General features: G+C 38.7%; 3 protein-coding genes and 2 pseudogenes across 4 annotated transcripts; all 5 read right to left on the reverse strand.

Annotated features, from left to right (window-relative positions):
• Positions 1–19,318: 19,318 nt before the first annotated feature.
• LOC146612335 (B2 bradykinin receptor-like) lies at positions 19,319–20,790 on the reverse strand. The gene is made up of 2 exons (XM_085342990.1): positions 20,126–20,790; positions 19,319–19,601 (listed from the first exon to the last, which is right to left on the reverse strand). Exons 1-2 carry the CDS (start codon positions 20,788–20,790, stop codon positions 19,319–19,321), a joined length of 948 nt encoding a protein of 315 aa, XP_085199116.1.
• Positions 20,791–25,701: 4,911 nt separating this feature from the next.
• On the reverse strand, positions 25,702–26,712 carry LOC146612336 (B2 bradykinin receptor pseudogene; annotated as a pseudogene).
• A 4,148-nt stretch (positions 26,713–30,860) lies between these two features.
• Positions 30,861–31,949, reverse strand: bdkrb1 (bradykinin receptor B1). The gene has a single exon (XM_085343433.1). It carries the CDS (start codon positions 31,929–31,931, stop codon positions 30,861–30,863), a length of 1,071 nt encoding a protein of 356 aa, XP_085199559.1. The 5' UTR covers positions 31,932–31,949.
• Positions 31,950–36,204: 4,255 nt separating this feature from the next.
• LOC146612338 (B2 bradykinin receptor pseudogene) lies at positions 36,205–37,233 on the reverse strand (annotated as a pseudogene).
• Positions 37,234–41,679: 4,446 nt separating this feature from the next.
• On the reverse strand, positions 41,680–51,858 carry LOC146612339 (B2 bradykinin receptor-like). 2 transcript variants are annotated; one of them, XM_085342854.1, is made up of 2 exons: positions 51,829–51,858; positions 41,680–42,743 (listed from the first exon to the last, which is right to left on the reverse strand). In XM_085342854.1, the coding sequence occupies exon 2, from the start codon at positions 42,602–42,604 to the stop codon at positions 41,708–41,710; it is 897 nt and encodes a 298-aa protein (XP_085198980.1). In that variant the 5' UTR covers positions 42,605–42,743; positions 51,829–51,858; the 3' UTR covers positions 41,680–41,707. The 2 variants fall into 2 exon arrangements, with proteins under 2 accessions (XP_085198980.1, XP_085198979.1); XM_085342853.1 differs by lacking the exon at positions 51,829–51,858 and adding an exon at positions 44,052–44,116.
• Positions 51,859–72,089: the final 20,231 nt, after the last annotated feature.

Consider the following 72,089-nt stretch of genomic DNA (forward strand, 5'->3'; position numbering starts at 1 on the left):
CCAGCTCAAAACATCATTCTGAGAAACCTTCTTTTAGCCTGCTGAAGAATTTTTAAGAGCACAGAACCTCCGCCAACCAGAACAAGGAAGAAGATGCTGCAGAGCACATTCATGTTGATAACAACTGATGACACTTTGCATAGGATTTCACTGAAAAGCATCTGTTATATAATCAGCCCAGCAGGACAAACAGCACACCGCAGCAAAATGAGTTAAAGCCAAGTTACTCAAATAAATCTAAGCCGCAGTGGTGACGGAAGATCAAACCTCTGGATTCAAGAAGACACAGACTTTTATTTGGGTTTCCATTATGGCGACCCTTAAAGGGAGCAGCCAAAAGACAACGGTGAAGATGAAAATGTATCAGAAAAACATGAGCTAATTAAGAAGGAGACTTTTATTGACATGTCTATTCCAAACTACAGATCCTGATTCATTGTGACTGCAGGAAAGACCTGGAAAAATTTTCAGGCGTTCGTCTTTAACAGTTTTTCTAATATTTGTGTTGAAACAATACAAAAATGCCTGGATGTCTGCCAGTACATCATTTTAAAAATATAGTCAGTATCTTGACTATCTCATAGTGGTAACCAGGCTGTATTTTTATGTCTGTGCTCTGTACTTATCTTGATTTCCTTGTGTCTTCAGTTTTCTTGCCACTTCACTGCTTAACTCACTCCTACTGCATCCAATAACATTTGACTGAAGCTTCAGATTTGAGTTTCCTTAGATGAATACAGGGGCAACAAACACCAAGCACAAACCGACATCCCAGTTTGGCATAAAAACACGTTCTCATATTTTCATGGGAAAGCGAGTGTACCAGTATCACATATCAGTCTATGCTAACCTAGCTTTGTCTCTGGAGTGTGTGAATAACTCTGACAGTACAGAAGGAGATCATGGAAACAGAAACGATGAAGCTGAAGATTATGGTCCTAATCTCAGATATCTGGATATTGGTCTGGTTAAGTGAAATGTACTGAAGAGTACTAAAATCCAACACAATCTCCTGAGTTCATTAAATTTCTTGATTCTGTGTCTGAGTGCAGAGAATATGTGAGATCCTTGGGGTCAAGGCTAGCTTTGTGAAAGTCAAATTCGTCTTGAGGACCCAAATGCCGGAATCATAGACAGATGTAAATGAAAAGGGAGCTTTTAATGCTGTTTAGTCTTAAGGACACACATTCTAGGGAAAAAAAGAAAACCAGGAAATCCACAAAGCCAAAACTTACTTGGAAAATAAAGCACAGGGTATCCAAGATTAGAATACAGGAAGGAAGGATACAACACAGAGACAATGTTTACACAAGTAGTGACGAGAGGAAATGAAAGAGGTGGGAAATAAAATACAGCTGGGGATACTCAGGGAATAAGCAAGGGCAGAGACAGGAAGTAAAACTACACGACATGGAGGAAAAACAGAGGCTGCTTTCCAAAACTCCCTCCTACCTCCCTTTCCTAAACTCTTTCCTTTCCTTTCCTTAACCTTGATGATGTTTTCATTGAGGTCAAGGAAAGATGGGTATGAGAATTGATGAGGGCTTAGGACAAGAGAAGAGTGATGTGCTGAGAATTTGCCTTTTAGTGTGAGAATATTTAAATAAGACAAAAATGTAAATAAGAAAGATTATGGCACAGTTTCCCTTCTCTTGGTCCACAACCCCACCCAACTAAGCCATTATAAAGATAAACTGAGGGTTTCCTATTAATTTTTTCTTTTGCCCATCATCTACCAGAAAGGAAACTGATTAACTGAAAATAAATAGTACACACTTCAATTATTCTTAATTCAATTACAGTAAATTTAATAAATTCCGAAATTTTGAGTGCTCTGCAGTAACTAATAATGCAATGTGCAACGGAATCAGTTTAATAAAGTAAAATATTAAAGCAACTATTAAACTTAAGGGAAAAATATATGAGGTTTTCATGCTTTCATCATTAAAACATTCGTGACTTTGCTGACAAGCCTGGAAACACATTATTCCAGTCATAAATCCGAAGAAGCAGATTCCAAAATGACTGGAAAAAAGGAAAAAGTTGTGCCGGTGTTCACAGGAAGGTATGTAACTATGGCCCCGTTTTATTGACAATGACAGATGCCCAGACAATGGTTGGCGATCTTATGCAGGTCACACATATATTTACACATGCTAGTCACCAGCTAAGTCAATTAATTTAATTAATTTTATAATTAATTTTATATTTCTGTGATATGCATCAGTGACAGAAACATTCAGTCTTGTACTGAAAAATGTTTATGTGTTTCTCTATTAGAAAGCACAGTCCATCTTGAGGATTTTAAAATTAACTAAGCTACTGAAGGGCTTTCACGGTCTGTTGAAGTCCACCTTCTTTTGGTTGGCTGCTCTTCACAAGCCAGAATTTGAACAGCACCTGATTGGGGCAGCCAGAGCTGTGTGCTTGACATGATTGTATCAAATTATCCACTCTCACTGACATTACATTATGCACAACCAAGAGTAGGAAAAACTTCTAGAATTAAGAGCAGTCTGAACTTTCAGTTTTTATGTAACACTCCCATGTATAATAATGGGTTTCCTATAAAAAAATACCACAAAGCACATAGCGTCAGAGTTAAAACCACCGAAATACCTTCTCTTAGCCATGGGATATGTCCCATCTGGAAAATACTCAAAGAGAACTAAAACCTCATTACTTCAAGCTGAATCAGACTGGCAGCACTTCTATTAAGTAAACATCTGGATTATCTGGATATGAGAAACACTGTTACATACAGAAAGTAAGTGAAGCATATTACGTTCAGAATAGATAGACACTTGTATTTTATAGAATAGAATAGAATAGAATAGCCTTTTGTTGTGATTGTACATGTCCAACAACATTGTGGGTGCTTCACACCAACTGTGCTGGGATAAACTAGAACTAGCACACACATACACTTACACTGATAAGCATTCACACATCCCCCCTCCCCTTCCAATGCCTTCGATGCTTGTTGCCTCCTGGGAACACGAGGCGGGTCTGGGCCCGTGCTGGAGAGTTGGCGCAGTGGCAGGATGGCTGCTGTGTTGCCTGGGATTACTCCTTATCCTCTACCCAACCCTGTTGCTGGTCATGTGCTCTATAATGTTGTACTGTGGACGTTTATGTGCTTTTCTGTGCAGAGTTTTTTTTTGTTTCCTGTTCTCATGCTGTCCTCCTGTAGCCCAGCATGAGTAGAGGTCTCTTTTTTTCCTCTTTTCTCATTGTAGTGTCCATTTCAGTGTTTTTTCTGTAATGCAACCGTTCTCTGACTTGTATCCCCATGTGATGTCTGTGTTGTGTGTGTAAGGTCGGGGGCGGGTTCATTCCACTGCAGGGCAACCTGCATGTGGCGAATAAACTTTGAACTTGAACTTGAACTTGAACTTGAGATAGCAAAAAGGAGAAATTTATACAGTCAAGAAGGATATATAAAAAACGAGAGAAAGGTACACAACAGAGTACAAAAGAGATGCAAAGTGCTCAGACGTAGTGCAAAGAAAAGACTTGGTCTGAAGAGTTTGTGTGTGAGTGACCTGAGTGATCAGGGTTAGTCATACCATGGTTTAGTGTGGGGTGTGGGAGGATAGTGTTTACTGACAGTCTGAATGACCTGGGTGAAGAAGCTGTTTGTGATTATGGTGGTGTGGGACCTGATTGACCTGAGGCACCGACCAGAGGGCAGCATGTAAAACAGGAGGTGAGCAACGTGCAAGGGGTCACCTGTGTGGCAATGTTTTTCTTGAGACAGGAGGATCTGGCAATGGCCTTAAGGGGTAGCAGGGGGCAGCTAATTATTTTTTGGCCAGAGTTAATTAAATTACCCTCTGTGCAGCGTTCCTGTTCTCAGTCGTGGCTCCTGTGTACCAAACACCCAGGCAGTAAGAGAGCATGCTCTCCGCTGAGAAGCGGAAGAAGGCCAGCAGCAGCTTCCAGTCCAGGTTATTCTTCTTTAGGACACAAAGGAAGTGCAGCCGCTGCTGGGCCTTCCACTGGACATTGGTGTTGTGAGTCCAGGTGAGATCGGTGGAGATGTGGGTGCCCAGAAACCTGAAGATTCCACCCATTCTCCATTTACAATCAGAGGGAAGTGCATCTGTCCGTGCCTCCCGAAATCCATTATGAGTTCTTTTGTTTTATGGACGTTCAGCCTCCGCTTATTTTCTGAGCACCAGCGGGGTAAGTTCTCTACCTCTCCTCTGTACGGTGCATCTCATCCATCCATGAGCCCAACCACCGTGGTTTCATCGGCATACTTGGCAATGATGTTGGTTGGGTGGGTTGGTGTGCAGTCATAGGTGTAAAAGGGGTAAAGTAGTGGGCTGGGTGTTCATTTGTGTCAGCTGTTTCCCCATGTGTTTCCACTTCCTCTGATCACCTCCTATTTAATCTGTGTGTGTTTCATTCAGTGGTTGTCAGGTCGTCTGTGTTCCCTATACCATGTCAAGTGTCACTTAGGTATTTCATGATTCAGCTCAGGTCTTGCTCATGCACCATGTTTGTGTTGCTTTCTCATAGTTCTTGCATGCACCTGCTCTGAATCATGTTTATGTCTTATGTCACAGTCATCATAGTTTAGTTTCTGCTAGTTTAGGTGCTGGTTTAGTTTTTGCCCCTCTCGCTTTTGCTCTGTTTGTGTACTCTTGTTATCAGCTATAATAAATGGCTCGCTTTGAGTTCAAGTCACATTTCACACTCCATTTTTGGGTCTGCATTTGGGTCGAGTATTCACTCTCCACACAGTTGGCTCCCACTGCCTGTTACACCCTGTGGGCAACCAGTGCTGAGTGACAGTGGGGGGAAGAGGTGGGGGCTGAGTTGGACTGATTAAGGCTGGTTGGTGAGGAGCTTAATAGTTACTCTTTTTGGATAAGCCATAAAAAATTATGTAAAATTATCAAAGCACACATCACAGCTGAAAACATCACAGTTCTACAGATCAGATTGAGGAAATGTTAGATTCCAGGGCCAAGCCTGGAATCTGTCTGTGCGAGGCTGAATGCTTTTACTGTTGGATTGGATCTCTGTTTAAAGAATTCCTTTGCTCTTTTCTTGAAACCTTTCCCAAAGATAATGAAGAGATCTGGCTTAAGGACAAGGACACTGTTGAAGAAGGCTAAATATAGAGAAATGTGTTGGTAGATGACCAGTATGAGATGACGCCTTAGAAAGTCAACTATTTCGAGCACACTTAGTAACTCACTTAAACGGAATATTATCCAGCAGATCAGCAATGCCAGGAGAACTGCCAGGAAGAGAGTGGTGGCCTTCTCCTTTGGTCTGTCCTTAACATACCGTAATTAAGGTATGTTTCCAAAGATGAAAGACTGATCTGGTCATATTTACCATGAGGTAAAAAGGTTCTGGGACGTATGGCTATTGACGGTGGCTTACCAGTACTAGCAAGCCATAAAAGACCTTCAAGTTTGTCAGCTGTCCATCTAGTGTCTTCCACTTATCCTTAACAGGGTCAAGGGGGCCTGGAGTCTGCCCTAGCTACCATAGGACGATAGGTACATTTAAATTGGTTTGTGGAGTAGGCTACTTGGGTTCAGTTGTGGCCCTGCTGCAGTGTAGCCTCCACAATTCTAAACAGGAGCACAACTAGTCATGTTATAGTTATGCAACTGTGAATTTTGGATTTCTTAATCACTCTTTGAAAAAATAGCCTGGTAATCTGCTAAGTTTTGCTAACTGCTGGATATTTATTTGCTGGCAAGAGAGCTGAATGTCTATAAAGGCCAGTGTTCGATTAATAAGAAATTTCCAGGAATCCTGAAAATATTATTTTTAATATTATTTTAAACATCAACAAAACTATAAAAAGGTAATTTATGTTCATGAAGATAAAGCAGTAATTCAGACAACTTGCATAATGGATTGCTTTGCCTGGGAGCATACTGAACTTCTGAACTTCAGCTTTGTTGAACTTAAAGGTCTTTTATGGTTTGCTAGTAGTGGTAAGCCACCGTCAACAGCCATACGTCCCAGTGTTTTGCACAGGACAGTGTTTGTGTAAAATTTGGCATTCTTGTCAGATCATCATCACTATTTCTGGGAAATAACAGTGTTTGAGTGTGAACTGATAAAGAGTGTCATACAGAGTACTGCCTGCTCCCATGGTAAAGTAGTGTTGAGAGTCCCAGTTTTGTTATTGACTTTTACTGTATAAATCTGGCTTTCCTTTGAGTTGATGGATGGGTGTCTAGCTTATCTTTTCCTAATTGATTGTATTCTGGCCATTCATTAAAAAGACAAAAGTATTTCTTATCCAATTACTTGATTAATCGATGAAATAATCAATATATCACTCAATTACTAAAATAATCAATAGTTGTTTTATAAAATATCTGACACTGATGTGATCAAGAAATACACCTAACTGAAATGCATGGTTTTTCTCAGGATTCAGATAATATTAAAAGCCTTTATTGCTCATGTTGTGTCAAAATTCAACACAACTGAGCTTAAGTCTCCTAATTCCCTGTCTGAGTACAGAGAATTTATGACGTCTTTGTGCAAAAGAGACAGAAAATACTTCCATTTGTTTTTTTGGGGGTTTTTTTGCATGTCCCGTTTGGTTCTTTTCCCATCAGAATTATTGTCTAAAGGCGAAAAAAGATGCCCAACTGATTTACTTTACCAAATTGACCATCCCAGCCTTGCCGTAATGGTCTATTTGATTTACCTTTTATTGTTTATTTTATTTATTTTTTATTTTCACTTGCTAGATACGGGACAGACTTGAAGAAGGGGACAGAGCGGGGGATACTGAATACTTCCATTTGTTAGGAGACCTGGGTCATCGACCAAGAGTTTTGAGTTTACATTATTATTGAACTTTTATTTTGATATTATTCGTCATCTCTAGTCTTTTAAGCCGTGTATTTTCCTCTGTCCGTGTTGCGATCTACCATCTACCATGCTGTGTGTTTTCCCTTTCAACTGGTTTGTTGTTTATTTTATGTTCTCAGTTCAGTTAGATTTCTGTTTTCTAACATCCAGCAATAAAGCTGAGATTTTTGAGTTAACGTTTGCCTCCAAGTGTCTGTGCATTGGGCCCTCCTTACCACCACTCCTGCCTGCACATCAGCCTTCATATAACACTATTAGTAAACGCTTCAGTTTTCTGTGTATATGTCCTATTAGGCTTGAACACCTATTTTTCTTTTCTTTTTTGAATTGGCACCATTTTTCTTACACAACACAGCAACAATGCAACCATGTTGTGATTTGTTACAGTTTTGGAAATAAAAAACACCTGGAATTATAGAAAGCAAAAATCTCAAACTTGTTAAAAACAACGTCACTAATTTATCTAATAAGTAGTAGAAAGAGAATAAATTAACAGAAAATAAATAGTATACACTTCATGTATTCTTAATTCAATTATTCTGGAGATAATTGCTGCAAGACAAATGAGTTATACTTGACACAATTAGTACAATTAGTAAAAGAATGAAGACAAAATGTTGATTCTTCAGCAACAACTAACGATACAAGCAGCAGAATCACCACAAACCTGTTGCATTTAGTAGTTTAATGAAGTAGGAATCACATGCATCATTAAGTGACTATACTCTATGGCAAAAGATGTATATAGTTTTATAATTTTTTATCATAATAAATATCAAGACTTTTGATAAGACCTGTGACACATCTCATAAGAGTAACAATCAGAAAAAGCAGATTCCCAAAGTACTGGAAAAACGAAGCAGTTCCACCAGTTTTAAAAGCAGGAGAGCATGTTTTGGTATGTATCCTTGGCTCTAAAGACATTTCCCTTCTCTGCTAAACAATAGAGTGAGTGTTCTCCAAAGACAAAAACTTAGCCTGCTGTTTTCTTCTTGTTTTCCTTCTTTTTCCTGTAGTTGTAGTAAAAACGTAGCAGTGCTCAGTTTGAATTTACTGTTCTTACTGTATTTATTAGAAAAACAAACTTATTTCTGTTTGTTTTTCTCTAGAGCTCTACGAGCTTTCCATTCTCTATTACTGACAAATATAAAAAAGGGACAAAGGGATGGCAACTTTTTTGTGTGCTACTTGTTACTGTTTAGCATTTAAATATATTAAATTACTGATATTTACAACACAGATTTGCTGCTGCTTAAGAGAATTTAAATTAAATGCTTAAAGATCTCTTTATCATATGTGTATGCCTGTTAGTGTAAAGGTTCTTTTTGTATTTGGATGTAGCGTGTCAAAAACACCAAACATGTTGAGACAAATCCAGATAACAGTCTTCAGCCTGGATGGTGACAGATTACATTGGGCGTAATCTGTGATCGTCTCAACTGTTCTTGGATTTGTCAAAATCGTCTCTGCTGGTAAGTTAACTGAAGACGTTTTGCTTTTCAGAATGTTTCTACAATTTATCATTTAATACTATGATGTAGAAAACACTGTCAATGAAGAACAATGATTTACAGTTTTTAAATTTTAATCAACCTATCAACTATTTTGACTACTGAGAACAGAGGTGAAAACACAATAAAGTACAAAGTAAGACAAATTAAGCATACGACCTGTAACGTTGTCTGTCTCTGTCTTTGGCTTTCTTAACTTAAAGGAGAAAGTAATCTGATATTAAAGTGATGCCAGACAAGGAATATGCTAGCTGAATCCCTCTATCAGCACCTCTTTCACTCTTCAGTGAGCCCTTCTCTATTTTTTCCTCATGTGCGTCTCTTTGCTATATTTATTTCTCGAGGTAGTTTCCCATGTTCACTTTACTCACTTGGAGATCTAAATAAAGTTTTCTGTCACTGACCTAACACAGGTGGGTTTTTTTTTATAAGACGCTGTCAGACTCTAACACATGGTCAAAAGGAGCTATAACTTTCTTTTTGTAGCTGCTTGTAGCGAGACCCCAGAAGCAGCTACAAAAAGAAAGTTATAGCTTGCCTTCAAGACTTTGAAAAGGACTAAATCATATCATCGCCTTTACCCAGGGGATGCCATACCCTGCATTTATGGACTTCCTAAAATCCACAAGGAAGCTGTCCCACTCAGACCCATAGTCAGTAGCATAAACTCCACTTACAACATTGCAAAACACCTTGCTACCATCCTTACTCCTCTCGTGGGGAACACCCCACACCACATCAAGAACTCCACCGACTTCACCGACAAGGTCCAGAAACTTACCCTGGATCCAGATGAAACCATGGTGTCCTTTGATGTAGTCTCTCTCTTCACTTGCATACCCACCACGGAGGCAGTGGAGACTGTCAGAAAACGACTACAAGAAGACAGCTCCTTAGAAGACAGGACCAACTTTATACCCGATCAGATCTGCACACTGTTAGACCTCTGCCTCACCACTACATATTTCAAATACAACGAAGGCTTTTACAGACAAAAACATGGCTGTGCCATGGGCTCCCCTGTGTCACCTATTGTAGCCAACCTTTACATGGAGGAAGTGGAAAGGAAGGCTCTTGGCTCTTTCAAAGGAAGAGTACCCAGCCACTGGTACAGATATGTAGACGACATCTGGGTCAAAACTCCTAAACACAAACTTAACAATGTGGTGTATGCTGTACAGTGCAGCGAGGAATGCTCAGACCTCTACATTGGAGAGACCAAACAGCCACTTCACAAGCGCATGGCACAACATAGAAGAGCCACCTCCACGGGACAAGACTCAGCAGTCCATCTGCATCTTAAGGATAAAGGACACTCTTTCGAGGATGCCAATGTTCACATTTTGGACAGAGAGGACAGATGGTTTGAAAGAGGAGTGAAAGAAGCCATCTATGTCCACTGTGAGCGACCATCTTTGAACAGAGGCGGTGGTTTACGACACCAACTCTCTGCCATCTATAATCCAGTTTTGAGATCCCTTCCCAGACGCCTTAACACCCACTCACATCCTGGGCCAGCTGACCTCAGGAAATCGCATGATAAGGTGGGGTCAGGTTTCACAATGAGCTCACCCGAAACCCTGGCTGATTGGGACCCACACCCGTGTTCACACCTTGGCTCATGTGATTAGAGGATCATCAGGGGGTCCTTTGGTCCCTCTTTGGGGGAAAACTCCCACTGGGTTTAAATCTGGGACTCCCCACCATTTGACCTTAGAACTGAAGAAGCTTCTCGGATGAGAGGTGAAACGTCTTCAAGCAACTTAAAGAAGTCCAGACGCTTTTCTTTGCAAGCTCCTTTGACTACGATGACCTGGATGACTGAGAACCTTCACAGACACTCTAACACATGGTTTGGACACATGTTTAAAAAGAAATACTGGCCTGGTTACACAGCTTGTCACATATAGGAAGCACAAATGACTTAAAAAAGTACTGGTTACACCAGTTTTGCAACAGAGCAGTTACTACCACCATATTAACAAACAATGGGTGATTGTTAGTTTGACTCATTTATTCAAAGGAAAGAGCCATTTGTCAATTAAAAAATAATAAAAATAATCACCTGCAGAAAAATAAATTGAGGATTAACCCTTTCAAGCTCACCATAGAACCAAGTCTGCCAGAACTTATCTTTACATTTTTACATGCTGTAGTGTACATTTTTTTTGAGCATTTCAAATTGCTATACATCAATACAACCACTATATCCTAAATTTTAAGTCCATAGTAACTACATAATGTCACGGTGGGGTGCACCAGTGTGTTTGTTAGAGCGGACCCGAAAGCAGACACTGAAGGAAGGAGCTGGTTGCAAACAGAAGGTGAGCCTTTATTTCGGCTGAAAACATGAAACTATGAAACCCCAAGAAAAACGATGAAAAACTATGACCGACTATGATAACAAAAGACTATGACTATGACTCAGACTGTGACTGGAACTGTGACTAGATGACATGAAGGAAATTGGCAGATGTCCTGACAATGAACAGTAAGAGACAAATGACTTAAATACACACATGAGGTGATCAGGGGAAGTGAGATAAAGAGCTGACCAGGATGAACATAATGATGCACAGGAAATGTAAACTAAAACACAAACACATAGAAACTGGACTTTCAAAATAAACAGGAAAACATGACAAGACACAGCCATGACAGCATTAACCAGGCAGACCAGAAACATGACAGATAAGACACAGTAATCAACAAGGGGAACTTTAACACATGGGAAGATGACCCAAAGGAGACCTACTAAACAATGAACAATAACTACAACTAAGGAACCTAGGATCTAATGGCAAAAGGACTAACTATAAACAATGAATATCAAAATACAAGAAAACACAAAGCGCTGGGTCATATGGGGACAGTCAGATGCACGGACTGTTTTAGTCACTCTTAAAAGAACAGCAGAGTCTTGAAGATATAAAAAAAACAAAAAACAAAAGTTTAAAACATTGCTATGGCTGTTTGTGATCTGCAAAAGGATGACAGTGCATGAGCATATAAAAATGGAGACCTGAAATATAAATGTTCATCTCTGTGTCAGCTTGTGTTGTTTAAGTGTGCTATGTAGCTAAAATGGGCAGCCTGTCATGATGACTACGGCTCCTATGTCCAGATTCTGAATACTGTGCCTGCCTCTTCCCACCTGTGAGCAATCACTGGATTTGCATTTAAGACCAGCCAGTATTTTCAGCATATCGTGTTACTCCTTGTATTAGCTTTGCATCTCCAGTTTTCCTTTGCTCAGGACCAGCATACTTGTCGCTCTTCTGGTTTGACTAAATGTGGTCTACTTCGCCATCGCATAACTGCTGCAAACTCACCCCTCTGCTTTTTCAGCTTGATGATTCCTTTTATTGATCTGGAAATAACTAAAGCTCGGACATCTTGCCTGCCTCCCCTCCTGGATCACTGGTCACGAGTGAAAAGGTCAAACATCTTGTTTCACTCATCTCACGCCCCACCAAGGCACTTGCTAGGTTGCTTCCCCCAGAGGTCTTTGTTTTCCTGCTTTTCAAGTAAGCATTGTGTCAAGATTAAATTACTGCCGGTATTACAGAAATAACCCTCCTCTCCCTGTGATTACAGTGACTCCACTCCTGAGACGCTTGCTCCTACCATGCTTTCATGGTTAAGACTCTTGAGTTAAATAAACCTTTTGGGTCCACTCCATATATTTATGTAGCTAATCAGTCTGCTGAAGTAACTATGATGAACAATAATACTTGACCTAATGCAGCATCAGACATGACTGAGACATTATTTACACACCTGCACTGCATAAAACGATTTTCAAGGAAGTAAAAAAAAACAAAACCTTGTTTATGCATATTTTTTCTTATTTTTCTATCTAAGAAAAAATATTCTTAACAAGCAAGTTTTGCACATTTTAGGAAAATATGTCTGACTTTTTCTTAATAAGATATTTCAGCTCATCTTGAGCTTTATTAACTGGTTACAGGGTATGGCAATGGTTTGTTTGAAATTCCACAATAAGAATAACATCATTTTTCTTATTTCAAGCGTAAGGCCACATAAACAACTTTTCAGTTTGAGAAAAGAGCCCTGTGCAGCATGTCTTCCCCTCTCTCCCTCAGCTTTCCTGTCAATTCTTCACTGTCACAATCAATAAAGGCCTAAAATATAGGGGAAAAAAATTAATGACACTAAAGTTTGTCCTATAGAAAGCTTTTGTTTTGTTTGTGTGAAAATCTCAGGCATACAGCAGATTCATTTGCTAGTTTTTCGGATTCCCAACGACCCTGAAAAGAATAAGCAGAAGAGACTGGGAGGATGGATGGATGGATGGATGGAGTAGAGCTGTTTTTGTAGTGTATATGAGCTATGTAGTTGCGTTCTTTCATATCCCTATGTAAGTTGATGGTGTTGCCACAGAGGAAAATTTCCTTCCAACATGCATCACTGTTTGCAGTTTTTCCATATACAAAAAAGGCTATGAAGTACCTCTACACCATACTTTCTCACGCACTGCAGCCTGCATGTTGCTGCTCAGTGCCACTGGGTCAGGTGATCACTAGACGAGATAAAATGACAAATATACAGTATATTGAGTCTGCTCTTTAGATCCTGCAAAAATCCAACTGTGAGAGATCGTCCTGAGTCTTTGACTTTGTGACTTTTGTATCTTTGTTTCACTTTTAGTCTTTTGTTCTGATTACTTTTATACTATAGGTTCCATTTACATTTTGAGTATTTGTTTTTACTTCCTTGTGCCTTTCATTTTAATCCTCCTCCCCTAGTGTTTCATTGTATATTAAGTCTTCTTAACCTGCGTAGTTGCTTCCTGTTTTACTTTGATGGTCATGTGTCTCTGGTGTTTTGTATAAAATTTTACCTCCCAAATCACTTTCAGCTGTGTTCCCCATACACTACCCCTCCCCTCATTATCTTGTGTATATTTTGTCTGAGTCTCCTCTTTGTTCTTTGTTGCATCACTCGCAGTCCTCTTTCCTTGCTTGGTGTACTGAGAGATCTGGAATTTAGTTTTACTGGCTTTGTTCTGTAAACTGTAGTGGACTTTTTTAATTCACTGAATTCTTTAGTATTAAATGCTGATTTGAGTTTAGTTCCTGTTTGACTCTTGCATTTTGCTCCTCAAAACGTTAATGCTCGTGACCATTTCTAAACTTTAGATTAAACTTAAATCCTTTCTTTTCATAAAGCTTAGAGTTGGGCCTAAATCATGTGAACCTTAACCATCCCTTATTTATGCTGCTCTAGTCTTATACAGTTAAGGGCGTTGCTACAGTTCACTGCGCATTTCTTCACCTATATCTTTTTATTCATCATGGGTTTTAATGCTAATACCACAGAAAAAAGATAACAGTTGTCATGTTATCTCTTTAGTTTTCACTTTTGGTGTATATAATGGTTTATTCATTTGCTATATAACTGGAGCTGTTTCTCATTTGGGCAGGTCAGTTTGTTGAGTTATGTTTTTGTTAAGTGACTTTTGAGTAGCGTTCTGTTAAGGTAACCTCTTTTATGGGCCCACTTGGTTCTTAAAAACTTTGTTTGTTATTTTGAATTTTTGTAATCATCTTGTCCTTTTTGGGGGTATAATAAAACCCATTTTTTTGAAGATTACATTTGTCCCTGTGTGTTCCTGGCTGCTTGGGTCATGACACCCTTTTTCACATCCTACAGTGAAAATAACAAAGTTTGGAGTAAAATGTCAGTCATATATATTTCATCTCTGTCATATATTTTATATTTATGATTGAGCTCTTTGTATATATTAGAGCTAATTCATATATTTTGTAAACTTTGTAATATATTGCATTATTTAATCTAGTTTAGTCTGTTACTGTTCTTATTGTCTATTGTCTCACTGTAAACACATAATTTCCTTAGTGAAGTATTCTGATTCTGATTACACAGCTGACAGAACTTTAAGCATCTGCAGAGACAGCATGCACCCAGAGGGGTTTTATAGCTGAATGTATGCAGACGCAATCCCAGCAGGCAAAGCCTGATCTTCATCAGGCAACAAAAGCAGTTTTTAGTGGTCAGATTTGAAGACTCCATTTCTACTTGTGCATGTTTCTAAAATAGAATCACCGTGGCGATTGCTTTAGTCTCTTCGGGTTGGTTTTCATCTTTGCCTTGTGTTGTCAACTCAAAAAACAAAGAGACTGTATTTGTGTTCTTATTAGGATAGTAATTTGTTTTGGTGCATGTAGGTTTATATTGTTATTTAGTAATTTTGTGAAAATGTTTATCAAATAAAGGTTTTCCTTGAGTATTACATTCACCAAAAAAGTCTCTTGAGTCACTGATGTTCACAGCACAAACACTGCATATCATCATTTTCACAGCTCCTTGTATTCTAATGCAACTTTTTTAAATTTTGTTTTAATTATATGTGTTTGCTTTAGCATAAATGTTCTAAAACTGTTTATCAAAACATAAATAGTTTAATTAATAATCTCCAGTTTAGATGCTGGTTTTCAAAACTTGTAAAGCTGGCAGGTTAACTGAAGAATTTTCCCTTTATGTTTTTAGAATTATTCAGCAATTCAGTCACAAATAATGTGGAAAAACAGAAACAAAAGGAGCAGAACAAAGTTAAAACAGAAAAGTAAAAAAAAAAGAAAACCAAGCCAAATTAAACATGTGCATACTTTGCTGGCAAAAGATTCTGTCTCTAGAAAAAGACAACATAAAACCATCAGGTACACTTTTCTAGTACCTCTTACTAATGTCTTTGTTTGCTTAACTTAAAAGAAAAAACTGATATCAAAATAATTTTAGACAAAATATGCATCTTCTCTGCGTCATCGCTTCCTCTGTGTAGTTAATTCCTCTATTTTTCTAAAGAAATGTCTTCAGAAATACGTAAATATTTGTCATGCCCTTGTGGGCTCTTCCAAAGAAAACTGTCTGTCATCAAACCAAAATGTTGTATTCTTGCTTAATGTATTTACAAGCAACCTCAGCACATAGGAGGTTGTTGTTACTTTTTGGACGTAGGATCGACAACAGCTGAACCAGAGTATCACAGTCTTGTTAATCATGTGTAAATTCTGAACTCAAACTCGTGCAGTCCCAGCTATCAGACTCAAGTGTATCCACATGGACCTGAGCAGCCATCTGTCAAGATACTGTCTCTGGCCACCTGTCCAGCCCCCAGAGAGATCCTGCAACCTTTGTTACCAGCTCACTCCTCAATCACCTGAAAGGTGCCAATCCAGATGTGGATGTTCTGCCCTGCCTTGTTATCACCAGCCACTCGAGAGGCCAGAACCTGTCTCCATAATGTTTTTATTTGGATCTGTATCCTTCTACTATATATAGGACTGACAGCTGTTGTCAGTCCTACGTTCCAAAAACTAAAACAACATCCTATTTGCCGAGGATGCTTGTAAATACACTAAGCAAGAATCCAACATTTTGGCAAGTTTTTCTTTGGAAGAGACCACAAGGGCGTGAGAGAGAGAGAGAGAGACGCAATATAATTTAGCTGATTTATGATAAAGAATGAAAAAATAATGTGGTAAGTGTTTATATTTTCTGTAATGCTTACATCATCTTCCTTTGCCTTATTTGATGAAAAACAATAGGAAATGTGAGATGTGTCATACTTGAGGGGATTTGCTGTATGAGTGCATTTAATTTAGATCCCTCCGGGGTCAAGAATTGTGAATGATGAAGAAAAATAGATACATTGATAAAATGATAAATAGTAACTACAACACTACTACAAACCGGATTCCAAAAAAGTTGGGACACTAAACAAATTGTGAATAAAAACTGAATGCAACAATGTGGAGATGGCAAATGTCAATATTTTATTCAGAATAGAACATAAATCATGGAACAAAAGTTGAAACTGAGAAAATTTATAATTTTAAGGGAAAAATATGGTGATTCAAAATGTCATGGTGTCAACAAATCCCAAAAAAGTTGGGACAAGGCCATTTTCACCACTGTGTGGCATCTCCCCTTCTTCTTACAACACTCAATAGACATCTGGGGACAGAGGAGACCTCAAGTTTAGAAATAGGAATGCTCTCCCATTCTTGTCTAATACAGGCCTTTAACTGTTCAATCGTCTTGGGCCTTCTTTGTCGCACCTTCCTCTTTATGATGCGCCAAATGTTCTCTATAGGTGAAAGATCTGGACTGCAGACTGGCCATTTCAGTACCCAGATCCTTCTCCTACGCAGCCATGATGTTGTGATTGATGCAGAATGTGGTCTGGCATTATCTTGTTGAAAAATGCAGGGTCTTCCCTGAAAGAGATGACGTCTGGATTTGAGCATATGTTGTTCTAGAACCTGAATATATTTTTCTGCATTGCTGGTGCCTTTCCAGACATGCAAGCTGCCCATGCCACACGCACTCATGCAACCCCATACCATCAGAGATGCAGGCTTCTGAACTGAGCGTTGATAACAACTTGGGTTGTTCTTGTCCTCTTTGGTCCGGATGACATGGCGTCCCACATTTCCAAAAAGAACTTTGAATCGTGACTCGTCTGACCACAGAACAGTCTTCCATTTTGCCACACTCCATTTTAAATGATCCCTGGCCCAGTGAAAACGCCTGAGCTTGTGGATCTTGCTTAGAAATGGCTTCTTCTTTGCACTGTAGAGTTTCAGCTGGCAACGGCGGATGGCACGGTGGATTGTGTTCACTGACAATGGTTTCTGGAAGTATTCCTGAGCCCATTCTGTGACTTCCTTTACAGTAGCATTCCTGTTTGTGGTGCAGTGTCATTTAAGGGCCCGGAGATCACGGGCATCCAGTATGGGTTTACGCCCTTGAGCCTTACGCACAGAGATTGTTCCAGATTCTCTGAATCTTCGGATGATGTTATGCACAGTTGATGATGATAACTGCAAAGTCTGTGCAATCTTTCGCTGGGTAACACCTTTATTGCTCCACTATCTTTCTGCACAACATTGTGGGAATTGGTGATCCTCTACCCATCTTGGCTTCTGAGAGACACTGCCACTCTCAGAAGCTCTTTTTATACCCAATCATGTTGCCAATTAACCTAATTAGTGTTAATTGTTCTTCCAGCTCTTCGTTATGCTCAAATGTACTTTTTCCAGCCTCTTATTGCTACTTGTCCCAACTTTTTTGGGATTTGTTGACACCGTGTAATTTTGAATCAACATATTTTTCCTTTGAAATGATCTCAGATTAAACTTTTGATCTGTCATCTACGTTCTATTCTGAATAAAATATTGACATTTGCCATCTCCACATCATTGCATTCAGTTTTTATTCACAATTTGTTTAGTGTCCCAACTTTTTTGGAATCCGGTTTGTATTTTTATTAGTACAACTAACTACTGTTGATAACAATAATAATAATACTGTCACGGCTAACCAGGGTGAGTCGTGTGGGGGAATAAATGAGGACACAAGAGCAGGCACTCGCTGAGACGCGAAAGAGGTTTATTGGAAAAGAAAACACAAGGTGAAAATGGTGAAACGGAACTAAAGATAATCTATAATGGGGAAATCTAAACAGCAAACCTGAACATGAAAGAAGGACAGCAGGGAGAACACACGGTTTATACACAGGCCGACCAGTGAGTACATGAGTTGACACAACTTAAATACACACTGAAGAAAACAGGGAGATTACATACAGGTGGGGAACACAGCTGGACCTGATGAGCCTGACGAGACGGGAGGAAGCACTGAATACACTTACATAAGACATGGACCTTCAAAGTAAAACAGGAAACAAGAAACAATTCACAAAGACACAGACTTGACATTGAACTAAACCTCCACTAAACATGAGGGCACAAGACACAAAACCTAAGAACAAAACTCTAAACCAGAATAAACTGAAACATAGAATTATAATAATAATCAACAAAGCATAACAAGAGAATCAGAATACAAACCATAATACAGAAAAATATGCGAAACTGAAAATGCTGGGTCAAATGACCCTGAACCGTGACAAATAAACATCCATCCATTCTCTTCCTCTTACCCTTTTCAGGGTCGCAGGGGGCTGGAGCCTATCCCAGTTGTCTTAAGGCGAGAAGCAGGGTACACCCTGCACAGGTCGCCAGTCTGTCGCAGGGCTAACACATAGAGACAGACAACCATTCGCACTCAAATTCAAGCCCACCAACAGCATGTCTCTGGACTGTTAGTGGGCTTATATATATATATATATATAGAGAGAGAGAGATACACCAGGTCATTCACCTTGTACAGCAGCGGTACTCCGAACTGAATATTTGGAGGATGTCAATGAATAGCTTTAACATAATAATCCTGAACTGAAATTTGAAAAAATGGATAAACATAAGAAAAGACTTGCATATATTCTGACTTCAAGATATGAATCATGTTTAATGTAAACTATGTAATCTGTGATAACTGATAACATTAAGTTTAACATGAGCATCCACCACTGTAAGAATATAAATACATGACAGAAAATAAGAAAAACACATAATGTGGTACCTGCAAGAAAAACTGCATTAACATGTGTAACTTTTGCCCTATTCAAAACCAGTTCACTACCATCTCTCTGCTCTTATACTTGGCCTTGTTCAAGTCCTTCATATGATTTTGTGTTGTTATATTATATTTTTGTTCTTATTTAATATGAGCATCCGCCAGTGTAAATGTTATTCATATTGTATTGGAACAAAAATCACTATAAAACAGAAATATATATCACATTTAAGTAACAAATATGTTATGCCTGTATATCACTTTTTGAAGAAGCAATGTTTCATAGACAATTAAACCCCATATATTCACATTACATAAATGCTAAAAAAAGAGAAAAAAGAAAAAAAGTTCTTATGCCTGGATAAATAATTGTCATTGTATAAAATCACCAATCACAGCAGCACACCTCAAAACTCAAAAGGTCACAATCCTGCTTATCTTAAGCCATTGTCAGATTTAACACTTGTGGGGTGTGCTCATGAGGAGCGTGTGCTTGATCTTCTTGTTTTCTTATATTTCTGCGGCATTAAGAATTCCTTTGCTCTTTTCTGGAAGTTTCTCCCAATGGCAACATAGAGAATGGGGTTAAGGACACTGTTGAAAAAAGCTAAGTACACAGTAATTTGTTTGTAGATGTCAAGTATGGTGTGACACCTCACAATACCAACACGTTCAAGCACATCTAGTATCCTGCTCAACTGGAATGGACCCCAACAAATTTGGAATGCCAGAAGAACTACCAGGATGAGAGTGGTGGATCGACAACAGCTGAACCAGAGTATCACAGTCTTGTTAATCATGTGTAAATTCTGAACTCAAACTCGTGCAGTCCCAGCTATCAGACTCAAGTGTATCCACATGGACCTGAGCAGCCATCTGTCAAGATACTGTCTCTGGCCACCTGTCCAGCCCCCAGAGAGATCCTGCAACCTTTGTTACCAGCTCACTCCTCAATCACCTGAAAGGTGCCAATCCAGATGTGGATGTTCTGCCCTGCCTTGTTATCACCAGCCACTCGAGAGGCCAGAACCTGTCTCCATAATGTTTTTATTTGGATCTGTATCCTTCTACTATATATAGGACTGACAGCTGTTGTCAGTCCTACGTTCCAAAAACTAAAACAACATCCTATTTGCCGAGGATGCTTGTAAATACACTAAGCAAGAATCCAACATTTTGGCAAGTTTTTCTTTGGAAGAGACCACAAGGGCGTGAGAGAGAGAGAGAGACGCAATATAATTTAGCTGATTTATGATAAAGAATGAAAGAATAGTGTTTATATTTTCTGCTCCTTCCCATGCCCCTTTAGCCTGTTTCTCAGTGCTTGAATAATCTTGACAGCGCAGAGGGAAATAATGGAAACAGGGATTACGAAGCTGAAGATTATGGTTATTGTCTCATATACTAGATGTTGGTCTTCAGTGAAGAGAATGCCACATGCAGTAATATTTGATGTACTGGGGATTAACTTCCTGTAGATTAATACGGGGAGTGCAAAGATAACGCCAAGAATCCACACAACTACACATGCCAGCTTGGCATAAAATGTCCTACACATGCTGTGATGGGACAGTGGGTGCACCAGCCCCACATAGCGATCTATGCTAACCAGAACAAGGAAGTAAATGCTGCAGAGTGCATTCATTTTTATTATGGCAGGTATCACTTTGCACAGGCTCTCACTGAAAGCCCAATTAAAGCCCTTTCCTACATAGTCAGCCCAGAAGGGCAAACAGCACACCAGAACAAAGTCAGCTCCAGCCAAGTTGCTCAAGTAGATCTCAGCTACTGTGCAGGCTTTCTTGTGGAAGCAGAAAACCATCAGCACAAACGCATTAAAGATGATTCCAAGCACACTGATGGCCAGGATGTAGTATGAACCCAGAGTGAAGATCAAACTATTTGGCTCAAGATTAGTACAATTTGTATTGTTTTGGTTTCCAGACATCGTTACAGGGATGAGGTTGACAGGGATACTGCAGAAAAATAGAGAACAGAGTACAGATAAAACATTATTGTAGGCTAACTTTCACAATTATTTTTCTTTTCCTTTTTTCTTTCAAAAGAGGAAAAAAAATATCCACACTTAAAGTATTCCATGCATGGAAGTTAATAAAGACAAAGTGAGTGGTCAAAGCTGTCATCGTTATATTTAGGGGTAGATTTAATCTACACCGGTATAAAACTGTCTTTTGGCATTAAAAGCTACTGTGGGGGTTTACTAAAAAAGGAACAGTGTCGACTTTAAGACTAAAATCCGCAGGGGCAAGTGACATGATGATGGTACAGTTGCAAAAATGTACCCATGTGAGTGAAAGGTTGTTGGGGTGATCTCCCATAACAGTGCCTTAATTTATATACAAAGATGTTGTCAGTTAATTTCAGTAATTACCTACCAAGAGCAGAGACTCAAAAACAAGCACGCCCGATGAGTTAAAGTAGAGGTGTCAATGAAGTCCTGAAAGAAATATTACAGTGTAAGTGCAGGTTTTAAACCTGTTTCTCTATGAAAACAGTCTAGCAGTTAAGGTAAATGAGAGCAAGAAGAAGAAATATGGTTTTGTCTAAGGATGAACTCTTCTTAGAAACTTGTGAGATTCTGAGGACTGAGACTCAGGTGCAGCACAGATTTATCCAGCGGTGAGTTTATTCCAAACTACTCCATCATCTGAACATGAGCATATTATTGTAGTGTATTGTAGTCCATATTATTCCACTGCTTATTCTACGAGCTGTGAGGTTGCAGAAACCTATTATAGCCTAAATTACCCATATTATTCAGACAGTAACCCGACGCGCTAACATAATGACATCACAGCTACAGTTATAAATATGATATGCTTGTCTCTCATAGCCAGAAAAAAACAAACAAAAAACAACAACATAAAAATCCCTGTGTGGTGCTGAGAAAAAAAAAACAGAGCCGGTTTTTAATAAAATTCTAGTATTACTACTTAAGAGCAGGAAGTACCCACCTCTAAAAACGCAAGGTTGGGATTCCGTCGAGACTTACAGAACAGAGCAAAAGTTTTGTCCCCGCGCTCACAGCTTAGAGGGATCCATCCGTCACAGTTACGCACGCTGATAATATTTCCTCATCTTATTCCAAATAAATGAACACTTCAGCTCCATAATCAACAGTAAGAGGTGTTTTTTTTTTCAAAGTTACATTTAGTGTCCAGGAAATCTAGCAAATCAGGTTTGCATGCTTCTTTTAAATATTCTCCTCCGAAAGTTTTTTTTTAACCCGTAAAGAAAACACTCCTACAAATACTTCACCAATAAGGTAAGCCACCAAAATACCTGCTGTGACCACACCTTCCATCGTAAAACTGGCACTGCACCTCATTAAATCCCGACCGCAGCGCTTCAGCTTTAAAAGCGTTTCTCGTCTTTCCTCAGACCGGTCCGAACACCGAAATGTCTTAGTGTCTTAGATTAATGCCAGATTCTGATTCAATATGTAATACTGGCTTCAATAGATATCAAGCATTTAAAAACAAACCTCAGATGAGTGCTTTTATGCACATTATTGTCATGGTCTGGGGTTGTGAGGGAAAGGAGGACCCAGGGGCAGAGGTCTGTGTGTACAGTGCGTTTATTTACAGTGTGGTAAATACTGATGCCAAACTAATCCCCGCGCTCCCCAAGACTCCCGTGTGCGTCTTCCAGTGGCGTCCGTGTTCGTGCTCCCCGGTGACTCTGCACACCCTGTGCGTGCTGTGCTGTCCTTCTTCTCCACGCTCCTCCTGCAGGGAAAACAATGGAAGCAGCCGTTAGACACTGACCCCTGCGGGCAAACACGATCTGTACTTCCTGGACTAACAAATCCTGCGCTGGAGAAAGCTCCATCGCTCTGTTAAGTAGCTGCCCCGACGAGCTTGGTCAGAAGTAGGTGTGTGAGAACCTAGGCGTGACCAGCAGCTGACAGGGCCACACCCATCGCGCTGTGCAAGTTTCTTAATTTGCACAGCGTGTAAGTTAATTGAAGGGTGTTTTTAAAGTTTTGAACAAGTAATGGCAAAAAGCTGAAAAACCCTGTTAGTGTTGACTTGTTAATCCCCTTTGCAGAGCAGAAAGGCAGAAACATGAAGGATTAAAAAACAACCAAAATTAAGTTTGGCTTGCAGGCAAAAGAATCTGTTCTCCAGGTGGAAAAAAAGGCCAAACGAATTCCTACTAAATAGCTGTGTTTTTCTTACTTAAAAGAGAAAGTAAACTGAATTTAAACTAATATATAATGACTCACTCTTTAGCCAGCTCTTCTGCTTTTCAGTCAATGCAGTCTTTGTTTTTTCCACTTCAAGTAGCACTTTGTCTCTTTGCATGGTTCATTTTTATGGTGTTGGTTCAGGTATTGTTTTATGGACCTTTATAGACTCGGGCCTTCTGTGAACATAACATCTGAAAAGGCGTTTGAACTGTTTGATTAAGCTCAGAATGAAAATACTATTGTTATCAGTTGGTGGAATAATTGAGAGAATCTCTCACTAAACATTGGGTTGGCATTATTTTCCATTTCAATTATTGCATAATTTTGTGTTTTCGGGTGAGCTATAGGCCATACCTATGTGGGAGTGGAGATTCCCCTCTAGTCAAGCAGTCAGCCATTTGGAGATTACTGCAGGGAGTGGTTGATTGGTGATGATTTGAGCCCATCTATATAAAGGGGGAGAGAAAACGGGAATGAATGGGTTTTTGTAGGACACAGTTGCAACAGGGGAAGCTAGCTGGAAAGGGAGACTCCAGTGACAGAAGGAAAATAGTATTAGATTAATAGAGATTAATAGATTAATAGAGTACTAGAGCTCAACCCAAAATCACTTCCTTTATTCTGTATCATAGCGATATGAAGACATTTACACTAAACAAACAGAAAATACTCCACTTTGACACATGCAATTTTCTCTCAAATGAAACCATTATTTTATGTTCATGTTTAATCCCCAAAAAAGTAACATTTACATGGACAGAACTTTTAAGAAAATTAATATTTATATCATGTTATTTCAATAGTCCCCGTGTGGTTCAGTGTATTCTGTTAAATTTACTGGGATGTGCCAATATGTCCATGAGATAAATCCGATACTGACAGAGATCTGCCTTCTGTTTACATTGTAACAGCTGCCTGTTGACAGTTCAAAGCCTGCCACTGAGTGGACAGGTACGCCTGGAGTTTGTTAATCCTTTGTAGTTTAATCAATCACAGCTTACCAAATAAAGGCTTATCAGAGGTGCTGAGAACCATAGCCATCCATCTATTCTTTTAACCATTCATCTAGTTCTGGGACATATGAGGACTGGAGTCTATCCCAGCTGTCATACGGGGAATCCACACTGGACTGGGCCAACACAGATTTACATTAAGACCCACATTCCCCACAACTGCCAAGCTGAAATCACCAACTAATCCAAAGTATAAAATATCTAATAACTCACATAGTGTAACTTAAAAGGGGATGTGCGTTTAATTTAAAACATTATTTTTGATTTAGAATTTAAAGTTCCCTGGTGTGTAGACATTTATTTACCACAGCGGACTACAGAAGATGCCAGTAAATGAGGATTATTGAGTTTTTGTATTTACACTGATCTAGCAAGGTGATATATCGCAAGTTCACTGTATAAATGTTTCACAATACATACACAGAAGCTGCCACTAAAAGCGGAGTTTGAGTACGAGGCATACAATTCGCTGTTTTTCATATACTGTTACATACATGCAAAGATTAATACAGTGTGCAGGTAGTTCTTCAGTATTGGTAGGTTAAATGTCTTTTTGGAGTCACAGGAGTAGGAAAGGAATTCTTTACAATGTAATACACAACAGTAAGTAATACTGCGCAGCACAACAGGTTTAGTGGTTTACAGTTCATCACTAAAGTATTCCAATCGGTAGCAGTAAAACCGCATAATGTTGCAGCACAGAGACATATTAATACACAACCACTCACATGTACAGTGTGGAACATCTAACCATTAAAATCTTGTGTTAATGCTTTTAACGCTGTTAACCTTCTTTCATCTCCTTTGTATAGTCGTTCCATTATATTAGCTTGTGTCCATTACTTATGTAATAGAGAATAAATGTGGTAATGCTATTCAATTATGTAGCAGTGTTATTATTGCATTAGATCTGAAAGCATATCTAATAAAATATAACTGAATAAAAAAAATAAAGCAGTAGAATGGCAGATTCAGATTCGCGTCTCAGATCCTGTTATACCGAAGCTATACCGGATCCTTGGCTTTGAAAGCAACCCCACCCTTGTTGCTTGAACTTTTGATGTAAAACAAGAGATGTGGATTATATTTGTGTGTGTGTGTGCGTCTGTATGTGTGCGTCTTCTAACTTTGCCTGATTAACAGTCCTAGTTAATCCTTATTTATCTTGGCTTTTAGTGAAGCCTCTTAGTTCATTCTTGCTGTTGCAGCTTCTTCTCTCTAAGCCAACTTTATTCTGAGCATGACTTAAATAGTAGGTGGTTGGGACTGCTGTGCTCACAGCCAGAGCTGTATACCTGAGATGATAATATCAAGGATATCACTCTCACTGACATTATGCAGAACCAAGACTCTAAATGCTCAAGAGACTGTGCGTTACTTTCAAATATGCTTCTTTAATATGGATATCCACCAAATTCCTGGTATTGTATGTGCATAGAATTAGGGAAAAAAAATAGCAGCACCCCTCAAGGCACTCAAACCTTACTACTACTTTCTGGAGATACAGTGTAATAAACAATGTTAAATAAACCCTATATATTTAGATTGCCTAAAAAAATTTTTTTCTCATGCTTGGGTGAATAATTACCCAGTTAATTTAAAATAACCAAAGCACACATCAAAACTCAAAAGATCAGAGAGTAGCTTGAGACTTTGTCAGCCTCAGAGTCGTTATGCGAGTTGACATGAGGCTGAATGTTTCTGTAGTCTTATTGTTCCACTGCTTGGAGAGTTCCTTAGCTCTTCTTCTGAAGTTATTTCCAGCAATGACGTAGAGAATGGGGTTAAGGACACTGTTGAAGAAGGCAAAGTACGTAGAGATCTGTTGGACGATGGTCAGTGTGATGTGGCATTTCAGAATGCCAGTGTTTTGGAGCACATCTAGTATCTTTGTCACGTGGAATGGCACCCAGCAGATCAGGAATGCCAGGAGAACTGCCAGGATGAGAGTGGTAGCCTTCTGCTCCATTTTCTTAGAGTTTAAACCCTCCATTAGCCTGTTATTCAGTGACTGAAAAATTCTGACAGTGCAGAAGGAAATAATGATAATAGGGATGATGAAGCTGAAAATTATGGTTATCACCTCAGATGCCAGATATTGATTTTGTGGTAAGTCAAGTGAACATTGAGTAAGATTTGACTGAGGTTTGAATTCTAACTTCCTGTAGATGAACACGGGGAGAGCAAAGACCAAGCCAAGACCCCACACAAACAGACATCCCAGTTTGGCGTAAAACGGCCTGCGCATCCTCTCATGGGAAAGCGGGTGCACCAGTGCCACATAACGATCTATGCTAACCAGAACAAGGAAGTAAATACTGCAGAACGCATTCATGTAGATAACAGCTGATGACACTTTGCACAGGCTTTCACTGAAAGGCCAGTTGTATCTCTTTCTTGCATTTTCAGCCCAGAAGGGCAAAAAGCACACCAGAGCAAGGTCAGCTCCAGCCAAGTTGCTGAGGTATATCTCAGCCACAGTGCAGGCCTTCTTGTGGAGGCAGAAAACCATCAGCACAAACACATTAAAGATGATTCCAAGCACACTGATGACCAGGATGTAGGGTGGAACCAGAGTGAAGATCAAGCTGTTGTTGTCAACAATACAATGGTTTTCACTTGTGTTGCTTTGGTTTCCAGACATCTTGACAGAGTAAGAGTTGGAATGGATGCTGCAGAAAAACAGAGGACAGCAAATAAAATATAAAATATTATTCTAAAAACAGTTTGATGTGAGAACATTATGTTATTTTGATGGCGCACAGTACAGAGATACACATAATTACGAGTAACACTGATATATAATGCAAAATACTGCTGCTACATTTTCATTTATTTTGCAAAGAATTTGACTCAAAAACACAAAAACTGTGGCTGAGAGAGACCATTAATTCACACTTACAGTCACATTTAAAATCACAGCCTATTTAAAGTCACCAATTAACCGAAAGTGTATCTGCAAAATTAAGAGATTAATAATTGTTTTGAATAACAAGCGTTCTTGTGTGTTAGTTGAATTTTGATGAGGCGCTTTTGCTTAATCTATCATCAAACCATGGGTGCCACAACCATTGCAACAAGATATTTTTGAATTTTTCCTTCTTCCCAGAGAAACATCTGTAATAATGTTTTTCTATTAAGAAAAATAACCAGCTATTATATTATGTTATTATAGCTATTATAGCTATAATTTTGGCTATTATTCGAACTGATAATACCAGTCTACCTCTATTAAGTACTTATTTGTGTGTCTTTTTCTTTGCTTATAAACATGTAATGACAAAAAAGAGAATACCTTTCTATTTTACATGCAGAGCCCTTTCCATTATCAGTCATTTAAAGTTCCAACAGTACAATACAAGCACATCTACGTATCTAATAACTGATTACTGTTTATCAGGACTGACCTGAGTCACTGATATTTATAGCAACCTCATTTTCTGCATATCCTCACCATCAGTTGCAGCCACATTCTTCCTAAATTAATTCTAAATGCATAAAGATTAAAACAAAAACATAACAAAATACAAACCCTCCCTTTTACATGTGTTTGGAGTTTGTTTCAGCGTAAATCTTCTTAGTGCATTTGGCTTAAGATAATGACTATAACACTAAACATGCAGAGACAATTCCAGTTAATGATCTCCAGTCTATATCGTGACATGTTTACACTGTCAGACATCATGTTTCTAAATCTGTGCTGTTGATAAATATTTTAACCACAGAGAAAAACACAGACAAGTATAAACCAAGCCAAATAAGGCTCATGCATACCTTTTAGGGAAAAGAGTCTGTTCTCTAGATGGAAAAAAGAACACATCAATCTAGCCAGCTACACCCTCCCAGTAACTCCAGTTGCAGTTGTTTTCTGACTCTGCCCCACTTGCTCACTTGAAGGAGAAAATAAACTGACATTAAAGTGATGTCAGATGTCTTTGATGATATGAGATGACTCGATGTTTTGCCACCCCCTCCTCCATTCATTCAGCCAATCCTCTACTTTTCCTCGTTCAGTAGCATTATGTGTATCATTGCACTAAATTTACTTAACTGTGTGTGTGTGTGTACTTTTTAAATTCAGTTTGTAAGTCTGTAGAGATCAGAGCATTAGGTCAGGTGCTCCTGACAACTTACTAAATGTGGTCTCGTGCATTTACAAGCATCATGTGGGACCAGAATAATGGTAATGTTTGTTAACTCTCTCTCTCTGTCTGTCTCTCTCAAATGCATGCTCTCTCTCTCTCTTTCTATAAGTGGAGGAGTTTAATAAGAGCGCGGAGACTCAGAACAGGTCCTGACAAAGACCAGAAGAACATAGCTCGATAGATACGATAGTCACTGCTGACAGTAACAGAAGACGAAGGAGCACATGATGAGTGAGAAGCACCAGGTATTGTTTTGTTTTTTTTCTATTTTTTTAAAGGATGGATCTTAAGGATCTTTTAATTGTATTTCACAGTTGTTATAAGGCTGTCCCACAGCGGCTTCTCGCAAAGCAACATTTTCTTAGCACTATAGACTCAGTGCATGCTGCACAAGCCCGAAACCAAACAGCAGAAAAGTGGAGATAGAGTCAATATTTGAGTATTTAGCAGCCAAACTTCTAATTTCTAAAATATCCTAAAACTCAATTACAGGATACCCTAGCATAATTCGGATTGTGAATATACCAGCATAGGCTTTGCCAAATTAATTCTGAATAATATAAAATGTGAAGATCTGACAAATGTCCCAAAAATTTGTGACACTTTGTATCGCAGCTCAACTGTTTCTATGACCATATGCTTAAAGAATGCTTTAGCCAGACAACCAGGAAAACTAGGATTTATTCACAGATGTCACATTGACATCACAAGAGAAAAACACACAAGTACAGAGACAAAACAAAAACCTGATTGAAGTCCATTTAGATGCTTCTGGGTTCTGGTTTTGTGCATGCTGATTTACTAACATGTTTTTCACAGTAAAGTTGGAGTCAGGAGGCCATTATGTTGTCCGCTGGAACACGTGGCCCTTTTGGTAGTAGGTAAAAAAAATGAGCACACGTCTTCTGTTTTTCCACAGACTGAAATACCTGAGAAGAACAATGTTCTGCTTTGCCAGATCTTTTCCTGCTCTGACATGTCTACATGCCTACTGAATGGCTGAAAACTTGCAATGCTAAATAACTGTCACTGCATTGTGCAACTGTCTTCAAAGCAGAGAGACTAAAGCAAATCAAAACAGAAATAGCTAAGAAAAAGTAGTGTACTGGTTTTTGGTGAGTTATAGTTCTATTATATTTATTTTCAGTCATATACAGAATGTAAAAAGCAACAAAAATAGGAACAGGTATGTACATATTCTGATAATTATTGTGATAACCTGATAGGCATTACATAATGAGACAAACCATTATATCTAAATGAATACAGTTGCCTAAATAACCAAATAACACCAATAAATAGTTTGACTGAGTAAACATAATTAACTGATTTTAAATACTTATGTCTGCCCCAGGGCAGCTGTGGCTACAACTGTAGCTTGCCTCCACCAGTGTGTGAATGGGTGGATGACTGGGTGTGTAAAGCGCTTTGGGGTCCCTAGGTGGGACTAGTAAAAGCACTATAAAAATACAGGCCATGTGTAACATCAGCTCTGAGAGTGAAAATTACTGAACACCCAAAATGCATAATGCAACATCTGTGACAGTCCTGTCTTCAGCTGGACAGAGAGATGGACTAGGCCACTTTCAGATAAACTGTCACACTGCACATCAGATTACATAACAAATACAATACCATACATTGTTTGCTAGATAGCACCATTTAAAAAATAAAGCCACTTGAGTATTTCATTAGAACATTTAACTGCACTGGAAAAATAGTCATGGGGCAGTTGTGCACTGTGGTGGGTGCTAAGTATTTTTTTTTATTTTGGGAAGGTCTAATGTTAGGTGAAGGCAAGAAAGCTACAGCAACATTTAGCCCCACCCACAGTATTTCCTCTTAGCTTAAAAGTTTAATGAGTTGACAGAATTAACACCCAGAAGCAAGTAGCATCATGTACCGGTGAAATGAAAATTGTGAGGCAGGCTGTTTGGGAGTCTGCTAAAGTCGGTTACTTATAATGTGTTAACAACATATGGAAACACATAAACTATCTGAGCATTGTCCACAGTTTCTTTAACAACATGAGTGAGGAAAAAAAGGTTTTCCTCCTAACAGTAAACAGTTTTTTCCAAGAATCTTCCAGGAAGGCGTAGCAGGCAAAGGAAATGGCATGAATAAAGCAGTACATTGGTCTAAATAAAAAGGGTCTGACATTGCTTGGATTGTTATTTGATTTAGATAAAATGGACATGACCATATGTTGATAACCCGAAAGACAAAAGCCATAAGATATAAATATTTGGTTTACAATGAATAAATAAATACTGACTAATATGTCAAAATATTTAAATTTAAAGACGTAAAAGACAAACAAAGTTAAACTGAGAAGTCTGTTGCTATAAATCCATATAACATGTCAAAGAAACAGATGCTGTTTGTCCACAATGCAAGACAAAAATGTCATTATGCAGACTGTAAATGCATTTCAGTCTATTTCTCCTGCAGTGTCTGTCCATTACTTATATTATTTCCTCATGCACAGCAATAAACATAATCTGATAGTGCCGATTAGCCACATAACAGCATTATTATTGTGTTAAGTCTAATGACATAATAGTTTTAGAAACAGATCCTTTTTTTTTTGGTCATTTTATACATAAGCAGCAAAAGAAAAGTAGATGCCATCAGTATGAGACACATTTTATTCTTTGGCATTAACAATGACCACAGGTTTAATTTGCTGTGTTCTGTTGATGTAAGTGGACACAGCAGAGAGTTGATATGTGGTCATGTCTGATCCTCTGCGTTGATATCTAGTCTTTCTGTAGATGGCGCTAACCTTCTTTCTAAAGTACTGCCCTGAGAAGACATACAACAAAGGGTTTAAGACACTGTTGAGAAAGGCTAGATATGCTGAGAGCTGCCCTCCTATATCCAGAGAATCAGACCACAGCTTCTCATCCAGCACATTGACATCACAGAGAATGTTAAGAAAGGTAATTACCTGGAAGGGACCCCAGCATAGTAAAAATACCAGTGTAACAGCATACACTAGCACAGTGGCCTTTTTATCACTGGTGTGATGAAAACCAACACTTTCCCTCCTCTCAGATAAAACCTTGATTATATTTCCACTGCTGAAAACAATGACCAAAACAGGAAGAACAAAGCCCACCACATTTATCACAATCTGATGGGCCAGCTTCCAATAGCTGTCATGGGTGTAATCCAGAACGCAGGATGTGGTCTCATAGTCCTCAAAGAACTTCACCTTTCTGTGAGCTATTGTCGGTGTGCTCAGTAAGACCCCTAATATCCACAGGATGAAGCAGATCACCTTGGCGTAGAGCGTCCGTCTCAGCCAGCTGGCCTTCATGGGCTTCACAAATGCTATATAGCGATCGATGCTAATCATGACCAGAGTGAAGATGCTGGTGTAGAAATTGATGATGATTAGGGCGTTGACGATTTTGCACAAGGCCTCTCCATATGGCCAGTTGAACTCATTGAGGATATTCATTGCCCAGAAAGGAAGGCTACACAGTAGAATAAAGTCAGCCAGCGCCATGTTGCTCAGATAGATCTCTGCTACAGTCAGTCGATCTTTGTGGGCAAAAAACACCACCAGCACAAAGCTGTTAAAGAGTAGACCTGCCAGGGATATGGTGAAGATGTATGGGGGGATGATGGTGTGGATAAGCTCCCATTCTGCAGTGACTGGAGACAAGCTGCTATTTTCAGTCAACACTGTCGGCACAGTTGTGAGTTCCATTGGCTCCACTGAGTAGGAAAAAATAAATATTCATAAACCTTCAGTACAATGTTATCATTAAAGATTAAAGCTAACCATTTAAAATCCATCATTAAAGAAATGTGCTACGTAGGAATTCAAATTTGAAGCTAAACAAGGAACTGAACATAAAACAGCTTATATAAACAATCAATGGGTGGCTAATTTTATGACTTTCTTTTATCCAGTTAAGAAAGTTCAGCTCTGGGGAGGAAGCAAACAGCCCCAGAAAAGGAAGATGATTATTTTTCTGTGTTAAAAAACACTCAAGAGCCAAGAAAAAAAAATCACAGGTAGATCTTCTGTGTTGTGTATTGCATCTTTTCTTCTAATTTAATCAGTGGATGACTACTTTGAAAAGACTGATTGCCACATTTTATTTTGTTTTTCTTTTAAGCATCAAATACTGAAAAGGAATTAAAAAAGTTCTTACCGTATGTTTCACCAAAATGTTACTCCGATGGTCAAAGTTGTAATAACAGATAACACGTCTGAGATGGGCTTAACTGTGCTCACGGGCTCCTGGTAAAGTACACAACGAGGCTGCTATGGGCGTTTTGTTGCATTCTTCCACACCACTAGTTGAATATATCAAGTTGTTTATCAAAGAGTCAAAATTTGGACGGTGCTCATTTATGAGCAGCAGCTAAAACTGCAGTGGAGTACGGTGGCGTAATGTAGCATGTCTTGGAGAGAAAATGCAGACTTTGGACATTCCAGTTCATAGTGTGTGAAAATACTACTATTATTATCACAGATAGTTAGAAACTAATGACATATACCAAAGAAAGCAGGGTTTTATTTAAACTTTAACAATTATTTATGTCATGATACTGTTGGATTTGGACCAAAATGCTGAACACAAAAGACAGAAATAAATAAGAAAAAACTGCTTTAATCCTGCACTCACACTATAATACAAAACAAAGGAGGCCCACACCTAGAGAAACAGTGCAGGACCAGTCTTAATGTTATTTATCAATAATTTTCATCACAGTTTTTACCAAAGAACATTTTTTGTCTGATGAAAACAAGACAATAACTAAATAAAAATAATGCATGGGGATTAAAACTGTCATAAATATGTTCTGGAGAGACGAGATCCAATCAGAACTAATTAAGTAGTGGGGAAAGGGGGGGCAAGATGGTGAGTGATCCAATCAGAAGTAATTTCCTTGGGCAATAAGGTTAGATGCACACGCTTGATCTGCCACCTGGAACTATGGTAGGTGGGGTTTAGTTAGCTCCCATGCTCTCTATTTCTCATGAAAACACTACAAATTATCAACACTGGGGAGGAAGGCAACAGTAGACATAGAGACACATTTTGCATTTGATATCAAGGAAAATGAGACACTTTTAAAATCATGTAGAGCAGCTCTCACCAGTAACAGCACAACCAACTTTTACACTTAATTGTTTAGTCAACCGAACCAACTTTAGTTATGCTATAAACAGGAAACAGGAATGCAGATTTGACACAGAGAACACAGGAGGGCAGCAAAAACAAACTCAGGGAATTAGCTTTGGTTGTAAATGACAAAAAGGAGACGGACTGAGAATAAAATCATGAAGAGAAATAAGCTAGCATATAAAGCTCAAAATGGCCAGAATTAAGAACAAACTAAGCAGAAAGATACAAATGTGAAAATCTAAACTATAACTAAAAAAACAAAAAACAAAAACAGGCTGAAGGTAATAAACACTAACAGACTAACCCAAAAAAGCACAAAAAACTCAGTAGATACACAACGTTTACCTAACATCTTTCGTCATGGTCTATGGAAAAATGTACTTGTGGAAAAGGGTCGAGCCACTCCTTGTAATTTTCCATCTTCTAGGAAAATTGGAAGTGCACTGATTCACTGTGCAAGCATTAATCAAATAACAGTATTTAAATAAAAAGCTTTGTTGTACAATTGTAATGAACTTGAATGTCTTTTATTTGGTATGACCACTTATAATCTTTAACACAGCCTGAAATCTTTCAGACGAGCTTACTTGTAATTTCTTTAACTAGTCTGCAGGAATAGTTCTCTAGTCTTGTTGAAAGACACTCAACGCTCTTCTTGGGATGTTAATTTTTCTGTTGTTTGTCAGCATGATCCCACACTGCTTCAGTTCAGTTATTGTGTAATCAGCTGTACCTCACTGGGTACCCTAGTCTACTCTATTCCCTGCACTATGTGGTTCCTGTCATATTTCAAAGCAAAATGACCAGGTGTACATCAGAAGTTAGTGAGGGTTATCTGTCTATATGGCTTCCCAAGGCTGCTATTGGATAAAGAAAACTATTCAACAAGAAATAGGAGAGACAGGAAAGAGAGGGGGCAAGACATGCAGCCAAGGGCCGGCCATACGGCATATGGCCGTCTGCTCACCCACTAAGCTAAACAGGTGCCAATCCACATATTTATTGATAAATATTGAGGTGTCATATCTCTTCATAAATGATACAGGGGAGGTCAGAGATTTTTTTTTTTTAATTCCAAGAAAGTCTTGCTCCTTGGAAGCAAAATATAAAGAAATGACAGAGTATCTCAAAGCTTATGAACAGTCCTGTAAAGATATGACTGATTCAGGAAATTACAGCATTACTCCCTGTCTGGACCTCTCTGTTTGCTATGATGTTGAGATATCATTAATAAAACCTTTAGTTTTTTTCATCTTTTTTCATTTGTGATTGTATTAACTGTATAAACAGTGAAATCTTTAGACCGGTAATGATTTCCAAATGCTATAAAAACAGATTTATCAGTTTTATCCTCAGCTTGTACATCATCCAGTTCTGATATGTTCTAAATTTAAAGTTATGGTAATGACAACAATAACAAATATTAAACCAACTTCAAATCACACTGGAGTTAATGTAAACTATAATCAGTACTTGGAAGACTTAGATGAAGGGTTATCTAATAATCAGTATGTCCGAGATTGTGTAATCCCTTTTATGGTAAAAATGACAGCAGCATACCAAAATGAAGATGAAGATCAGCTCTTTGCCAAACATTCCTTGCTTAGTCAGTTTTATATATCTGTCCTACATTTGTGACTTTGATTACTTGTAAATGCCAAATTTAACACATGGGACCATTCAAAAAAGCAAAGCCCAGTGTTTTTATAGACAAAATGGATAAACACCAGTTTGCTTCCAGAATTAGGCTTTTTTTTTTTTTTTTTTTTTTTTAATCTAGCCACCCTGCCTCTCTTTAAACAATACAGAATTATGGCAAACATTAGTCAACTGTTTCCCTCAGTTTCAACATTTTAGAAATTAGTGATATTTGGTTTCCCACTATTTAGAAATAGTGGGAAAGATTTCGTCTGTCTCTGCACAACAATTATTAAACTTCTCATCATCTCTAACATCCTCTGTTAAAGTTGTTTTTACTTGTTTGTTCAGTTTAGAATGTTAAAACATATATAAAATATTGTAGTTTGGAGTTGTCACAGGGAGGGTGTATACTTTGGAAATAATATAGATGCAACCATTACCATGTCACAGCCTTTCCTGTAATTCATGCTTCTCACTGGGGTAACTTTTGGTTTGTTTAGTTCCTGAGAGAAAAAGTTCAGCCAGTTGCCCCCATATCACATTCTCTTACAAGGTGTCAGCACTCTTTATAACCTCAAAAGTTATCTTCTGCTTTAATCAAGGGTTTGACCAATAAAAACGTAAAGATGACTGATTCAGTGCAGTTCAAGAACAACTTTATTAAAGTTTTACTAAGCTGGTTACAGTTCAAAAAAGGTTCCTAAATTACAGGTTGCACATCGGTCCTCCCAAGAATAAGAACCAAACTAAGCTTGTAGTAGGGGTACATGCCAGAAGGACTTGTTTTAGCTTGCTGCTAAGAGAAATTCCTACTGTCTAGAAACAAGTGGTTGTGGACAAACATGCCAAGAATGTGAAAAGATCCGTTTTCGACATGCTTGAATTTGTTTTACAGATGTTGTCATAGAGATTTATTTTTTGCTTTTAGCATGCAAAGGATTACCGTAACACAAGTAACTTTTAACCTTTTGAGTTTACCGTCATTTGTGTGGGTGTAAGACACACAAGAGAAGCTTTAATTGATTGGAAAATGAAACACTAATTTAAAAACAAAAATTAAAAAGTAAAGCTAAGCTTCAAAGGCCAGGGCAGGCCCTCTTATTAGACCCTAATCCAACAACATAAAATATATTAATACATGAAATTCAATTCAGACACAAATATTTTTAAAAAGAGTTTACTCTTTATATGTAAATTCATTTAGATTTTTGTGCTCTCTGTTTGTTTACTTGAGATGAGATTGGCATTACCATGACCAGATGCCTCACACTGGTCTTTCCTCCTGCATTGAAGGGGTTTAAACACTTCCCTTGCCCGCTCCCTAAAGTTCTTCCCAACAATCACATACAAGAAAGGATTCAATGCACTGTTGCTGTAGCCAAGGTACGTAGCTAGCTGGTTGCCAATGTCCAGCACGTATGCCCACGTGCATCCAGAGATGACCTCATAGTGATCCAAGGTGTCAAAGAAGATCAGAATCTGGTAAGGCAGCCAGCAGAGAATGAACACAGCCAAAACAATAAGCACAAGGTATGCTGCCTTCCTCTCCGCACTCCCACTGTTGCTTCTTCTCATCTTCTGTCTCTTTAGAATGACTTTAATAATGTGGTAACTACAGAACAATGCAATTGGGACAGGAATGAGAAAGCAGACTATGTTCACAGTTATGTTGTACCGCAATCGCCACCCTTCATGGGGGTAGTCTAGGTAGCATGCATCAATGCCCAGATGGGGGAAGAACTGCACAGAGCGGAAAAGAACAGCAGGAAAACTGAGGAAGATACCAACAATCCAAATGGTTACACAAATTCCATGTGCCCAGAAAGCCTGCCTCTGCCTTCCTTGGGACAATGGTTTAGTGAGAGCCATATATCTGTCCATACTCACAACAGTAAGGAACAACACACTACAATAATAATTCATCCCAATGACAATATTGACAAGCTGGCACATGAACTCCCCAAATCTCCAGTGGAACTTGTTGATTATAGTTGATACCCAGAACGGCAGACAGGAAACCATGAGGAGATCAGCTGCTGCCAGATTGCTCAGGTAAATGTCAGCAACAGAACTTCTGCGCTTCTGAAGACAGAGGACGCAAAGCACGAAGGAGTTGCCGATTACTCCCAGAAGACAGATGATCGACATATAGGCAGGCTGCATGGTGTAAACCCACTCCCATGCATCCGTGTGGTTGCAGACAAACTCAGCTGTTGTGTTGTTCTCCATAAGTAACTCAGCTGGAGGGTCTGAGCCAACTGGTAAAGCTGTTGGATGGTGACAGTGATTCAAAAAGTAGAAAACAAAAAAAGCATGTTCACAACAAATATATACTCTAGTCTAACCTTTTAGTGTATCAGCGGCGGTTTGATGCATGTATCATTACCTTTGTCCCATGATTTCAGTTCTTAGGGAGAGGGGATAATTGATTTAATGGAGTGTGGCTAATGGATGCTTTATCAGCCAAAACACACACTACACACATGCCATCTTCAAAGTAGACCGTCTTAGCAACCAATTCAGTAATGAGCATTTCTAGTGTTGCAAAAGGAAGGCCACAAAAATATGTTGCATGTTAAAAGTACAGTCAGTCATTTTTGTGGGATTATTTAGTAAAATAAAAAGAATATTGTATAAATATACAATGATTAGTGTGTAATTACATCCAACACCAAACTGAAACATTCTCTTGTACTAAGTATTCATCAATTAAGAATAAAAGCCAAAGCCACTTGCATCTTAATGAAATGTCATCCACTTCACCTTGAGCCTTATCTCCTGAACTGAAGTTAGAGCTACAACACTTAAAAAACACACATAATATTTATTTATTCCCAATATTTTCACAGTTAATTATTGTCAGCAGATTAGATGTCTCCATATAGGTGACAACGTGCTGACCAGCGCAGTCACTGGTTATAAGCTAACATTATGTCAGTTAATGTTAGGCTTGAGCGTCCTAAAAATCATACTTTACTTCTGCTAAATAGCTTGACTATATTTTACATCATATGAGAGTTTATTAACTAAGTATCAAAGTCCAACAATGTTATATCCAGTTTAATGAAAGTTTCACTTATGCCATCTAAAAGCAGTTAGCCATGGCTAACAGAGGCTAACAGCAGCCAACAGTAATGTCCTTTTTTTTTTTTTTTTTTTTTTTTGCCTGTCCCGTTTGGCTCTTTTGCCATCAGAATTGTTGTCTAAAGGCAAACAAAGATACCCAACGGATTTACTTTACCAAATTGACCATCCCAGCCTTGCCGTAATGGTCCATTTGATTCACCTTTTATTGTTTATTTTATTTTCACTTACTGAATACGGGACAGACTTGACTGGGGGAAAGAAGGGGAGAAAGAAAGAGGGAAAGAGAAACAGCTGAGAAGAGGGACGGGGGAGAAGGGCAAAAGACAAAAACCAACAGAACGGGCAGAGAAAAAAATGCATATATCAATCACCTGGATCATCTGCTGAGAAAGAAAAAAGAAAAAAAGCAGAAGAGAACAAGAGTAATAGAATAAACAACATCACAATGATATATGGGAATATGACAGTAAATACTAAATATTAAACATTATTGTGCAGCACATAAGATCAACAGAACACAGTGTGCTTTGAGGTAGGAGCCAAAAAGGGTGTAGTTTGTGGGTGTGATCACCCGTGTGTACACCTGTGAGCATGGACGCGCTTGTTTTTTTTGTTTTTTTTTTAAAAGGTTCCTTCATGTAATAATCTGCTAGAGGGTGTGGGGGGGCCACAGCCCCATCCTCCAGGGCATGAAGCAGGTATGGAGGAGATCAAAACTCCAGACATCCAGAGGCCCCCAGAACACAAGAGACCAAGGAAGACCAACAGAGGGGCAGCCGCGCCACTGTCCCAGAAAGAGCTGAGGAGAGTCCCAGATGAGGGCTCACTCAGCAGCCGCGGAGCAGAAGCCAGGGGGAGTTGCAGTGACGCGCCCATGAGCTTCGCCGGCAGCCAGCCGTAACAGTAATGTCCTAAACAACCCACCTCAATATTCGCTCATCAGAGGGAGAGGTTAATTTCTCTGAGTCGGTGACTCATATCAGTCTCAAAGTTTTACATTTCTTAAAGCTACATATTGATAGCTAAGTTAAGAGTAGACTGACAGCCTACCAAAACAGCGAAAGACTGGGGCAGAAGCGGGAGTCATGTTGCTATCTTACTACACTTACCACGAATGAACAGCAGCTAGTCTCTGTGATCACTCTGTGGTAAAAATGCAAAATACCACAAAATATTTAATTGAGTCATGCAGTATTATTCCTGATTCATTGCTACGTGCTGATATTATTCAAATATGGTAAAATATAGTGGGTACAACAAGGCTTTTTACATAAACAGTGTTAGAAACACTTCAAGCAGCCATGGTTGCTCAGGTGCACAGTCTAAATTTAATGTTTCTCTTGCCTGACTAAAACATGTTTGTCCTACAATGACCACCACTTCTAGGATTATGTATGTTACTTGGAAGGGTTAAGGAAATTGAATTCATTTGACTACAATCTGCAATCTACTGGCATCTACTGATGAGATTTTACACACTGTCACTTAAAAGCCAAAATGAGCTTTGTGATTTGAAAGTTGAGCCAAATATGATTGCATTCTTTTTATCGGACAGCAGGGGGCAACACCCTTAGCTGCATTGTAATTCCAGTTAGTACCATTGCTGTGTGACCTCAATAAATGTTTTCCCCTCAGTTTTCTGTCAAAGTGAATTAAAAAAAAGGGAGTCCTTAGTAGAGTCAGTAGAGTTGCTCACTGATACTGTCACGGCTGCCGAGGCAAGCCGTGTGGCGTTGAAGGAAAAAGGACCCAAAATGCAGGCAGTGACTGATGATACGAGTGACGTTTATTTACAAGTGGCGGAGTGGCAAAACAGGCAATGAGGGATGACAAATAACTGAAGAAACCTAAACTGGGAAAACTAAATAGCAAACCTGAGATCATACAAAACAGGGTGAGGGGCAGAGCGCTGCAGACTAAGGAACAGAACACCATGGAACGCAGACGAACCAACAACAAGCACAGACCGACACCCACTATATATACACACACAAGGTAATCAGGTAATCACACACAGGAGGGAAGAACAGCTGATCCTAATACACAAAGACGACTGGAGGATAAAAGCTGAACACAATGACAACACACACAGACCTTCAAAATAAAACAGGAAATCCAGAACAAGAACAGGGCACAAGGGGAGGACACAAAATACCAAAATCAGAATAACTAGAACATAGAAAAATAATCATAAAATACAAAATGCTGGGTCAACGACCTAGCACCATGACAGACACAAGTCTTTAACCAGTGTTTATGACGCATGGTTTCAAATCACCAAGAAAACGGTGTCGAAAGTGTTCACTTTCAGGTGTCATAACAGAACTTCACTAACAGGGTGAAGTCATATTGACTGTGTCCATGTTTATTAAACAGTCTGTGAAGTCTTATGGAAACATGAATGAGGCATCTGCACTAAAACCTCTTCAGTGACTGTCATCCCCCACTGTGGTGTTTACAGAATAGTCAAAATTTTAATTAATATTCCCATTTAGTAGCACAACATAAACCAGAATAACATGAACTTTGAACATGAATGTGGGAGTGATTTCAGATTTGAAGGACAAGGCTAAAAATCACAAAATTAAAACCATTTTAAAAAGCAGACAAAAACACATAAAACGAGGTTGAACTGTGTGTTTTCTGGCAGACATTCTACAATTTGCGGTAACTTTTTCTGCATGCCTTTTGTTCCACAACAATTTTCAGCACTAGCAATTGTGGTGAAGCCTGATATCCTGCTTGGCAAGATTTGCCTTCATTTTGAGGACACCTATGGGTGTACCCTTGCCCACAACCCATTTTGAGTAAACACTTGGCAATTAAAAGGTGGTTTGGGGGACAGATATACAATAAAAAAAAAAGAAAAAGTTATGTCTATACAGCCAACAAAAAGAAGCATGTTTGTGCGTCACAACTGGAAACTTGTTGAAAGAGTCACATGTTTAAGTCTGGAAACTCTGAGTCAGAAACACCAGAAACACTTAGCAAGACCCTGTTTCAACATGAACCTTTGGATGTTCAACTTAACATTCAAATGCATCATAAAGATTCATAAAGCGAAAGACCGCATGTTGATTTTATTCATCGTTATGCTCTGAGTGAAACAAATAGTGGCATCATTTGCATCTTCAGCAATAAACTTTATAACAAAAAAGTTGTATTTACATAAATTATTTTACAGTACACATATTTACATCACAGAACCAGTACAGCCAAGATACTGATGACTACTACAGTTTGTAATATATGAATCCAACAATATCACACACTGGTGAGTTGTTGCAATATATAAAATATGTCTTCATTTTTTTCCAGTTCAAGCTAAACAACAGTGTTTTGCATTTGGTAGTAATCTGTAATACAACCACCTTTTCTAAACGTAACAGTGAGACGTTGTGCATCAGCTAACATACTAAAGAAAGAGTTCGTTAAAAGGTTTCTTAACAATGTATGATTAAGTCTGATTATTACAAAGCTACATCCACTGCGATTTCACGAACTTCATTTGATTTTAGATTTCATTTGAACCATTTAGTTTAAGACAATATCATTAAATGACTGCCCACTATCCTTCTGTGCTTTTGTTTGCAAAAAGCAATTTGCATACAGCATTTTATACAGAAGTTTTCAATGTGGAGGACAGGTTTGAACGTGTGGAGTCAGATAAGGTTTTCCTCTGGTGGCCCCACTGCTGGAAGAGTTCTCTGACTTTTTTCCGGAAGTTCTTTCCTACAATAACGTATAGGATCGGGTTAAGAATGCTGTTCAAGAAGGCTAAGTAGGTGAAGATCTGGATGCTGATGTCCACAGCATTTTCAAAGTGACAGCCTTCCAGTATCCCACCTCGTAAAAGCACATCTACTATGGTGATTACATGGAATGGCACCCAGCAAATTAGGAAGGCTACAAGGACTGCCAGGACCAAAATGGTGGCCTTTCGTTCTGTGTTTTCAGCATTGAACCTCTCAATTGCTTGCAATTTCAAAGCCTGAATAATATTAAAAGTGCAAAAGGAGATAATTGAAATGGGAATAACAAAGCTAAAAATGATCAATATCCCATCACAGATAACTTGTACGTTGTGGTTTGGATAGTTTAGATAGCACACAGTACCATATTCAGGGAAATATCTCACTTCCCTGAAGATGAACACGGGTATACTCAGAAGCAAGCCAAAACCCCATGTCAGCAGACACCCTAGTTTAGCATATTTTGGACTACGCATTCTTCCATGTGACATCGCATGTACCAGCGCCACATAGCGATCGATGCTAACCAGAACAAGAAAGTATATGCTGCAGTAGGCATTCATCTTAATTCCCACATTGATAACTTTGCACATGAAATGACCAAAAGGCCATTTAAAATCATTGAGCATGTTAACGGCCCAGAAGGGCAAACAGGACACCAGGACTAGGTCAGCAGCAGCCAGGTTGCTCAAATAGATTTCAGCTATGGTGCACGCCTTCTTGTGGAAGCAGAAGACAGTCAGAACGAACATGTTAAGCATAATTCCCAGCACGGTGATGAGCAGAATGTACACTGGTTGGTGTGCAGTGAGCCACTCCCATAGTTCGTGATCTGGACAATGAGTCTCATTGGTGTTGTTATTGTTTCCATATGATATAGTGGTGCTGTAGTCTGGGATGCTGTAAAGACAAAATGAGACATGAAGTAAATAGGCAGTTAAACATCAACAGTACATTAGGTTCTTACCTTGAGTTTATGTAAAATACCAATGCGATAAATATGGAGCTTTAGCCAGCACTTAGCTGGCTATCGTCTCTGCAAACCCAACAGTTGCCCTGCTACATACAATATTTACCATACAGATATGAAACTGATGTCATTCTTCTTATCTTATTCTAAGAAAAGAAGTAAATAAGCATGTTAATGAACAGATGTCCTAACTGTACATCCATTGTGTGCTGTTTGTCATTCTTTCTCTGTCGACCAGGTTCAGTTTTCCAACTAGTTGATTGCTGAAGAAATCTCCACCCACTGACTTAGCCTCTTGTTTCAACAAGAACAGAGCTGAACATGAAAGCCTGTAATAAACGTGATGAATACATTTCTGGTTGTGGAGCAAGCTACTTTGCAGCTATGACCTTTGTATTGAACCAAAGGATAAGCTTAAAACATAAAGAAATTGTTGAACAATAAGGGTGTTTGCACATCTGCAGCACTCAAAAATTATATAAGCTTGTCTGAGACTGAACCACCTTGTTCCACTAATGAGCATCAGGCATAGCATAATGTTGTTTATGCTTCTGCTTAATTCCCCTATCATGTTACCTAATTGGCAATCTGTTCTTTCAAACCATACTGTATGTACCCTATGCTTACATCCACGTGTGTGAATGTTTAAGAGCAATTAAAATTACTGAAAGTTGCTCCAAAGTTTGTTTCTGTTGGCGTAAGGAGCACTTGGCAGCAATGTGGCAGACGGCACAATGGAGGGCAGAAGCTTCTGTTGGTTAAAATAACCAAATGTTTGACATGGATTAAACTCGTCTTTAGAAGAACATGCTTAGGCAAAACCTGAGCTCTCATATCATGTAGTACAACTGATGTTTTAATGTACAACAAAAAAGAATAAATGAAAAACAAAATAAAGAGAAAAAGATGCTTCTTCTGGTCATCGTCGATATGTAACTCTATACTTCTATACTCTACATTACACCCAAAAAGACATGTTTTTTTTTTTAAGTCTCACTCGCTGTAACAACAAAGGCAAGAAGTTCATTTTAACAGCAGCTGTCAGCTATCAGTAGTTGTATTACCTGCTTTACACACATTGGAGTATATTTAACCTGCTTGAGCACATGGTTACTGACAAAATGATTCTAAAAAATAAAACAATTGGAAAATTGTTCTCCATTCTTAGGGGATTTTTTTTGGTTATATCTCACATGAAAGATTTAAAAATATATAGAGTATATTTGATTCATACATACCTTGTAGGTCTAAGAGTCATTTTCCTATGTTCAGATGTCCTGCTGCACTGTTAACAGTTAACTCCCCCACTCTAGTCTGCCTGTCTCTGCCTCACGCTCCTAAAGGAAACTGTAATTAAAGTGATGTCACCAAAAAAAAAGAAGGCATGGCAAAAAACCCTCACTTCTCTCATTTCACATTCAGTCTGAATGCTCCCTGTCTGTCGGTCTGGGTTGCACCTTATTCAAAGATGCACTAGTAACATGCAACAAGCCATACTAATATCCAAAGTAGACTGTAGACTCTAGGCTCATCTTGTTAATCATGTTTCTTTTGTTTATTACATTATTCACATTATTGTCAGAGTGGGTATTATACCAGAGCGTACACAGGGTTGAAGGCCTGTTTTTGGTGAAAAACAGGAGAAGGTGGTGGAGAAACAGAAAAAGAAAAGGGACCAAAAGAAAGAGAGAAAAAAGGGGCTGCAGGGGACAAACAAAAAGGGCGCAAAAGGCTTTAAATATGTTATCTCCTCATGCTGGTACTGCAGCTTCTGCATGTACTGTAACTTCTGCATGTGTTTCCATTTCACGCTTTCGAGAGGCAAACCGTGAAATGGACATGGCAGACGGGTGCATCTGTTACGCAGTTTTCCGTGATATGGATTTGAATAAAACCAGGCACTTTTTGTCCCATGTACGCCTCTTAGTAAGTTCTTACAAAACTAAACAGTTGTGGCTTGACATAGTTCATGTTTACATGTTAAATATTTTCTGACCTGATGTATATACTCACTAGATAGCTAATTCTGGTTCTTAACGCAGCCAGTGACATCTCGGCAATTTAATGGTCAAGTCAATCTGCTGAAGTTCAAAGTAAGCATCAGAATGAGGAAAAAGGGTCTTTCAAGTAACTTTAAATGTGGCATGGTTGTTGGTGCCAGATGCGTTGTTCTGATATATTTCAGAAACTGCTGATCTGCTGGGATTTTCCCACACAACCATGTCTAGGGTTTACAGAGAATGCTCTGAAAAAGAAAAAACATATCCAGTGAACTGCAGTTTTCCAGGCAAAAATGCTTTTTTGATGCCAGATGTGAAAGGATAAGAACATATTGACTGCTTTGAGCTGTTAGAAAAGCAAAGTTAACTCAAGTCAACACTTCTTATACAAAATAGTGTATGCAGAAGAGCATCTCTGAAGGCACAATGCATCAAAACTTGAAGCAGATGGGCTAGACCACACCGACTGCGACTTCTCCGAACAGGCAAACTGAAGTTACATTTTGTAAACTATACCACAGAAGACTGGAAAAAAGTTACACGGTTCAACTCAATTCAATTCAATTTTATTTATATAGCTCCAAATCACAACAACAGTCGCCTCAAGGCGCTTTATATTGTAAGGTAGACCCTACAATAATACATACAGAGAAAAACCCAACAATCAAATGACCCCCTATGAGCAAACACTTTGGCGACAATAGGAAGGCAAAACCAGGCTCAGGGAGGGGCGGCCATCTGCTGCGATCCATCACAGCCTACCGGAATTTCATTGTTGACCATGTCCACGCCTTTATGACTGCAATTTTCCCAGCTTAAGATTGCTGCTTCCAGTACAATAACTTGTCATGTCATAAAATTAAAATCATCTCAAATTAGTTTCTTGAACATGAAAATGAGTTCAGTGTGCTCAAATGAGCTCTATAGTCACCAGATGTCAATCCAACAGAGCAGGAGTGTCCAACTCCAGTCCTCGAGAGCTACTGTCCTACAGCTTTTAGATGCGTCCTTGTTCCGACACACCTAAATCAAATGAATGGCTTGTTACCAGCCCTTTGCCCAACTTCATGGCATGCTGAAGAGGTAATTCAACCATTTGATTCAGCTGCGTTGGAGTATGGATGCATCTAAAAGCTGCAGGGCAGTAGCTCTCGATGACTGGAGTTGGACACCCCTGCAATAAAGCATCTTTGTGATGTGGTGGAACAGGAGATTTGCATCATAGATGCACTACAGCCAACAAATCTGCAACAACTGTGTGATGCTATCATGTCAATATGGAGCAATATCTCTGAGGAATATAATATGGATACACGTCCCATTAGTATTGTTGGGAAGAGAGTTCCTTACACCACTGAAGTGCAGAGACAAAAGAATCCATTTACGGCACTTTGTAATATTTCCCGTAAGATAATTATTGCAGTGAATAAAGCTGCCAATTTCTTTAGAAGTGCATTTTCACTGGGCATTATGGCAATATATCATTAGGGTAATCAACATCGCCTGAACAGATGGTTATCTTTGCATAGTAGGTTTCCATTTGGTGGATAAAAGCAATTTTACACAAAGATGTCAGATTAAATGTTATGTTACTTAATAGTCAGGTAAAACAGGTAAAATCCAACAAGTCAGAGAGTATTGTAAAATGCAGATTTGTTCTATCCCAACTCACGGTATTTTGGTACAAAATAAGCCTTAAATCTCTGATGATGTTCTGCAGCACCATATACATATTGGCACTATTAACAGAGAAAAAATACTTAAAATGTACAAATATACATGCCAGTGTTAAAAAATAATATGTAACAAATAGTGTTATGTATATTCAATTGGGTTAGTGCACATAGAATTTGGTATTGCACAGTGGTGGTTCATAGAGGAAATGGGGGGAAAATGGGGGGTAGGGGGTTACCGGTGCATGTGTGAGTTCAGGGTGGTTATATTCTTTGGGAAGAAACTGTTTTTGAGTCTGTGGGTTTTTCTGCTGTAGCGCTTCCCTGAGGGAAGCAGGCTGAACATGTTGAAACCAGGGTGGGAACTGTCCTTGATGATGTTTGCTGCTCTGCTGAAACAGCGGGAGAAATAAATATCCATCAGGGAGGGGAGAGGGCAGCCGATGATCTTTTGTGTTGTCTTGACTACACTCTGAAGCCTCGCTCTATCCGCCTTAATGCAGCTGCCGTACCATACCATGATGCAGTAAGTTAGCAGGCTCTCAATGGATGAGTGGTAGAAGATCAGCAGCAGGTTGGAGTTCAGTTTGTACTTCCTGAGGACCCTCAGGAAGTGCAGCCGCTGTTGGGCCTTAAGCATTGTTTGCATAAAATGCATGCTCAAAAAAAAGTTTTGTCTCACTCCGATTCCTTCTTTTTGCATGTTGAAGCTCTACTTGGAACCTTGTTAAGATCCAATCATGCAAAATATGACTTTTTGCCATTTTTCAAGTTGTCTTAAACTTCTGATCGGGACTGTATATTCAGTTCTGTCCTACCTACTGAAGAGCCTTCTGCATGTTAAATGTCCACTGTTTCAGCATATTCCTAAAATTTGCCGACACAAAACCACTGGACTGGTCTCTTTATCAACCGAAAAGCACTATGCAGGGTTCTTTGATCTTCTCTTTGTTGTGTTTTAAACAAATGGCAGTAAAGCCCTAAATTGTTGTACAATCCAAATAAACAAATTAAACAACGCGGTCATCGTGATGTGTTACCACCAGATACCAGATGCTTTTCCTCAGGGTGATGTCCATACTAATCGTCTAATCTCAAAACAGTCTCTCTTATATTTCATACTAATAAGATTTTCTGTAAACGAAAAAGGCTCGTGTCTATGTGACATATTACTAAAAAGCACCAAAATGGAATAAACAGCTCTCCCATTAAGCAAGCACTTATCTGTGGACTGAGATTTTCATATGACCTGCAGATAACATATGGGTGCACATCATGGTAATTAGAGATATGTAATAAGATTTTAGCTAAACACAGAATACTAGACCGAAGGCCATCTTCAAGTTATCACTGATTCGAAGAGACAAAGGGCTTAAAAGCTGTGTGGAAACAAAGCTCGTGTGTCTTGGTCATGCTCTTAATGTGCAACGGATGCATGATCACAAGGAAGTTAGTGAATAGACTGGTATTTTATAATCACGTTTCACTTCCCCACATCATGTCAGTCATAGGGCTGATACAGGCAAACTGTTGGACTATTCTGTTTTGTTTTGAGAGAACTGTTATTGTTATATAAGTATGTAATTAGATTGGTGAAGAGTGACCTCAGTTTGATCCCTGGCAGGTGGGATCCCTGCAGGCAGAGTAACACAGTTAACATTCATTTGTAGGCAGATTCCCAGCTGCTGTCTTTGGTTTTCCTCCAAGATGTGTCAGTGTTGCAGTAAATAGGTTGCTTGCTTCCTTTCCTCAATCACCATTTCCTCATTTCTAAAAACTATTAAATTTCAGATATCTTATTTGATGCCTTTTTATGCACTTGCATGATACATTTCTGTGTCTACTAAAGAGGGCAAAGGCTCCACTGACACAAAAGAACAAAAGGGCTTAGTTCACACATTTGTTGCAATTAATGCATACCCCAATTAGCCGAATTTGGGTTGTAATATTTACTTAAGAATAGAATCTGGGCCCTTATGAACAGAGTTTCCATGTTTGAATAAAAGTGGGGTTTTTTTAAGTCTTAAACTCACAGCCCTGCAATGTAAATAGCATTTGATGTAAATCTAAATTCTGCTCTGTTGCCTCTAAAGTATGGGCTTAATATAAAAGGAGCAGTTAAAAAAAAAAAGCAAGTGAGGTTTCCTGCTGTAGAGAGAGGGAAATTTAGTGATGGAAATATTGCCACAACTTTGTTTGTGAGATTTAAAGTTACAGAGACTTCCCATTGTTGTTAGTGGAGGTGAAAGTAATTGCACACATTGCAAAGTTGTGTCTTGCTTCCTGAAAAATCTCCAAAACAGACTTTGTTTATAGAGTTGTATTTTAGAAGATGAATTGCACCGCTTCTATTTTCATCTAGAAATAGCTCATGCCATGCTTTCGATGGTTATCTCAATGACTCTGTAACAATAGTAAAGCGCTGCCAATGAAAACACTGATGTAACTGTGACTTTTGATGCTCGAAATCTTAAGTAGAGAATGTTGTTGTGGTTTCTTTCCACAGTATATTATGGGATGGTGGAAGGATAAACTTAAAGGAACACTGTGAAGTTTGGCTCTGATATCTCTAAGATTCTTGAGATTCTAAGCCATTTCTCTACCACTAGTTAAAAAAGGGGTTACTATATTGTGAAATAAATAAGCACTGCAGTCAAACACATCCTGTACAAGTGTTGTTACAAGCAATTTTAATAATTATATAAATATGAGGGCAATGCAAATCAGTTAATAAAAATAAAAACATCCACTTGTCCAGCTCTCTACAAATACACAAAATTCTATTACATAGAAAGGTGCCACCATATACTATACTCCCAAGTGGGCACACTGGCTGCCACCAGGAAGCCATATAATTAAGTACAAAGGAGGTAAAACACTAGTGGATAATGATCAGTGCTTGAATGTAATTAGAAAAATAAAATAAAAATAATTACAGTCACACATAGTATAAATATAACAAGTATTAAAAAGGAGCTTTGTCTTATACACATGCATATGATATGTGCTTATTAAGTTCAGATATTCTAGTCAACACTGATCAGGCAGCTACAGGTTTATGATTCCTGAAAAAGTTTTCCCTGTACAAGAAAAATTAAACAATAAATCAGCCGGCTAAATTTCGTGGTGCACTTCTGTGGAAACATCCAACCCCAAGTTATCAGTTAATCAACAATGGTAACTCATCGAGCATGGAAGAGACACTTCTGTTTAGCTTTGCTACAAAACACCTGCGCCGACTACAGCAAGTGTAAAAGCACTCAGGAAATGACAAAACCTCGGACTATAGCTCATAAATGGTACATTTATGGGGGCGATCGTGGCTCAAGAGTTGGGAGTTCGCCTTGTAATCTGAAGGTTTCCGGTTCGAGCCCCGGCTTGGACAGTCTCGGTCGTTGTGTCCTTGGGCAAGACACTTCACCCGTTGCCTACTGGTCAGAGGGCCCGGTGGCGCCAGTGTCCGGCAGCCTTGCCTCTGTCAGTGCGCCCCAGGGTGGCTGTGGCTACAATGTAGCTTGCCAGTGTGTGAATGGGTGGATGACTGGATATGTAAAGCGCTTCGGGGTCCTTAGGGACTAGTAAAGCGCTATATAAATACAGGCCATTTACCATTTAACTGCACATATAGACCTTGGAGTGCTGTGGTGAATCAGCTTTCTCTACTGAGCAAGACAGCGGGGGCCTTGTACCTCATGCAAAGCATCTTCCACTAACGCACCCACTATTCCCAGTAACGTGAAATCTCCTAAGGACCTAAGAAATCCCATGCTTTTAAATAGCACAACATAAAATAAAGTCTATTAACTTTAACAGCCTTTAAGAAAAAAAAAAACCTGTATAGAAATAAATCCAATGAATTGTCTCCCCCAGTTTATTAACTGAAGTTTTATAGACTTGCAAACTTAAAGGTCCTTGAGTAACAGGCTACATATCTGTCTGCTGTTGTTAGTTATGTCTCAGTGTGTGCAGTGAAGTACATAACGAATGTCTGGACGAGGGGGCGGCGACGCTCACGCTACTCCTCGAAAATACTCAGCTCATTTCCTGTCTCCTGCCTGTCTCAAAAGATTTTTTTCCAGGCCGTGAGCTCCATTACTCAGTGTCCCACCCCCATCTCCTCTTCCATAACTCCACACAGATTTGAGACAACAGGGAGCAGCTCTGGGTATTTATCGTTTTCACAGCTGCCTCGTACACTCTGGGCTTTTGCAAGGAGAGTGAGTAAGCGCTTACAAAAAGTGGAAGGAGTGGCCACAGGCCTGTCTGAAACCACTAATGCAACTTTGATGAGCACTAAACCTTGGAACACAAACCCATTTCTTCAAACATCAAAAATTCAACCAGTGCTGCTCAAATGTTCCTGGCAGATAATATACAAACCACAGAACAATGCTGTTTATACTGCTGGAAATCCACAACTTGTGAAATAAGTTGGTCACAGATGCCCCTGTTACATTTAATATTTTGATTTAATAAAGGCATTGCAAAATGTTGAAATCAATTAAAAAAAAGACAATCACAAACCAACCATCACAATTATTTTGCAAGACATTGAGTCAGCAGTAAGTGGGCAGCCACAGTCTGAATGTCTGTCGTCTGAAATTTACTTCTGTTTTCAGCTCATGGTTTGATTGTTTGAAAAAAAAAAACATTTTAAGAAGATTTAAAATTTTAAGATCCAGGAAATCTACCATTTATGGTACTTCAAACGTGTTTGCGTCAACTGACTATGGCGAAAGTTGTGTATGTTCATAGTTTACAGAAAAAGAGAATGAGAAGTAAACTGTGGTAGAAGATCACCTTATTAGGGAAAAATATTTAATCTTCCAGTGACTTGCAAGGTACGTAATCGTAGCTATAACTCATGGTTACGATTTACTTGACATAAATAATTTCAAAAGGGCAGTCTTTTATCAACAGAGACTCTGAGCAAACAGACTTTTGAAGTTCCCATCTGTGCTATTCTCGACACTAGCTATGTTGCTGCCAGACCACCTTAGCCAGTTATTTAGACTTACGTTTGAGTTTTGAACAGTTATTTTTAACAGCTTTCTTTGAACAGACCACAGTGCAAATTATGAGAAAAAGCTAGCTTTCTATTCTGATACTCAGCCTTCTGCAGCATACAAACACACTGTTTCATTTTTTTTTCATGTTTTTCAATTTCCTTTAAAAGAATGTCTGAAGACTAAAATGCAATAACTCAAACATGCTCGTCTTATTTTGATAGTTCAAGCCTCAAAACAGACATGCCTATCATCTGGCCTTGTTTTGAAATAAAAACAAACAAACACTGGTGTCACTTTTTAGAATTCTGCTCCTTACAGGCTCTCCACACTTACTTGCTTTGTGGCTCTTGAATGTCACCTGGCGTTCTCCTTTGCACATCTGCAAGAGGACTCTGTCACTTAAACATAAACATGTTTTTTTTGGCGCATCAGGTGCAACATGAGTCATCATAAGGTGCTCATAACACAGGATATGGGAGTGTTCCTTATTTGCTGACAGTCTGAAAGACTTAAAGGTCAATATTAGCTTTAGAAAAACTAAATAGTGGTGATACTTAGAAAATAAATCACAACTAGGTATTGCTATTGTGTGTTCTTACTAGTCAAAATGTTCCTCCATTTAAAAAAAAAAAAAAGCTTTCAGAGAGCATTTATAAAATGCGAAAAGCACCTTTTGTTTATGTTTACTTTGTTTGTCGAGAGTTTAGTACTGGAAAGCAAGTTCTGTGATAAAACTAGGAAAGCTACATTGTTTTGAGAAAAAGGCAGTCTGTTTGTGATTATAATTCCAAAGGATAAGATTCTTCAAGTATCAGAAGACTTTGTGACATGATCCTTCCTTGGCTGCTCCCCAAGCTGCTTCGATTTGAAGGGTGTGGCCCTGGCTTCTGCAGGGGTGGGCCTCACAACATAAAGTACACACTGCACTTTGAGGAGAAGCCTGGTTCTTGAGAAATGAAGAGGGGGAATCTCACTTTAGGCAACAGGGATGAAAATAAGATATACTTTATATAGCTATGCTGTACTTACACAGTAATCTTAATGTATAATTAATCTAAAGAAAGATTTTAGAATCACAAACATTAACTGCAGACTGCACTTTGAGGAGAAGCCTGGATCTTTTCATGTAAAAATGTTTAATTTAGTGTCAAACTTAAGTCTCAGTATATGGGTATACTACTACTACTACTACTACTACTACTAATAATAATAATAATAATATAATTATAATAATATTCTACTGCGGCACCCACGGTGTGGGACGGAGAGATTTCGCAGGTCTTTCCTCCCCACTGCTGTCAGACTCCACAACAAAGACTTTAACTGAACAAACACACACATCCACACATGTGCAATAAGACTAAGTGCAATAATCTTTTCTGGCATCGTTGTATTTTTACTCAGTTGTATATAGCATTCGTATTCTATTTTTATCTTATTGTATATTTTTATTCTATTTTATTTTACTGTATATAGTATATTATTTTATTCTATTCTGTACAGCTGTGTACTGTATTTATTCTTATTGTATTCAAATTTTTGCGTCATAACTTTTGCACTGTCCACTCCTGCTGTGACAAAACAAATTTCCCACGTGTGGGACTAATAAAGGTTATCTTATCTTATCTTATCTTATCTTATCTTATCTTATCTTACCTCTTTGAAAGTTTAAACATCATTCTTGTGTTTGTTACACTTTGTCATATTCATATTTGAACTGCAGAAAACCAAAGGGAATTTATTGGAAACACTTGTTACTCTGACTCTTTTGTATACAGGATGTAATGTGTCTACTTCAAATCTTCATTTTCCTGGATACCAGCGTTTGAAAAAAATAAATAGGGAGCCATCTACTGGGCAAAGTATGTAGTGTTCAGTGCCTTGACAGAATGAACAAATGAATTCCTAAAACTAAACAAATTTGGTGCACAGCACATGCATGAAAATAATTCACATGATATCGGCGTGCTTGTTGTCAGATGTGACATTAACTCTTCCTTGACCCGTTACAGAAAGAAGAGGTGCTTTTTAAAAATATAATTATGTAAAAGAAAAAAGTAACAAAATAAAAGTACTGTGTAAGTAAAGGCTGTGCATGAAACATTTTACACAAAAAAAGACTAGTTTTTTTTTTTTTTACACTTAGTGTTGAAGATAAAAGTGGTCACTATGATATCTAAGCTATTTCATAATACTGTATATTAGATAACAATTATAAATAATTAATGATTGCATTACTGAGTATTTGTTGCAAATACACAAGCTTTATTTGTAATGGCACTTTCCACTGATTGGAAGTTTACTCTAAGAAATCTTGTCATTAAACCACTGTCACTGAAACGACCTTACAGGTGTCATGAATCATAACTGTGATGACACATGTAGGAATTGCTACACAGAGAAAACAGTGTCCCGGGGTCACTTGTTAGTTTCAGCGTGAGCTTGAGATGACAGATATCAGCATCGATCAATTTCCAAACACACGTCAGAAATTCATCACAACTCAGAGAAATGGACATCCAGTGTTAATCCTTTTCCTTCCTTTACTTTGGCCCTTTTTTTTTCTCATCTCAGTCATCTTGTCATTTTCGGTCAGCCTGCCCATCTGTCTCTCTATGTGTCTCACTCTCCTTTTAATGGATCGTGCATTAGCCCTGGAGTGGTTTCCACTTTTATTTTGGCCAGCAACCATGTCAGTGAGACTCAACTGTGTCTGCCAATGGATGCATCAGGCGACGGGAGTAAAACATGTCAGTCTCCATGGTGACAGGCCTTATGGTCTGCATGCTGATATCTGCTCACGTTTGGTGTAGTGACAGAGCACAGAAATCTGACACTTACATTTAATCTCAATTAAGTTATATTCTGTATTTTGTTGGTTTTATTGTGTCACTTTGCTTCCAGTTTATCCATTTGCTTTCTGCTTCCACTTGGGCTTGTTTTGTTTGCTGTTAGTTTTCAGGATTCATTTCGGTGTCTCTTTCCTTCCATTAATTTAGGTATATCATAAATCTCACCTATGTTTGACTGTATCCACCACCACCTGTGTCTTGTTTTGCAATCTCTCTCTCTCTCTCACACACACACACACACACACACACACACACACACACACACACACAGCAGTGATTTTGTTATATGTATACCTGTTCAAATGCCTGTTATGCCAAATATCTAACGCATTTAGACATGTAGATTTGGACAAAAACTGCTGAAGTTCAAACTGAGAAAGGTGATATAAATAAATGGTAAATGGCCTGTATTTGTATACCACTTTTCTAGTCCCTAAGGACCCCAAAGCGCTTTACACATCCAGTCATCCACTCATTCACACGCACATTCACACACTGGTGATGGCAAGCTACATTGTAGCCACAGCCACCCTGGCGCACTGACAGAGGCGAGGCTGCCGGACACTGGCGCCACCGGGCCCTCTGACCACCACCAGTAGGCAACGTGTGAAGTGTCTTGCCCAAGGACACAACGACCGAGACTGTCCAAGCCGGGGCTCGAACCAGCAACCTTCTGATTACTCGTGAGCCACGATCTAAGTAACTTTGAATGTGGCATTTTGATGCCAGACAGACTGGTCTGAGTATTTCAGAAACTGCTGATATACTGGGATTTTCATGCACAGTCATCTCTGGGGTTTACAAACGAAAAAATATCGAGCAAGCGGCAGCTCTCTGGGTGAAAATGGTTTGTTGTTGAGGTCAGAGGTCAGAAGGAATGGACATATTGCTTTGATCTGAAAGGAAAGCAACAGTTTCTTGAGTAACCACTTCTTGCAACCAAGGTATGCAGAAGAGTATCTCTAAACACATCAAACCTTGAAGCAACAGCTGGCGACTACACCAATGATACAGTTAAAGTGAGGATACAGTTTGCACCTCTGACAATAGAAAATTGCAAAAAACATTGCCTGGTCCCATGAGTCTCAGTTTCTGCTACAACATTTAGATGGTAGAGTCATAATTTAGGTAGAGCAACACGAACGCATCATCGATCCTGCCTTGTATCAACAGTAAAGGCTGGTAGAGGTGATGTTGTGATGGTGTGGGGGATATTTTCTTGGCAGACTTTGAATCTCTTATCAACTGAGCAAACCATTTTGACCAGCTTGGAAAGAAAGCTGGACTTTGAGTTTTATGAAGTTTTTCGTGAAACTCAAAGAAATCCAGTTGCTTTCGATTCCAAGCTCCTCGGAGTACCATGACCTGAATGACTGAGAACCTACACAGACATATCTACTTGAGTAATGTTGCTGACCCTGTCCATCTCTTTATGACCCCAGTGCACCCATTTTATGATGGCTGCTTCCAGCACAATGATGATTTGTGTCAAAAATATTTCACTGTACTTAAATGGCGTACACAGTCACAAGATCCCAGTCCAATAGAGGACCTTTGGGAAATGGTGTAATGGGACAACACATTTGCTGCAACTTTGTGATGCTATAATGGCAATATGGACCAACAAAGCAAAAAGGGCGTCCAACCCCCCTTTCTATAAACATGACTATGTGTAAAAGATGTGAGTGAATGCAAATCTCATTGCATATACTACTGTGGTTGACACATGAAGCCTGAATTCATACATTCATACACTAAGGGGATCCAGTTTTTTGGTTTCACTGGCATGCATTGGGTCTATTTTTATGTACCTTGGACGTTTTACTCACCTAGAATGATTTAAAATGTATTGAAAAGTGAGAGAATCAGTTGCAATGTACTAAGGTAATTCTGATACACAGAAAACAGACTTACAAATGTGCTAATCTATAATGTGTAAAAAGCTTGCCTTGAAATGCATGCCGATCATCACCCTTAAGACATGAAAGGTCAGCTGGTTTTGAAAATGTCGATAAATTCAAAGCGTCTTCAAGTGCACCTGCTAAAACTATCAAAAACTGTGATTAAACTGGCCCTCATGGGGAGGAGAAAAGACCAAGGATTAGCTCTGCTGTAGAGGATAGTTTCATTAGAGTTATGGATAAGTTCATTAGAGTTCCTGGCCTCAGACATTGGCAATCGATTGTACCTCAGATTAGAGCTCGAAGCATTTAAGTGGCAGACATCTTGAGTTTTTGTGAGACACAAAAGGAAATAGTCTGCATCTGTGTTTCCATTATTTACCACAGTTGGGAAGGTATAATGAAGCGGGAGCTTTCGCACCTTTCTGCGACACGTAAATGCAAAATATGAACTTGGGACCGGTGTGGTTAAACAATGAACCAACAATGAACCAAATACATCACACACACACACACACACATTTAATATAGACACTATGATAGTTCCAGATATGTCTGGTAGGAGGTTTACTGTAAGCAAGCAACTTTATTTTATAACACTAGCCAACACACTGTGTTTTAGTACAGCCTCACTACATTTTCTACCACCAAGAACTACAAGGGGTATTGTAGGCTGTGTTAATACTGCATGTGTCTGTTCTCTGCCAACTTTCCTCATAAAAATGAAAGTGGTGCTAAAACATAATAACAGTAATAAGCTTAATATGTCAAAGAGATTTGACTCAGGGCACAGGTGGGCAGGCCCGCATTAATCTTGTTCAAAGGGCAACTCCCTCATAAATCCTCATCTCTTTCGAATGATGTTTTCTGTGAGACCAATGGCAGGCAGAGACGGATATTTCTCTTTCTATCTGTCCTCCTGTGTCATAGAACAGTGGGTGAGAGAGGCAGAGACCCAGCTATCCACTCAATAGCAATGTTAAATCAAAAGAAAAGGGCTTCTGCCTTTTGGGTGACTGGTGATGCCGAGCTCCCATCATGGAGTAGCAGTAATGAAGCATTTTCACTGAGGCTGTGGCAGCATCAGGGGGTGGTGGAGCCCCCAGGATTGCATTAAGACTCTCTGTTCCCTGTCACACTTGGAACACTATTTACCATCCCAAGTGACTGGAGGTGGAAAAGGAAAGCTTAATGCAGAAGTGGATTATTATTTTTTTCTACTTCTGTGTCTTAACAAACAGCAGGAACACTAAATGACTCAGTGAGAGAGCTTTCAATTATGACTATGACTTGATGTTAAATTACCAAAAGGAATTTTATTGACGGTGCACATCATCAGTTATCTACAATGTGTCAATTTTTGCAGGGTTGTTAACACTATTCCATTAAGAGCGATTCTGCTTACAGGGCTTATCATCTTGTTTAATCAAGCTGCACTGTGCGCTCCTCATCAGAGGATATTAGCTGGATTGATAACCATCTGTAATGAACAGCATCATTAGAGTGCATGTTTGTGGGGTGTTTGTGTGTGAGAAACAAGTGGCAACCTTCAGAACTGAAAAAATGAAGCCAAGTACTAAAAACTGCAGTTCCTCAAAAAGCCACTTAACGATGGGTCCAAAGGCAAATCCCACAGTTTCCATGTTTAAGACCAAATTTTACAACAGAAATAGTTTAAAACTTGGCGATTTGTTGATTGGTTGTTTTTTAGTTTTGGTTCTCATTTTGATTTTAATATTTTTGTTGTCCCAGTTTTTTCTTTTGTTTCATTTGTATGATTTGTTATCTAAATGTTTTTGCTTTCATCTCCCTGCTTTATCTTGGTAAATACCTATCTTAATGTGCCTCTTGTGCTTTTACTTTATTTTCCTCTGATTGTTTTCACTTGCTCTTAATTGTTTCCTGCTGTGCTCTGCCCTCACCTGTGTCCTGTTCTGTAATTAGTGTTTCCATAGTTGTCATGTGGCTGTGTGAGGCAGACAGGTTTAGGGCCCAAAATGCACGACTCTCAAGCAGGACTAAACCCAAAGACAGCTTTATTGCAGAATTTAAAGATTTACATAACTAAGCTAGTAAGGCACTAGGAATCTAAACTGGGGAAATACGACACAGGCACACAAGGGATGAGGGAGATCACTACTGTCCTCTACTGCCAGAAAGAGGCTCAGACAATATACACAAGAGGGAATCAGGGCAGAGAGGAAACACCTTGGGAACACAGATGGACATAATCTAACTGACGAGACAAGGGAACCAAAACTGAACATGATGCACACAGAACAAGTGACTATCAGATTAAAACAGAAAGTACATGAAACACACTGTAACACTGACTAAACACACAGAGAGAGGGAGACACCAGGTAGACATACAAAGACATGGGGGAAAATAAACATGGAGACATGACTGACTTCACAGGGGGACACATATAACTAACACAGGAAACTAGACACAAGAGGATGAGGAACACAGACAAGGAATGATAACAGAAACCTGAAGGCTAGATATCAAACTAAGACCTGGGGATACAAACAGCAGAGTGAATACAAAAAACTGGAACATAATAACTTCATAAACCCAAAGTCAGTCATTAGTCCTACTCAAAACATTTACCTTATTCTGTCAATGTGTTACTACTCTGGGCTTTTTTGTTGCTATGCCTTACACTTGACTTTTCTGTCTGAAACTTGACAAGGACCAATAAGGAAGTATCTGTCTGCACAAGCCCATAGCCCATTCAGTCTGTGTGTTACCAATCAAATTTGAAATGATATTTTACTTTGGGCAATATTTACATTTTCTTTCTCAAAATAACAAAAAGAAGTTAAATAAATAAATGTTGACAATAAAGAATTAAATTCAATGGGAAGAACGTAAATTATTGACTGAAAAACTGTAGGCTGAACCTTAAGACACTGCATATTTTAAATAGCAAAGATTTTTCTGACTAGATGTCATCAAAACAAACATGCTCAACTAAATTGTAACATTTTAAGATGTGTAGTTTATTGAATATTCACTTTGTTGGTTTATAATAATCCATTCCATTTATAATTCTTAGAGCTTTAGTGTGTAGCATATACAGTGGAGTAGTGTTGGTGTTGCATAAGTTGAACCATACTTCCACAGAGTAGATCACATATGGAACCGAGCTTGCTATTTGGAAGCTATGAAATATATGAAACATGAAATCACACAAGGCCAGTACATTAGATCTCTGTAACATCTCAAAACGATGACGGCTGTCATTCATTTACTTGCATAGTCATTGGATAGGGCATAAAATATTATCCTAAATATCCTATTCAAGACATAAATCATTCTCATGCTAGAGTCAATTACAGATGATGCAAAAACAGCATAACTCATGTCATGCTCTGATACTTGCACCATATTAGTGTCTCTTTTCATCAGAGCTAAACAAATACAGTGTGATATGGAGCGAAAGCAGGCTGGTGATCTGATAGAAAGAGGCACTTTTTTTTCCTGTTTTGAAAGTGACTGCAAGTTGAAACGTGTGAGCAAAATCCCAGTATCGATTCCAGTAACAACCTAATCTCAAGTCAGAAAACACATTAACATGAACCTCCGGCAAACCAATGCATCTCCATTAGGCTCCTTCTATTGTGGTGTGCCGCAACAAATTCATTCATTTGAACTCCCTACTGCACAGCCAAGCCCATGACTCAAGACATGGTGCTGACAATATAACTGTAACCAACACACACTTTTTTTTTTCAACTTGGGGAGTAAAACATCATTATGTTTCCAAATGATTAAGCCTGTGGTCAGGTGATGGAGTGGAACAGAAATACTATTGTATGCTATATCATAAAATAATACCCTGAAAATAAATCTAATCTAATCAAAACAAAATACGTAATGCACAAACAGTTTTCTTGCCAAACATGAGCAACAGTGGAAAGTATTAGGACACATGATGCTAACCAACTAACAAGCATGGTCTACTTACTATTTGAGAATGTAAATGAATGAATGTTTCGAGCCTTAGGGCTCCCGTGTTTTTCAGGATTCTTCGGTGTATGAGCTACAGTTATGCATGTATGAGAACACTGGGGGCAGTGAGTGGAGTATTCAGGTTTGTAGTGCTAAATGTTGCTCACAGGACTACATAAGCCCTGAAGGAAAAACAAGATTCAGTCAGTCAGTGGCACTGCCAACAATGAAGTAAAGCGAGTGGCAGCATATACCAGTGCAAATGGCCTGTATTTGTATAGCACTTTTCTAGTCCCTAAGGACCCCAAAGCGCTTTACATATCCAGTCATCCACACACACATTCACACACTGGTTATGGCAAGCTACATTGTAGCCACAGCAACCCTGGGGCACACTGACAGAGGCGAGGCTGCCGGCTGGCGCCACCGGGCCCTCTGACCACCACCAGTAGGCAACGGGTGAAGTGTCTTGCCCAAGGACACAATGACCGAGACTGTCCAAGCCGGGGCTCGAACCGGCAACCTTCCGATTACAAGGCGAACTCCCAACTCTTGAGCTACGATCGCCCAAGTGCAGACCTGGAATAAATCAAAACAGTGGATCAATAAAATAATTAAAGCGTTTTGGGGTTTTTTGTTGTTTTTTTACACAGTATATAAATACAGGGTGGGCCATTTATATGGATACACCGTAATAACATGGGAATGGTTGGTGATATTAAAGTCCTGTTTGTGGCACATTAGTATATGTGAGGGGGCAAACTCCTCAAGATGGGTGGTGACCATGGTGGCCATTTAGAAGTCGGCCATCTTGGATACAACTTTTGTTTTTTCAATAGGAAGAGGGCCATGTGACACATCAAACTTATTGGTAATGTCACAAGAAAAACAATGGTGTCCTTGGTTTCAACGTAACTTTCCCATGTTATTACGGTGTATCCATATAAATGGCCCACCCTGTAGACTATAATTATTTAGTTGTTCTGGCACAATCTCACCTAGATGAATATGAATATGGTCAGACCTTAATCTGGTTGCATAGGATCCTTATAACTGTCATGCAATTGTGCATCTTCTTAAAACACAGATGTATTTGATTGCCTGTAACAAACCTGATCTCCTTCAAACGCCCACATACATACAAACACTAGCAAGCTCTGCCAGGTATCTTGCCTTGCCTCTGCTCTTGGAGTTGCAATGCTTTCTCACACATAACAATTTGCTGTTATGAGGTTTTTATAAGACCACAGATGATAACGTTTCCTTTTTGTTGAGACAGGTAAAATGTTCTGATACAATGTATCATTTTAAAATGAAGGAAAATTTCCAAATTTGCAGATGTTTTTACATTTCTCTAACTATGCATTAAATGTGATTTATGGAAATGCCCAGTAACTTTTATTTAAGAAGAAAAAAAGTACTATAGTGGCAGAAAGCTGCAGACATTGTCTTTGTTTATATTTGGTATTTAATTACTATTACAGTGTACTGTGTGTCCCCATGTGTCTCTAAAGTGACAGTTTGATAAGATGTGTCTAAGCAGCTTGGCACACATTAGCATATCCAGCAACTCATCACCAACCTTTCACTCTCAACTGGATGCGATTCAAGCTGAAGCGTTACATCCTGTGAGACTCTGGGCCAACAGTGGAGGAGTGAGACAGCCTCTCCCCACATACTACTTCACAACATTTTTTTTTCCAGCTAGGTTGAAATAAACATTTATTATTCACAGGCAAAGTCAGTATGAGTCACCGTATGAGAGCTGAAGTCTCAACTAATGTGCATTTCACAAAGCCATCACCTAAAAGTGTAATGATTACCCCACATTAGCATAAATTATCCCAGGCAAGGTCAATAGTTATTTATTTTCTTTGATGGAGTTAAGAATAGAGGACGCCGGCTGCTGTGAAAAGCCTTCTGAGGCATGTTTGTGATTTGTGATTTGGGGCTTTATAAATAAAACTGGCCTTACTTCCCTCTAGGAGTCAGCGGCTGTTGTGAGACCCTAGGGATTTTTTTCCCCCAACTGAGTCGTTTGATCGGATTTGGAGGATAGAAGGCGCAACGCTGCGGAAGCAATGTGAAGGTTGTTCGAAGATCATGTGCATTCAGTTTTGCTTCCATCTGTATCTCATCTGCTGGTGGGGGATCAGAAATGCTCAAGGCAAATCTGAAAGGAGCTGATCCACATATTACCAAGTCTGGCTGGCATTTCAACTGGGAAAGGACTTACTCAGTTCTTAGGATGAGGTAAAGATCACTGCATTTAAATGAAATTATGAATGTGATCCCTCAGTGCTTTTGACATCAGGATGGCTGTTTGTTTGTTTAATCTCAAACCTCTGCAAATAAATTATTCTGGGATTAAAAAATGTTCTAAAAAACACCTTTCGGTTCTAAAGTTTTATATATCAAACATAATTGTAGAAGTTCTTGCTTCTACTTTAAAATAAGGAAAATACAACCTCAACTTATTACACAATGTTATTAAGTATTTAACAAAAACTGAACCAACAACCTTATTGCTTCCTTATGAGACGAGGATACGTATCAGCTAAATCCATCAGCCATCATGCTACAAGACTTTGGTAAAAAGCAAAGGAGCAGATCTACAACAGAATGGCTGAGAAAGAAAAGAATCAAAGCGTTGGAATGGCCCAGTCAACAACCAGCCGTTAACCTGACTGAAGTGAAGCAACGTTACAAAGAAGAGTGGGCCACAATTCCTCCACATCAAATAGAGACACTGATAAAATCAGAAAACAATTACTTCAAGTTATTGCTGCTAAAGGTGATTCTACAAGCTGGGTCATGGGATGTGCTTACTTTTCCCCTCACGCTGCTGCGTTTAGGCTTAGTTTGCTAATGTTTCACTCATCTGAGGTTAAATTTTACTAATTTCAGAAGGGTGAGATGACCAGATGTTTTTATTTTTTATCTTATTCCTGATACATAAAACCTTTAAACTAAAAAGGTACTTTTTCCACATGACTGTACATTAGTTAAGTCACTTAACTATTAATCGAGCTAAAGTGACTCTTCTCTATAAAAAAAACCAAACAAAAAATCACATTGTTTTAATTTTGTCTATTTGTTTGATGACTATTCATGATAGCAACCATGTCTGTACATCTCAAAATACATCTAGGTCAAAGGTTTCTCATCTATCTGTTGTTGCATTGATTTGCTGAAAATACACTGATATCTCTGTTACTTATTTAGCAGGATACAGATGCACTTTCTACACCCATTCATGTTTTTTAAAGTGCTTGCTTTTTGCAGCCTTCCTGTTTGTTCAGCAAAACAAGTATGAGATCAGAGAGTCAGAGTAGCTAAGTGCTGCAGAGAACAAAATCCAGGTAATTTTTAAACAAGTGGTGCTTGTGTCAAAATGACAGATGGCGTGATTTGAGCTTAGAATCAATCTCACCTGATGGCTAAGCAGCAAACAGCACTGATGTCTGCCAGAGAACTGGCTTCACTGAGAACAAAACCAGGTGATTCAGCTGAAGATGAAACTGAAACAAATTCTTGTTTCTGCAATTGGCGTACAAAGCCACATATTTTGCATTTTAATCCATCTTTGTGACATTTCAGTAAATATAAGTGTGTGCTTCTTAAGTCAATACAGAAAGCCAATTTTGCATTAGTACATAAATTTTAATAGTAGCATATGTCTTTACAAAAGGAGCATTGTGTATGTGGTTTACAACATTTCTAAATATTTCTACATCAACACTTTATTAAAAATAACAGGCTTGAAAAGTCCTCTTATAGTAATTGAGTGTCTAAATTTTACTTTACATAGTACAATACATACAGTAAGCCAGTTTTTTCTTTCTAGTGTATGAACATTTGAACAGTTATGGTGTTTACAAGACTGGATTATATACTGGTAATGTCTAAATCCCAGGAAAACATGACTTACTTGTCTGAGCAAAGAGCTATCAACCCTCTAAGGCCTTGATTATACTTTCAACGTGGGTCCACTTGGGTCCAAATGATGTCAAATTTTTCAGCAGACAGTGAGGTTGAGGATTCATGTGGCTATCCACATGCCTGCCATGTTTTGTGACCCACACAGACTAATTTGGAGACTTTACATTACAATACACCAACTACGCACGCGCCCCAGGCGGCAAACTTCAGATAAGTATAACAAGAATGACTATTCGGCTGTACTGTCTCCAGCTGTCTGTGTTCATATCCACAAAGGAGTATAATCAAGGCTTATGGAAAACAGTCAGTTTATCATACTAAAAAAATAGAACAGTTGACAGATAAAACAACTTGCCGACTTTAGTAGGCCCATATTTGTATAATTTTCCATTGCAGCTTGTAAGGGACATTTAACCAAAGCACAAACATCAATTAGCAGATCAAAGCCTACTAGCTACATTTTCAGTGTAAGTGCAGTGCATCGTATGGTATGTTTCATGTGAAAACCAATTTGTATCTTTGGGTCTTAAGGTAAAGTTACTGTAACCCCTTTAGGACAAGAACTACTTGCCACTGAAAAGCTGGCACTACCATCCACACTAACACAGAACAAATGACCTCCAGTAGTGAAAATTTTAAAGGACAACTATATATGAGATTTCATACATAGCTGAACATATTTATAACAAGGTTTACCACAGTTCTGCTTAGTGTTACATCATTTCGGGATACATACATTTACTGTTTTTACAGTACAACTGTAATATCAGAAACTTCCACCTTCTGCTGCTGGGTGATGAAATACATCGCTTACAGGTGAAAAAGCAACTATGGAAAAGGTTGAGCAGGGGAAAAAAGCTGTGTGTGTTTAATTTGATTTGTGCTTCTAATTACATTTTGTTCACATCTATCTAGTCCTATCGAAGCAGACTATGACAATATGATTAGATTTTGTAATAGCCACTTTTACTGAAGGAATTTGACATTAAGGGCATGACGACAACAAGTCATTACTCCTAACTCACTATTATGAGAATCTGGTCAGCGCACTAACCAGATGCCTTTCTCACACATAAAGGATAATATGAGATGGTCAAGTTCAGATGCATTCTCACAAATGGAAATACCCAGTTTATTTTGGGTAAGGAGAGTTATCAGGATAGAGCATGCAAAAAGCAGATAAATCATGCCCACTCACTCGCTGTGAATTCACAGGTCAGTTAGCTCCTCTATTCTCAGAGGTGCTATACATCAAGCTCTTGTGAGAGTGTACTGGGGAACTGGCTGGTTTTGATCTGACTCTGCTGGACATCTGCACATGCACTTCCATGGGGTGATGTCTATAAAAATTACTTTTGTGTAATTGACATGCCACTGCTGTAACAGTCAATTTAAGTGTCTTTAATGAATGCAGTTTCCTGTTCTTTCACCTTAGAAAGACACCAAATACACTAATGATCATTATAACCATATGTTCCGTTTCATCAGCATATAGGAGAATCTCAGTGCTGCTTATCTTGCAGATATTTTAACACTTTCTAAATATTTTAACAAGCACCATCTCTGTTCAGTGGCATAATTAAGCTGCTTTGTCCTAAATTGCTTAGCAACTATCTGGTGGTTGTTTCAGATGGCCCAGTTCAACCTGAATCTTAAGCCCCATTTAATTTCCATCCTCCCTCCTACATAATAAGTGAGTGTCGTATGAGCAGAAACACGAAAACAAACTTAAGCTAAAAAAAAATCCTTTTGATTAATGGTTGAGAACAAAGATTTCTTTCTGTTTTTAACTAAAGAGTTGCTGTGCACATAACCTTATTCTCAAGTTCTCAAGCTGTAGCATTCAAAAGTGCTTGTTGCTGATAAATGCTGCCAAATTTCAGTCTTTCCCCTCAACGAAGAAGTATAGCAGTGTATATGTCACTGTCAAGTATCGCTACTTTTACACCCTCAGGTCTGTCCCTCCCCTTCCCTGCCAAAAAGTGTGAGGGATAAAAAGAAAGACAGCGAGAGACACAGAGAGCGAGAGATTGTCTACAAAGCCTCCTTCGGGGGTCCGGAGACTGAGAAAAAGCAGGATGTGTGAGTGTGCGGGTTGTCTTTGTCAGCATGTGTTCATCAGAAAGTGCAGGCATAGACAACGCCCACCACCACAATGTTTCCAATAGTGGCGATGATGGCAATCCAGAGCCAGATGGCATCGCTGGACATGGACTGCGGCTCATCCTGCTGGCCTTGTACCGAGGCGGCTGAGGCAGCGGCATGGACGCTGGCCGAGGAGTTAAAGAGCGAGTGCTCGCCGCTGTAGTCATCATTGGGCGAGGAGTCCATGAAGGCTCCTGTCATTACAGGGATCTAGGAAGGGAGAAGGGAAAGTGAGGAGAGAGTACAAAATAAGTTTTGCACTCAAGGGAGATGCAGAGAAAATTATTTTCACATTACAAGATTGTAGGTATATTCTTACATTTCATGCAGAAAAGAAGTCTGAAATCTAAATCTAAACTCCCAAATTAAAATTGAATAAAAAAGGTCACAAATTCATAAACCATTTAAAAATAAGTTTTTCAGACGGATTTTGGTTGTTTATTTGACAACATAAACAATCATCTTTTTTGCTTTTAGGAATAAACTGTTGCTTTTAGTATATCAAGGTATGGACGAAACCTTTTGTGAAAATGTAAATATAAATTGTAATAAAACTAAAAATGTTGATGTAAAGGTGCAATTACTGGCTTTGAATAATAAAGTTATTTTGCCTGTGTTTCTACTGTAAAACACAATATTTTGGTATAAATTCACCAATAGGAATCAGTGTGAAAATTACTTGATTTCATAACAATCATTATTTTTATTGTTAACGTTCCTGAAAATCTGTCATTAAAAATTCACCAACACACTAACCTCACAACTTTCGACATGTCTTAGAAGGTCAAGAAAATTAGCCAATCAGAATTGACCATGAATTATCCCTGTCTCCCTTTAGCAGTTGCACAAAATCTGTCTGAAAAATGATGGTAGACAAATGTCCCATTAGGGCCTCCTCTTCCAAAGAGTTCGTATTAACTGCACTGACATTATCGCTTCAGACCTTTTTCAGAAAGTTAAAAATTTATTTAATTTATTACCGAGCTCCCAGCATTGCCTGTAGTCTCTCATCTAATTCAACTGAATATTAATGTTTTTAAGTGACTTTGTCTTTGATGAAAGAATATAATCTGACATAGACAAAACATAAATCCCCACTTTGAGTGCAGCACATCAAACCTCCAAGACAAATATGCCCTTTCCCTCCAAACCCAGCATGCCAGATTGTAAGGTAATTGGTTAAGTTTCCTAAACAGGCATGGAGTGTCCTTTTAGTTTCAGATACTGCTGGATAAGTTTTTAAAACACAGCATGTGTGTATGCTTGATAAATATGAAAATTAGATTTCAAACATGACAACTGAAAATGACTCATTGCTTAGGAGTCCGAGTCCTATAAATGTTGACGCTCTGGCTTTAGCAACGTGCATGATTGAGAAATGCATGACAGACCATTATATTGTCTGACTGGAGAACTAACTCTGCAGAGGATGTTGGGGAAAAAGAGCAAAAAAACAAAACAAAAAAAAACATTCTAAAAATACCTCGGAGGCATGTTGAGTGCTCGCTTACACAGACGTTCTCTCTTGCTCATTTGCTTACCTTCACTCTCTCCCGAACACGGGCTAATGCACAAAGACGTTAACACACACACACACGCGCACACACACACACACACACACACCTCGTCTTTCCCTCGCACAAGGGAAAACACTGTTTAGAAAGCATTCTGCCGCTCTCCATTCATTGGCCCCTGGTGGTGAATAATGACATGACACATCCTGTAAAGCGCCTGCTGTTCACATGAGCATGATGGGGGTAGACAGGCATGCATGAGGTCCAGCAACCTGTGTTTTCTGCCCTCCATTCTGTCACTGTAAGTGCTGACTCATCCCACTGTGGCATCTCAAATCAACCTTTTCCATTTTAACGTTTCTTTTTATATTAAAAGTTTGCACGAACAACATGTAATGCAAATCAGAATCAGTGGGAGCCTGTGAAGTAGTCAGGCACGAACGTCAAGGAAGGTGGTAGAGAAGCAGACTATGCAGACATTTCAGGTTTCCAGAGGTGAGCAATTTACAGTGAACTTAATGTATAACTTAACAAAACTTCCCACAATTCAATTAACAAACCTCAACACAACATGGCTCTGGTAACACCGCTCACCTCTCCTCTCTCCTGCATCTGGTAGAGACTGGCTTTAAATAGGGCCATCAATTTCCCTCCAATTGCCCAGCCAGTACCACTCACTCAACTGAGGGATCTAAAACTCTACACAGATTATCTAAAAACACAAAACCTCTACACACTTCTAACATGCACATTTACACAACTAAATGGCAGTATTAACGAAAGGAAAAACATTCAACAAATCACTTTAAACCTTAACACAAACAAAAGGAAGCATCTCTATGGAAAAAGAAACCCCTCCACTTGGTTTGACCTGCTGATGTCATATGTGACATCAGCAGGACTTTAAAATGAGGAAATGCCAGGCAGGCGTTTCCCCACACCTGGCCCTTATGAAGACTGAAAAGACAAACAAAGTAAGTATGAACAAATGACTTAATCAGTAACATAATAAAATATAAAGAAACATAACTTAGTATTTGTCTTAATTTGCAGAATGTTTGATTTGCCGGCAACAAAACGCTTACACAAACAAACCCGGGATAGTGAGTGAAGCAATGTTACTTAACAAATAGCAAATCATAGCAAATACATAGAAACAGAATAATGTGTACAATGTGCAAAAAAAAAGGTAAACCCATATGGGACAAATGGAGAGCATTGCAACTGCTCCTCCACTTTGTCACAGAGCCACACTACACAAGGCCGCACCTAAAAATGTCATACTATATATCTAACCATGTCTCTAAAACAAACCTACAATTGCAACACAACTGACATTAATGACATTTGCATGCACAGTGATCTGTGTGGATTGTCTTTCAAATACTGTCCCACAGGTTTATTTGTTTACCTTGTACCTTTACAAGCCAACTCCAATCTTTCTCCTCAAAAAGTGACTGATTTGATTATTTCACTCTAATCTCTAGACACTACCTTAATTGTAACCTTATCCTGCATTCAGAGCTCCACCTCCATCTTGCCTAATTTAATGTTCAATCAGACAATAACTGATGTGTGCCACGCTGTCTGCATTCTTTACCTTTGTTTTATTTATTGGTAACTCATTAGCAAGCTGTCTGGATCAGTGGGTATTCATACTAATAAAGTGAAGTGGATAATGGAAGCGTGTGAAATACTAGTTCAGTAATACGTCTTAATATAAATATTTGATCCCCTAGGTTTGGCCCTCTTGTTCAGATGATAAGTGGGACTGCTTCTATAACTACAAGTCCACAATTACTCTGTGGCTCATTCATATGAGAGTAGAGCATCAAGCAGTTAAAAACTAATGGATCACTGGAAATTAGAACCTTCAAGGTCACATGCATCCCATAGCGTTTGAACATTTAGGCAGGAAATGGAGGCCGTCCCCTAAGAATTACTGCTAGGATAAAGCTCTAGTACTGACTAAAGTTTCCTGATATTTGGAAACATTCATCTCCTCAACATAACAGTGAACAAGTGGCTAAATGGCTTCAATAACCACATTCAGCCACTTTCAGACCATCTTGGTACCAAATTGAAACCTTACAAATGACCTCAGCACTCAAGAGTATCCCACTGGGAAAGGTGAAAAGAGTCTAATTTCTCTGGTTGTTTTGTAACTTGTGGATATTTGTGTTTCAACCACAAAGTAAACAGTGTTAAAAAAAAAGAAAAAAAAAAAAGGATGATTTTCAAAAAAGTTATTACTTGTGTAATTACTGTAATATTTTCTCTATACTCTTGAAGGCCTTGTGGTACAAGACGTTGTCTTGATACAATTATGACTGTATAAAATCAGCCACCGGATGGGTATGTTCATAGCATTGTGGTTGATATATCCCATCGTAAATGGTCACGTGTTTAATAAATCAATTGTTTAATGCACAGTACTTTTTTTGTAGCTGACAAAAGCAGTGGACTAGGAAAGCTAACTTCTTCCACTAAACGCCTTACTCAGCATTGTTGGAGTAAAATGCAGTCATTAGGAGAGATTGTCTGTTTGTTATTTGCAAGTAATCAGATTTGTCTGTTAAGATTTTCCAACCTACTTGTTATGGTTGCTTTAAAAAAAAAAAAAAAAAAAAAAAAAGACCTCCTTGTCCTCCTAGTCTAAGAAATGAAGTTGATTTGGAAATGCCTTAAACTTGGAATTTGTAATATTACTTTCTACCACAGCTGATATCACATTGCATTTTTTTTGTAATGCAATGCTATAAAACATTACTAAATTCAATAATCACTTTACAGATAGTGTGTTTTTTGTAATCTATCATTACTTGCATTTCAAAAGTGTGGCAGTTATCTGCATGATGGTTGGATACATGAAAAAAAATCTAACTTGTATTTTTTTACCATGCACACTTATGAATATTATTTTCATTTTCATTCTACCTTAAAGTCTAATCAATGAAGCACTCTTTGCCCTGGTTTCCAACTATGGAACAGTAAAATAAAGATACTGTGTGTCCTCATTTGGATAGAGATTTATGTTGGTGTGCAAGACTACAGCCTAAGGTTTAGGTTTTAATTGGTAGTTATGTGACATTGCACCCCAGGCCAATGTTGTAGAGTAATGCAAAAGTAATATAACAAGTAGTGTAACAAATTACTTTCTCCTGGGAATAAACAAGCAACATAATGCGTTACTTTTTGCAAAATTGATGCAAAAAAAAGCCCGCTTTTACAGAAGTCTATTAGAAATTGACTTCTCACTTGATTTATGACCTCAGTAAACAGATTCCTGTTAAGGTTATGGCTTATGGCATACTTTATGGCTATCCTACCAGAATCATACTCTCTGTTTCCCCCTCTGTGATAATGTCTGTTTTCAAAAATGCCAAATACGAGGTCTGAAAATGAGAGACCACAAAATATAATTTCATATGGCTACATTTTCATACATGCATGTATCAAATTCATGGAGTAGGGAACTTGACTTTCCGATGATTCACTTCCTTGAGTCAGCTAAACAAATACATTTGCCTGACATCTGTGCCTCCTGGATACATTTACACGCTTTCCCAATTTCCAGTAGCTATCGAAAAGTGCAAATAGCTTCTTTCCTTCAATTCAAAGGACCAGCTGTGCAGATAATACATATGATAGTGTAGTATTTTGTGTAATGTTGTGCAGATGTTTATCCTTTATTTGAACACGAAGGGCTAGGATTCAGAAGCTATGGAATAGAAGAAGAGAGAAAATGAAGTGGTTAAAATTAAAGCTATTGAGAGTGGGGTCTGGATTATTCAAAGCCAACACGACCTTGTTTTGGAAAAGACATGCAGTCACTAAATTTTTCAAGTGTAACTTTCCATCCTTGGAGTGGCATGGAATTAGTTTACGCCACTCAAATGGGTTTGTTGCAGGCACCTCAGGAAAAAAATACTCACACACATTTGCACGTATATACATATATCAGTACAGGAGTGTGGATAACAAACCAAATGAACAAGCATATAAACAAAAATAAATTTGAGAAAAAAAAACTGTAAAAATGCAACTTACTGTTCATTTTTAACCAATTGAATCTGTGGTTTTGTTTTTTTTTTTTTTATATTAAATGAAATCAACACACACAAACTAAAACAGTAAAAAGTTGGGACACAACTTCACTCCAATAACAGCGGAGAAATTGCCCAACTTGCATATTTCACACCTTCTTGGCTTTGAGTGATGGCTACACCTGTGCAACACACCATGCAGCAAAACTACAATCTACAGCAGATGATACAGTGAAA

This window comes from Diplotaxodon limnothrissa, linkage group LG19 (genome assembly GCF_057381915.1).
Source record: "Diplotaxodon limnothrissa isolate DT_005_m linkage group LG19, D_limnothrissa_male_GT1.1, whole genome shotgun sequence".
Classification (NCBI taxonomy): Eukaryota; Metazoa; Chordata; class Actinopteri; order Cichliformes; family Cichlidae; genus Diplotaxodon; species Diplotaxodon limnothrissa.

Coding starts and splice junctions, on each gene's coding strand:
- LOC146612335 (XM_085342990.1), bottom strand. CDS start 20,790: ATGTCTGGAAACCAAAACAATACAAATTGTACTAATCTTGAGCCAAAT. Junction 19,602..20,125: donor GGGCATGGGAAGGAGCAGAA/AATATAAACACT, acceptor CAGCTGTTGTCG/ATCCACCACTCTCATCCTGG.
- bdkrb1 (XM_085343433.1), bottom strand. CDS start 31,931: ATGGAACTCACAACTGTGCCGACAGTGTTGACTGAAAATAGCAGCTTG.
- LOC146612339 (XM_085342853.1), bottom strand. CDS start 44,071: ATGACTCTTAGACCTACAAG. Junction 42,744..44,051: donor ATGACTCTTAGACCTACAAG/GTATGTATGAAT, acceptor TTGTCTTTACAG/CATCCCAGACTACAGCACCA.